Raw genomic sequence first — 68670 nt, 5'->3', positions numbered from 1 at the left:
GGCCTGAGCCTAAGTTGGATGTTTAATCGACTGAGCCACCCAGGAGCCCCTGGGGACTTGCTTTTTGACCCATGTATCATACATAAGTGTGTTGTTCAGTTCCCAAGTTCTTGGAGATTGTTTTGTAATCTTTCTATTATTTCTTAGTATAATTCCGTTGTAGATGGAGAACATACTCTGTATGATTTCAATTATTTTAAATTTGTTGAGATTTGTTTTATGACCCAAAATATGTCCCATATTGTTATATGTTCTGTGGGCACTTGAAAACAGTATGAACTTTGCTATTGTTGAGTGCAGTGTTCTATAAATATCTATGTCAATAAGCTAAACTTGTACTTTCCACTAATCTACTTTCTGTCTCTATGGATCTATGTGGACGTTTCACATCAATGGAACCATACAGTATGTGACCTTTTGTGTCTGGCCCCTTCCACTCGGCATGTTTCCAAGGTGCATCATGCTGTGTGTATATAGCAGGTGTCAGTACTTAGTTCCTTTGCGCGGCTGAATAATTTTCCGTTGTAGGGATGGGCCACATTTTGTTTACCCATCAGCTGATACTTGGATTGTTTCCACCTTCTGGCTATCGTGGAATTGCTGGATCATGTAATTCTATGTTTGAGTCTTTGAGGAACCTCCACGGTTTTCCACAAAACGGCGCACCATTTGACATTTCCGCCAGCAAAGTAGGAGAGTCCTGCTTTCCACTCTGTCACTAACACTTGTTGTTTTCTGGCTTGGGATTATTTTGTTATTTGCCCTTTGGGGATTATGGATGTCCTAGTGGGTGTGAAGTGACATTCTATTATGGTTTTGATTTGCATTTCCCCAGTGACTAAGGTATGGGAGGTAGAATGTATCCATCACCCTCTTAGGGTTTGTGACTAGGACTGACCTGAGCCAGAGTAGCAGAAGAAAAGCATATATGTTTGACTTAATTAAAATTTACATGTCCATGGGAGTCCTCACAGGAAAATAAAGATCCAAATAAGTGATGAGGCCTAGGTGTTTATAAAGCAGGTAAACAAAGAGAAGCGACTGTGGGAACGTAGCTAAAAGGTGTGGGGAGGGTGAAGGCAGAGGAAAGCTTTTAACAAGGTCTATCCACACAGAATCCCCTCACCTTGACTCCTCGTCTCCGGTGACAAGAACGTTTCTTTCCATTTGGTGCGGGGGGGGGGGGGGGCTGCCTTCCACATGGAGTCCCCGCTCCTGCTTTCAGGAGGAAATGTTTGGGGGGAGGTCAGAGTCTTGTTTGGGGGAGGTTAGAGCCTTGTTAGGGGGTCAGAGCCTTGTTGGGGGGTCAGAGCCTTATTGGGGGGTGTCAGAGCCTTGTTTGACGGGGTCAGAGCCTTGTTTGGGGGAGGTCAGAGCCTTGTTGGGGGGTCACAGCCTTATTGGGGGGTCACAGCCTTGTTTAGGGGGTCACAGCCTTGTTGGGTGGGTCAGAGCCTTGTTTTGGGGAGGTCACAGCCTTGTTTGGGGGGTCAGAGCCTTATTGGGGGGTCACAGACTTTCTTGCACCTGCTGTTTTTCAAGTGCTTTGGTGCCAATGACCAATATGCGGAAGTGACATCTTTTGCAGCAGCTGTCCTGAGCAGCTTCACTGATGACGTTGAGCATCTTGCCATGTACTTACCAGCCACCTGTGAATCTTCTTTGGAGAAACATCTGTCCAAGTGCTTTGTCCACTTCTTAATGAGGTTGTCTGTCCTTTTGTCACTGAGTTGTAAGAGTTCCTTATCTATCTGTGCCAGATGTATGATCTGCAAACATTTTCTCCCCTCTGTAGCTTGCCTTCTCTTGATAATGTCCTTTGATGCACAGAAGTTTTTAATTTTAGTGAAGAGCAATCTTTCTATTTTTTTTTTTCACTTTGTTACCAGTGCTTTTGGTGTCACAGCTAAGAATCCAACACCGAACTGAGGCCTAGATTTCTTGAGTGCAGTCTTGCCCTGGCATCTCTGTCCTCACCTGTCCCTGGCGCTGCTGCACCTTCCGTCTCCACGCGCTCTGCCCGCGTGGTGGCCTCCATGATGACGTCCAGGACCTGTCCATTCTTTCCCGGTTGGCTCTGCTTAACATGGCCACCCCTGCATTCTCCAATTCCTTAGCCAGCTCTAAAACTTAGGAGTGGGCCCACTCACTGTGCCGTCCACCCTCAGGTGAGCGGTCAGGGTCAGCCCTCATGGGCCCCAGGAGCAGGCTCCAGACTGGTTAAGTGGGGCTCTACAGCCACAGGCGTCTGGAGCAGGTTCTAGAAAAGGAGAGGGCATGTGGATGGGCATGGCCCCTTGGCCTTGAAGACTCCTTTTTCATGGAGACAAGCGTAACCCCAGACGGACACCGAGGGAAGTACTGGGTCTGGTGTCCACAGACACGTGCACATGGCAAGGCAGTGCCACGTGGCTTTGATCCCCCGTGAGGAAGAGGGCTCCACGCACGAACACGCCAACCGTAAATGTGGGAGTGTCCACAGCTCCACCGGGGAGAGGGTCCTCGGAGGCTGTCTCGTCAACCTGCTCGAAAGGGGCTATGTAACTACTACTCCGCCTGTGAACTGAAGTGAACGAAATAAACCCGTCAAGGTGCATTAGCGGTTTAGCATGGAAATAAAATCAGAATTCAAAGAGCGACCATGTGAAATGTGGAAAATCTAGAAGGAGTCATTACCCTTAGAAAGCAAAAGGGGCTCTCGGCTAGCGACAGTGACACAGCCACTTTTGTTGTAGTAAAAAGCCAGTAAATCCCAATGAGCTGAAGGAATTGGAGTATCAACCCCACTAAATGTGTCGGACGGGATCACAGCACGCAGCAGGCGCGATCACAGGTTTGACCACGTTACCCGTCTCTCCTTGGGCATTGACACTGACCTTCAGAGAGGACTTCCGCCTCCACATAAGGTGTAGACGGTGGCAGGGACCGTTGCTCCAACCCTGCCACTGAGATTTCGCCAGATTTGGCACAACGGGGTCACATCAATGTCCTTTGTTTGTTTGTTCTGAACTTCGCCAAAGAGCTAAGGATGTGACGATAAAGTAGATTCCGGAGAGGAACGTGGCTGTTGTGGGAGAGAAGAGACCCGCGGCTGCTTCTCACCTCCACAGGGTGGCGGTGAGACCGCCACGGTCAGGAGCAGGACGGCGCCGGCAGAACTTGGAGCTGACAGGTGAGGACGGCACGTGGCTGGCGCGGGCATTAGCACGCGGGGAGCCCGCTCACCCAGGTGGGGCCTGCACCCCTCGGGCTCCCCCTCAGGGCCTGCGGAGCCGAGGCCGGAGAGCACCCTCCCGGACAAGGGCTGTGCCGAGCGCTTGCAAAGTTGGGGGCAGCACAAAGGGCGCAGAGGGACATCCTGATGGGAAGATCTGGGGGCAGGACAGGAGTGCCACCTGGCAGGGAGAGAGATCCCACGGCTCAGAAAGCTGGCGTCCAGCTGGAAAGCCCAGAGACCCGCACGGTCTCACCGGAGCTCAGACCCCAGGGCCTGCCGCCAGAGCCTGTCCCTTTGACTGCTCTCATTAAAAAGCGAAGTACAGCCGACACCCACGTGGCATTAGGTGCAGGTGCATGACGGTGACCCACCACCCGCCTCGGTCCCGCCGTGCTCACAGGCGTGGCCACCACCCGTCACCACACCACGCCATCACAGCACCGCCGACCGTATCCTCTACGCGGCACCTTTCATCCCCTCCTCCGGTTCCTTCCATACCCAGGAGCCTCCACCTCCCACCCTCCCCCGTTTTGCCTGCCTCCCCTCCCCCCTCAATTTTTTATTATAATACGATATAAATCCCATGAAACTTACCGTCTTAACCATTGTTAACTACATGGTTCAGTAGCAGTTAATACATTCCTAGTGTTCCATCCTCCACGTCCAGAGCTCTTTTCCACCTGTAAAACGGACACTCTGTCCCCGTCGAACACGGACTCCAACCCCCTCTCCCAGCCCCTAGTACTCGGCATTCTGCTTTCTGTCCCTGCGATCTGACTTCCCTAGTGGCCTCGTACCAGTGGAGTCGTGCGGGATTTGTCTTTTTGCGACTGGCTCATTCCATTGAGCATCGCGTCCTCCAGGCTCATCCGTGTTGCAGCAGGTGTCAGAACGTTTCTCATTCTGAGGCTGAATGACATGCCGTTTTTCGTAACACGTTCATCTGTCCACGCGCGCTTGGGTTGCTTCTGCCTCTTAGCTATCGTGAATAACACTGCAGTGAACAGCGGGTGCAGACGTCTCCTCAAGACCCTGCTCGGAATTCTTTCAGGCAAATGCCTGGAAGTGGAACTGCTGGAACACGCGACGAACATCTTTCTTTAATTCTTCGAGTAACCCCAACACCGTTTTCCACACGGCTGCACCATTTATAGCCCCGCCGACCGTGTGCAGGGTTCCAGTCCCCACACCCGTCAACAATTGCTATTTTCGGGTAGCAGCCACTCCACCAGGTGTGAGGTGGGACCTCATTGTGGTTTTGACTTGCGTTTCCCTGACGTTTGTCGCTGTTAAGCATCTTTTCGTGGCTTTTTGGCCATTTGCATAACTTCTGTGAGGAAGGTCTGTTCAAGTTCTTTACCCATTTTTGAGTCAAGTTCCTTGTTGTTGGGTTTTAGGGGTTCTCTACACATTCCGCATCTTCACCCCTCATGAGAAATGTGATCTGCAAATATTTTCTCCCATTCTGTGGGGTGCCTTTTTACTCTGTTGAGAGTGTCTTTTGATGCACATAAAGTTTTTCATGAAATGTAATTTGTTTTGTTTTGTTTTGTTTTTGCCTGTGCCTTTGCCATTCTACCCAAGAAATCATTGTCGGGGCGCCTGGGTGGCTCAGTCGGTTAAGCCAACTTCGGCTCAGGTCATGATCTCGCGGTCCGTGAGTTCGAGCCCCACGTCGGGCTCGGTGCTGACCGCTCAGAGCCTGGAGCCTGCTTCGGATTCTGTGTCTCGCTCGCTCTCTATCCCTCTCCTGCTCATGCTCTGTCTCTCTCAGAAATAAACATTAATTTTTTTTTTTAAATAACAATCATTGCCAAATGTTGGGAAGCCTTAGTCCTATGTTTTCTGCTAAGAGTTTTGTGTTATTAGGTCTTACATCTAGGTCTTTGATCCGTATTGAGTTAATTTGTTCGTATGAGGTAAGGCTCCAGTGTTATTCTTCTGCTTGTGGATGTGCAGTGTCCCCGGAACCTTAGAATGAGTTAGGAAAGGTTCCCTCATTTTCAATGTTTTGAGAGCTTGAAAATAATTGGTATTAGTTCTTTCTTCATTTAATTTTTTAAAATATTTTATTACGTTTCTTTATGACTTTATTTATTATTTAGAGCACATAAGCAGGGGAGAGGCAGAGAGAGACGGAGAGAGAATTCCAAGCAGGCTCCGTGCTGTCAGCTTGGAGCCTGACATGGCCTTGATCCCATGAACCATGAGATCGTGACCTGAGCTGAAATCAACAGTTGGAAGCTTAACTGACTGAGCCGCCCAGGTGCTCCTTATGATTTTATTTTCAAAGAATCTCGACACCCAATGTGGGACTAAAATTCACAACCCCAAGATCAAGAGTCCCGTGTTCTACTGAGTGAGCCACCCAGGCACCCCAGTGTTAGCTCTTTATATGTTTGGTAGAATTCACCAGTGAAGCCATCAGTTCTAGGGCTTTTCTTTGTCAAGAGACTTTTTACCGTTCATTCAATTTACTTACTAATTACGTCAATCAGATTTTCTGTCTCTTCATGATTTATTCTTGGTGGGTTTTGTATTTCTAAGAATCTGTCCATTTCATTTAGGTTATCCAGTTTCTTGGTGTACAATTATTCATAGTACTGTCTTATAATCCTTTTTATTTCTGTCACATTTGTTTGAATGTTTCCACTTTCATTTCTGATATTAGTAACTTGTCTTTTTTGATTAGTCCATCCAGCTGCAGTTTGTCAATTAGGTTGGTCTTTCCAAAGAACCAAATTTTTTTATTGATTTTCTCTATTGTTTTTCTATCCTCTATTTCATTTTTCTCTGCTCTCATCCTTACTATTTCCTTTCTTCTGCTAGCTTCGTGCTTAGTCTGTTCTCTCTCGAATTCCTTAAGTTGTGAAGTTAGGTCATTGACTTGAGATCACTCATTTTTTTAATGTGCTTAGAATTATAAATTTTCCCTAAGCACCACTGTCAATGAATTCATTAGTTTGGGTAAGTTGTGTTTTCTTTTCCATTCATCTTTGATTATTTTCTAATTTTCTTCATAATTTATTCTTTGATTCATTGGTTGTTTAAAAATGTGCTGTTTGGGGGCGCCTGGGTGGCGCAGTCGGTTGGGCGTCCGACTTCAGCCAGGTCACGATCTCGCGGTCTGTGAGTTCGAGCCCCGCGTCAGGCTCTGGGCTGATGGCTCGGAGCCTGGAGCCTGTTTCCGATTCTGTGTCTCCCTCTCTCTCTGCCCCTCCCCCGTTCATGCTCTGTCTCTCTGTGTCCCCCCAAAAAAATAAATAAACGTTGAAAAAAAAAAAAGAAAAAAAAAATGTGCTGTTTGGACAACAAATTGAGCCTCTAGTGTTAAAAGTAGGTCCAAAGTTGTTGACCATATTTATAGTCTCTACAAACTTACAGCTTATAAACATAAAATGAAGAATTCATCCATAAGCATTCCTTTTATTCCAGAAATACCTGTGAGAACGAGAATAGCTTCAAGACTTAAACCAGTTGAGTTTTGAGACGAGAGAACATGGAAGAAATCATAAATCCCCTGCAAGTTGCTCAGATGGTGATGGGCGTATCTGGTCCTCATCAGTAAATGTAAACATTTTAAGTCGGTACAGTAAAAGGAGATATTAAATATCAAAACTAATCATAAATATGTGAAATGTTTTTAGCTTTCTTTGTACAATTTCTAAAATCTGAGTTTGTATTTAAGTTATGTATATATAACATATATGTATATGTAAAGATATATAAAAAATAAAAGTGGATTGTTTAATTTCCATAATTTTGTGAAGTTTCTAGTTTTCCTTCCATTACTGATTTCAATCTTCATTCTGTTGTGGTCGGAAAGATACCTGGTATTATATCTATCTTCTAAAATCCGCTAAGACTTGGGGCACCTGGGTGGCTCGGTCAGTTAAGCATTCGACTTCGGCTCAGGTCATGATCTCATGGTTTGTGGGTTTAAGCCCCTTGTCGGGCTCTGTGCTGACGGCTCTGAGCCTGGAGCCTGCTTTGGATTCTGTGTCTCCCTCTCTGCCCCTCCCCTGCTCGCACTCTCTTTTTCTCTCTCAAAAATAAATATTTAAAAATTAAAAAAAAAAAAAGAAATTGGGAGCCTTGAATAGCAGTTCAGAGTTTTCTGATACACCCCCATTACCCTGCTTTTTGCCAGCTATTATGACCAGTGCATTTTGGAGGCCACGCTTCACAACTGAGACTTAAAGATCCTTTTATGGAGAGTTCTCTAGTTGAGTAGAAATCCTTCTATAAAAGTTGGCTGTGATTTGAAGCTATACTACAAAGCTATAGTAGTTAAAATAGCGTAGTAGTGGCATAAAAATAGGTGCATAGACCAACGGAACAGAATAGAGACCAGAAATAAACCTCACACATACAGTCAACTAATATTTGATAAGGAGCCAAGAACATACAGTAAGGGAAGGGCAGTCTACTCAGAACATGGGAAAACTGGATGAGCACAGGCAGCAGCATGAAATTGGGCCTCCTCCTGACACCACTCACAAATAGTAACTCAAAATGCCTCAGATTTAAACATAAGAACTGATACTCTAAAATTCCTAAAAGGGAACAGGGAAGAAGTCGCTCAACATTGGTTTGGCAACGATTTTGTTTTATGACACCAAAAGCACAAACAACAAAAGGAAAAAAAATCAACAAGTGGGACAACACCAAACCGAAAAGCTTCTGCACAGCAAAAAAACCATCAACGAAATGAAAAGACAATGTGCAGAATGGAAGACAATTTTTGTAAACCATACATTTGCGGTTAATATCCAAAATATGTAAAGAAATCATAAACTCAACAACAACAAAAAACCCCAAACCATCCAACTTAAAAATGGACAGAGGAGGGCACCGGGGTGGCTAAGTCACTTGGGCGTCTGACTCTTGGTTTCGGCTCAGGTCATGATCTCACAGTTTTGTGGGTTCGAGCCCCACATCGAGCCCCACGCTGACAGCACAGAGCCTGCTTGGGATTCTCTCTCTCCCTCCCTCTTTGCTCTTCCCCCACTCGCACTGACTCTATGTCTCTCGAAATAAATAAACTTAAAAAAAAAATGGACAGAGAAACTAAATGGACTATAACTGAATTTTCCAAAGAAGACTTCCAAACAACTGACAGGCACATCACCAGAGAAATGCAAATCAAAAGCATGATATTTCCTCATACCTGTCAGAATGGCCATCATCAAAAAGACAAGAGATAACAAGCGATGGTGAGGACGTGCACTGTTGTGGGACTGTAAACTGGTTCAGCCACCATTGAGAACAGTATGAGGTGGCTCCAAAAATTAAAAACAGAGCTATTACGTGATTCAGCAATCCAACTTATGGGTATACATCCAAAGGAAATGAAAACAGGATACCCAAGAGAAACACACATGCCCTTGTGGAGGGACAGTTGAGTCACAATAGTCAGGATATGAAATAACCTAAGTGTCCGTCAATGGATGATGAGAAGATGTTGTGCACACACACACACACACACACACACACACACACACACACAGTGGACTACTATTTGGCCATGAGAGAAGAGGAAACTCTGCCATTGTCAACAATGGATGGACCTTGAGGACATTATGCTAAATGAAATAAGTCAAATACGTCATGATTCGTGTCTTTTATGTGCGGAAACTAAAAAAGCTGAAATCATGAAAGTGGAGAGTAAAATGGTTACCAGGGGTTGCAGGGCGGGGGAATGGGAGAGAGATTGTTTAAAGGTACATACTTGGAGCTTGGAAGTAAGTCAGTCCCAGAGACCTACTTCACAGTGCTGTGATTATAGACAACAAAAATGTATCATGAGCATTAAACCTGCTAGGTGATTGGACCTGAATTGCTCCCAACACTAGAAGAAATGATAGTTATGTGACCCATAGAGGTGTTCCTAATTCTAAAATGGCAATCATATTACAATATAAGTGTGTCAAATCAATACATTGTACACCTTAAACTTACACACAATGTTGTTTGTCAAATATCTCTACAAAAAAACGTCGGGGGGTTCTGTTACTCTAGGAAAGACTTACTGTCTCTCTGAATGTTTAAAAGGCATTTCCTGTTGGGAAAAAGCATAAAGATAATGAGGACTTATTTCACTGACAACTTAGAATGCGATGCATTAACCTTAAAACCAAAACCACCAGCTACTTTACTAGCAAAACTGGGTTTATTCAGGAATAGCAGAAATCTACAACCCAGGAAAAGTGATCCACGGAAAAACCATAGACAAGTGAGAATAAGGTACGGGAGACTCTTTTCTGGTTTTTTTAAATTTTTAAATGTCTATTTATTTTGAGAGAGAAAGAAAGTGTGAGCAGGGAAGGGGCAGAGAGAGAGAGGGAGACACAGAATCAGAAGCAGGCTCCAGGCTCTGAGCTGTAGCACAGAGTCTCATGCGGGGCTCGAGCCCACTAGCCCCAAGATCATGACCGGAGCCAAAGTGGGACACTGAACCGACTGAGCTACCCAGATGCCCCCGGGGGCTCTCTTATAGAGAAAAGGAGGGCTGTTGTAAACAGAAAGTCCACTGGAGGAAACTGGGACCTGGAAGTGTAATGGCTTTTCATTGGCTGATCCACAGCAGTCTCTCACTGGCTGGGTTATGACAGTCTCTCATTGCCTGGGTTGTTGCTGGGGGAGGAAGAAACCTTCCTTCCTCCCACTGGGTTAGTAAAGCGGTAGCTGCCGTGGAATCCACCTGCGTGCGAGGTGCGTCCCTTCCTGTTGGGGCTGCAACTGGCCGGAGTGGTAGGGCTGAGAGCTCCCCCTGCTGGCCACCCGATTCCACTCTAAACCACGTTTCCTTTCAACAGTATTTTATTTTTAAACTTCTGAAACTTGAGAACAAGACAACCTAGTTAAATGATACAGTTTTCCAAAGCTGCGCATGCTCATTTCAAGCTCAATTTTTTTGCCCTGAAATACAGAAACAACTTCCTAAAACTCCTAGACGGGGGCACTAGTACTCTGATCATCTGTGATTAGGTCTGTGATCAATCACAGTTGGAAACATCCCTGTTTCTCCTTGGTAAGGTTTTTAAAAATTCTAGAATAGTGCATTCTTCTAGTCTTACACCAACTTCACTCCAAATGTCTCCTAGAGGCATATGCCATGCACAGGAATCTATCTTCCTCCTTCTCACTTTCACAAGCTTCCGAAATCGGCATCAGACACACTCACCGTGCTACATCGATTCACAACGGTGGGAAGGCTTGATTAGTATTGATTAGTATTAGTATTAGGCTTGATTAGGGAGCTGTCAGCCCCTTCTGATGATCCTGACGAACTCACTCACGCGGATGGCCTCAGGTACAAGGAACTTGGTGTGAGCCTGGACAGGAAGCTGCTTCTCCCCGCGGCTCCCACTCCCACAGTATCGGCCTCCCTTGTGTCGAACCTTAGGCGTTTTTTTCAACGCTAAGCTTAAGTTTCAAAACAATCGTTTCAGGAATAAGTGTGCAACACGAGAGACGGTTTAATTGGGAAGTCTTCTAATTAATGAAAACTAATTTCATTTCTATTTAAAAAGGGGAATGAAAGGACTAGTTATTTTGAAAGGATAGAATGTGGAACGGTTGAAAGGGAACTGGAGTACCTTGCTAGGTGCCAGGGCCGTGTGACATTGGTGAGGACACAAAGGCACACAGGCCCTTGTTCTACTTTGGGAGCTTCTTTCCTGAAAATCAGTTAACAAAAATTTCCTTTCCTTTTCCGATAGGAAACGTCAGGACTCCAGCAGCTGCCACTCTGCGGAAATGCAGCCCAATGGAAAGTAGTTGCCTGACATGCATGGTGGCCTGCAGACCTCTCGGCTACTACCGTAAGGGGTCACGACGGCGAGGGTCACCGTCCCATGCAGAGGGTCACTGTTTCGGGGGCCCGCCCCCGCGGGAGCCCAGTCGCGCCCACGGCTGCGCCACTCGACGAGCCTCAGCCTCCCGACCCCAGGGAGCGCCCCGGACCGCCCGCGCCCAGAGGCTGGGATCGGCGGGAGCGTCCCCGGCCGCGAGTTCAAGGAGGAACCCGCCCAGACAGGCTTCCCGCTGATTGGCCGAACGCGAGGAGGGCCAGAGGTGATTGGTCCGGCCGGACGCCTCTCCGCGCGCACGCCGCGGTCGCGCCTCCTTCCGCCGCCACGGTCTGGTGGGCGGACGCGATTGGAGCAGGCGCGTCGGCCCGCCCGGGCGCGCCCCGCCCCCGCCGGAGAGCGCGACGTCACTACCCGGCGTGCCGCGCGCGGCGCTTCCCCCACCCGCTAATGTTTTGGCCGATTCAAGATGGCGGTGCAGGAGTCAGCTGCTCAGCTTTCCATGACCCTGAAGGTGCAGGAGTACCCGACCCTCAAGGTGGGGTCTGCGGGCCGGGGTAGCGGCCGCGCTTGGCCGGGGCCCGCGGGCCGCAGGGGTTCCGAGGAGAGGGAGGTGGGGCAGGGTGGGGGCCGGGGCGCGGCCTGGGGCACCGGGCGGGGTCTGGGGGTCTGCGCGTCCGGGCTTCCGAGGTCTCGGGGTCTGCGGAGCTGGTCTTCCGGGCTCCCCGGGGCCTGGGGGTCTGCAGGGCCGGCCTCCTCGGGGTCTGGGGGTGGTCTGCGGGGCTGGGCTCCCCCGGGTGTGGGGGTCTGCAGGGCCGGCCTCCCCCGGGTCTGGGGACCCGCGAGACCGGCCTCCCGGGCTCCCTAGGGCCGGTGGGGTCTGGGGTCCTGCAGGCCCGGCGGGTGTGGCGTGTGGCCGCCCATGCCCCTGCCCGGCCTTAGAGGACTTCGTGGCAGGGCGTGGAGCGCGTCTGTCTGGCGCCCCGCTTCGCCCTCTGGAGTCCGATTGTGGCCCCTTCATCCTAAAGAAAAACACACACACACACAAAAAACCCACAAAAAAACCGTGAACTGCCCCAGTGACATTTCCGGCGGTAGGCAGGCTGGTGACTTTGAGGGCCGGGGTGGAGGCCGGCGTTTCCAGGGTGTGGGGTCGCGGGCGCAAGAGTGCCCGATGTGGCTCGCGGTGGGTGTCCAGCTGTCCTCCCGGAAGCTTAACGTCAGAGGGTGTTGGTATGTTGGCTTCCAGTCACTAATTAGGAGCCTACAGGGAGAGACCTGACGACCTAATGGGAACCCATCTTGTGGGGCGTCACCAAACCTGAAATACAGCCCTTGCCACTCGGTTGCCGGTTGTGTGACCTTGGACGGCCACTTAGCCAAGTCGCCTTCCTTGAGGCTGAAGCCCGAGTCTCTCATAGGAGGGGCTGCACTGGCTCCTTACCTAGTTCGCAGAGGAGTTGATGAGAACAAAGCATCAGGAAACAAGTTCCTTAGGAGACGAAGGCCGCAACATTCCCCGGAGAACTGTGGCTAGGCATTTGTGATTCCAAATTCCTTTCCCGAGAGGCCGGGTAGCTTTTTCCTCCTCGTGGCAGAGCCCAGCGTCCCCATCCACCTCAGTGGTGACAGGTGGCGGCGATGGGCGCGGTGAGTGCTGAGCCCGGGGAGGGGGGCGGGGGGCTGGGGTGTGAATACTGCCCCGCCTTGCTCGTCGCTTACTGAGAGACCACTCTGAGATCGTTGACTCCTGTCAGACAGAGGCGTGATCGCAGCAGCGTCGCCTTGGGTGAATTGAGGGACCCGGTAATGCTTGGAGTGGTGCCGGCACTCTTTGGAAGGTACATGGGATAGCTGTCGCAATTCGTCAGAGAGTCACTGTCCTCACCAGAAAGCAGAAGTGAGGCTTTGTTGCTTTTCTTTAACTGGCTGTGGAGCGGTGGTGTTTCTCGGCGCCTTGTCTGATCCAGGAGGACAGGAGAGCGCTGTTGACGCGAACCAGCTGCCTGTTCGCCAGGCCCTTTCGAGATTAGGTGCTGGGTGGTGGTATCTCCAACTCCTTCAAGGCCCTGTGGCTCACATCGTGCCACCTGAGGCCCCGACCAGGCATCATTCGGGTTGATGTTTATCTCCCTCCACCAAAAAAAAAAAAAAGGCTTTATTTGGGGAGCTGTTGATTGCTGGCCTGTTGTCTCACTCAGTCCACCACGAGGCCTGTCGTGGGGCTGACAGAATTGTGGCAGAGTTCATCATTTGTGGTGCTGGCTGGTGAGTGTGGGCAACATCGGGCAGGAAGGGATTTCCCTTTCGAGTTCTTTCTGTTGTTTCACAGCCGTGAATGTGATTTGACTTCTAGAATTATTAAATAGTCTTTGATTAAAAATAGTCCTGCAGGTATTCATACAGGTGAAGAAATATTGTAGTGTCATTTCGAGTGAGCTCACCAGATTGAAAAGAGTTTTACTTCTGCTTTAGAAGGATTTTTTTCGGGTGCGCTTGCGGGGCTCGGTCAATTAAGCCTCTGAATCTTGAGTTAGGCTCGGGCATGACCTCATGGTTTGTGAGTTTGAGCCCCCATGGGGCTCTGTGCTGGCAGCGCAGAACCTGCTTGGGATTCCCTCTCTCCCTGTCTCTGTCCCCCCCCCCCCCCATGTTTTTTCTTTCTCTCAAAATAAATAAACTTAAAAAAAAAAAGGATTTTTCAAATGTTTTTGAGAGCACGCACACGCATGCAAAAGAGAGCGTGTGGGCAAGCGAGAGGGGGAGGGGCAGAGAGAGAGAGAGAGAGAGAGAGAGAGAGAATCCCAAGCAGGATTCTGCGCTGACAGCACAGAGTCCCACACCTGGCTCGGTCTCACCAGCCACGAGATCACAACCTGAGCTGAAATCCGGAGTCGGACACGTAACCGACTGAGCCACCCGGGCACCCAGCTTTTAGAAAGCTTTAAACATTTTTTTTTTTTAACGTTTATTTATTATTATTATTATTATTTTTTTTTTTTTTTTTTTTGGGACAGAGAGAGACAGAGCATGAACGGGGGAGGGGCAGAGAGAGAGGGAGACACAGAATCGGAAACAGGCTCCAGGCTCTGAGCCATCAGCCCAGAGCCCGACGCGGGGCTCGAACTCACGGACCGCGAGATCGTGACCTGGCTGAAGTCGGACGCGTAACCGACTGCGCCACCCAGGCGCCCCAACGTTTATTTATTATTGAGAAACCGAGAGAGACAGAGCATGAGCGGGGGAGGGACAGAGAGAGGAGGAGACACAGAATCCGAAGCGGGCTCCGGGCTCCAAGCTGCAGCACAGAGCCTAACGCGGGACTCGAACCCACAAACCGTGAGATCGTGACCTGAGCTGAAGTTGGATGCTTAACCGACTGAGCCGCCCAGGCGCCCCTAGAAAGCTTTCAGATGAATTTTTGCGATCAGAGAAGCTATTTCCACCATATCCTCTCACAGATTTAGATCACCTATGACAAATTTTCTGTTGACACATGTGTCCCTGTTGAGAGTTAACATTTTTTTCTAGAAGTTTTCGGGAGTGATTCCTAGTGCACGATGAGGAAGTTTCACCGGGAAGCTAGGGACCCTTGCCTTAGGAACGCACGCTAATACAGAATTCTGCAGAATTCCACAGAACGTTGGGAGGCCTGACGCTTAGGAGCTGTGCCGGTCACAGATGCAGGTGCCACGGGCGGGAGGGACACCGAATCCACATCAGGGCGAGGGGAGTGAGGGCTGAGGGGCTGGTGTCCTGAGAGGCCGGTGCTCGCTTCTCCGGTTCAAGGGTGCGTTGTGCAGCAGGATGGTGGGAGCAGGGCCGAGCCCCCATTGCTGTCCGACGGCCGTTCCTCCTCACACGTGATGGGACAGGGGTCTTCGCGATTCAGAACATCGGCCAATCGGGGCAGGTTCCTCACAGCCTCGGGGCCGGGAGGGGGCTCGTGGGCCCTGGTGGGCACCGCTCTCATCCGCTGGCGAAGCGGGAGGAGAATGGCATGGCCGTGAGGCGCTGCTGCCCGCACGTGCCCACCCGGGCACCCGCTCCTTCGGGAGCCTTCCAGTGTGCGGCGGGCGACGTGGCCAGCACAGGCGCGTTCGGGCTGGGCGACTGCGTGGCGGGGGCCCGGCAGCGCCTCTAGCTTCTGCCCACCAGATGCCAGCGGCATGCCCGCAGGATGCCTCCAGATACAGCCAGATGTCCCCGGGGGGGCAGAAGCGTCCTGGTGAGAGCCACCGGCCGGGAGTTTGCTCTGCGGAACCTGTTTTTATGTTCTGACCACAGCAGGGAGAGGGGGGTCGGTGGGACACGAGCCCTGTGTCCTGGGCCTGGTCGAGGCTTTTCCTGTCAGCGCCCTGAACCAGAGGCCCTGCTGTAATTACATTTTATTTATTTATTTATTTATTTATTTATTTATTTATTTATTTATTTAAAAAAAATTTTTTTTAACGTTTTATTTATTTTTGAGACAGAGAGAGACAGCATGAACGGGGGAGGGGCAGAGAGAGAGGAAGACACAGAATCATAAGCAGGCTCCAGGCTCTGAGCCATCAGCCCAGAGCCCGACGCGGGGCTCGAACTCACGGACCGCGAGATCGTGACCTGAGCCGAAGTCGGACGCACAACCGACTGAGCCACCCAGGCGCCCCATGTAATTACATTTTAAAAAGCGTTCTCTCGGGGCGCCTGGGTGGCGCAGTCGGTTAAGCGTCCGACTTCAGCCAGGTCACGATCTCGCGGTCCGTGAGTTCGAGCCCCGCGTCGGGCTCTGGGCTGATGGCTCAGAGCCTGGAGCCTGTTTCTGATTCTGTGTTTCCCTCTCTCTCTGCCCCTCCCCCGTTCATGCTCTGTCTCTCTCTGTCCCAAAAATAAATAAACGTTGAAAAAAAAAATTTTTAAATAAAAATAAAAAAAAAAATAAAAAGCGTTCTCTCATAAGAGTACCTTATGTTTATTTTCCAAATCATTCTGATCATCCTGTTAATATTTTGGCGCATTCTATTTTTTCCCTCAGAGAGCTGAACTACGATAATTTTTTAGAGACCTTTACCGCTACCCAAGTTAGGCGGGGTTTTCATCACAGCCCAGGAGAAGGGGTCTAGAATCGGTCCTTGGGAGACCTGGCTCCGGACCCTGATTCCTCATCTGGAGTCTCGCCCGGGACCTCGTCCGGGCCCTCCCAGCCAGAGGAGGGAGGTTCAGTGCCCCCTCCTAGCTGGCCCCTCTCCCTAACTCGTGACAGGCTGGGGCCTGGGGCAGTGCTTGCAGCGGGGTCTGTGGGCCTACCTCCTGGGTCCCGGCGTCCTCTACGGCAGTGTTGCAGCGTCCCGGGCTTGTGCCAGCGCGAGGCCCGGAGTTCCAGCTTTCGGTGAACTTTCCCAGACTCAGCTGGGGATTTAGGGACTGCGGGTTCTCAAGTTTGAGGAAGGGTGGTTGGCACGAGCGTTTGCTCTTAAGGGACAGATATCCTGATTGTGCTGAGCCCTAGAGAGTGGCAGTCGGCTGGGTCTTTACTTCCTTTCCCTTGAGATCGTTTGGTTGATCGAGTGAGCCCTTCCCTCCCCCAGAAGGTGGTTGTATTACTTGAATCCGGCCTGGGGCCTGGTTCCCTTCCTCTGGTGGGACCTCCAGAGCCTTCCGGAGTCCCATCTGCTCTTCCCTGCAAGAGCCCCGTGTTGCCTTCGCCTTCCAGAACCCCCCAGAGCTAGAGCGTGGTCGAAATCCTCCCGGCCTTCCGCTCTGGTCTCTGCACCGCTGCTCAGATCCTTGACCACAGACAAGACACTTGGGGGCACAGGTCGATGTACCCGCTCTGCTCATGATGCTTGGAAGCAGCCTCGTGCCGGGAGAGGAAGGGCTGTGGCAGCTGGAGGCATGGGAAGCCCGGCGCCAGGCAGGCAGCAGCCAGAGGTCCTGGGCATGAGGTCCGAAGGCGGGGCTTGCTGGTACCGCCCCCCTCTCGGAGCCCCCCCGCGAGGCACCCCAGGGTAGAGGTGCCAGCTCCTTCGGCCTGCACTCCTTGCTGCTCCCCGAGAACTCTGTCCCCATCCTGGTGCCACCGGGCTTGGTGGGAGGGAGCTGTTAAACAAGTAGGTGCCAGCCTTTCAGATCCCGGAACCGCGCGTGGAGTCAGGCGAGCGTGGGCCAGTGGGGGGTGCGATGGCCCTCCGGGGGCGGCCAGGGCACGCGCACTTGGGGGAAAAGCTCCGCGGGCTGTGTTGGAGCCTAGGCGGACCCTGGCACCATTGGCATCCAGTCCCACCGGAACCGTAGGGCCCAGGATGTCCCCAGAGCCTCACGGAGGTTGTGACAGCGGGGCCCCGAGGGCCCAGACCTCCCCACGGACCGCGTGTGCGGCTCAGCAGGAGTGGGGAGCAAGCTGGGAAGACCCCCGAGCACTAGAGGAAGGAGGAGGCCGGCCGGTGTGTGCAGCGCGGCACCCCCCCTTCGGGCTTTGGATGAGTGGGGCCGCTTGGTGCTGACCTAATCAGGGCAGGGCACGGTCTCCAGAGGTAGCTGCTGCTTTTCACGGCTGTGCGTTGATTTAGTCTTTACACTTGGGGGCCACTCTTGAAAGCTTTCTGAGGAAACCGATTTGTTCGCTGTTTGGATAACAACTAAGTAATAGTAACTAAGTGTTGTTAAGTAGTTTAATAACTGAAGTGTGGCCGAATGTGGCTAAGGGAGGAACACACCCAGCTGTGCAGATGGCCTCGCTGACTGTCCCCTCCTTGTTGTGCACCCCCCCTCCCCCCGCTTCCCGCACGTTCCTCCCACACGATGGTTGCCTCCCTCCCCTCGTGGTCCGCTCGCCCTTCCTGGCCCGTGGCTCCCGCACTCTCGTCTCTTCCCTCCTGCCTCTGTTTCCCCTTTTCGCTGGCTCGCTCCACCAGTGCGCACACGGCTCTGGTCGCCCCGTGCCCTCCAGCTGCTGCTTCCTCTCTCTGCCCCCTCCTCCCGCATGTCTGTTCGGTCTGAGTCAGAAGTGCCCCTAGGTCACGGTCCCCTCGCCTTCGGTATAAGTGCCAGTCGCCAGGCGGTTGCCTCCTCCTCTCGGCCCCCGGGGCGCCATTCTCTCGCTTCCTCTCATGGTTTGTCTTCTGCAGATGCCTTTGCTCTTCCCTTGGCATCCTCCGGCCCGGGGTGACCGTGGCAGCCGCCAGCCCTGGGGAGGTCTCTGTGCCGCGGCCTGCCACTCCCGCCTGGCCTCCCCTGGACTCCCGCCTGCTGGGTCTCTCCGTACATCTGGGCAAGGCCTGGAGGACGCGGCCCGCAAAACCATGCCCTGCCCTGCTCCTTGGCCCCCGGCCGGCCCATCCCACGTGGAGCCCGCGCTCTCCTGCCGCTTGTTCAGGGTCCCTTCAAAACCTGGGGGTGTTCCTGACGCCTGTGTTTCCCACGATCCTTGTGGTCCCCTGCTGCTCTGCTCTGGCCGTGGGACCGCGGCCGCCGTGTCGCGGGCAGCACAGCGAGGGAGAGGAGGGGAGAAGGTGCCAGCTCCCTCCATGGGGCCTCCCAGAAGTGCTGTTCAGCATTTGTGCTTAAGCTCGGGGGCCGGGGCTTGGGCTTGGCTGTATCTAGCTTCAAAGGGACCTTAAAAAAAAACAGCCTGACTGTGGGCTTGTTGCTGCCCTGGGCCTGAATGAAATTGGGGTTTGTGGCTCCTGCTGTGATCTGTCCCTTCCTCTGTTTGGCTTTCTTTATGGCTTTAATCACAGCCTGACGGAACTACCTCTGTCTGCTTGCTTTTGTCGGAGGCCCCGTTAGAAGCCATGCTGCCCGCCGGCGCTCTGGCCGGGCCTCCCGTGATCCTGATGGTGTCTCCCAGGGAGCACCCACTGATGGCCCCTCCTCCCTGCACAGGGTCCTGTCGGGCCCCCAGGACTCCACCCTGGCCAGGTTCCTCCCCAGCTCACAGCTGCCCCCTCCTCCCGGCTGTGACCATGCGCCGTCTTGGTGACCGTGTGTGATCTCATGCGCTCCGAGGACGCTCCATGCGTACCAGTCACTGCCAAAAGGTCATCTCCCCCACCCCGGAGCCCAGGGTCCAGGGTCACCTGGATCTCTGTGACGTAGCTCAGCATGAGTAGATCTGAACTTCTTAGCTTGTCTGCCTCCTCCCCGTCTTCCCGGTCTCAGGCTAGGGCCGTGACCCCTCTGTCCTCACAGCTTAACGTCTGTATGTCGTTCTGTAGCTCCCCAGCGTCTCAGAGTCTCCCGCAGCTCACTGCCTTCCTCCTGCCACCGTGGCCGCAGCCCCCATGTGTCTGTGGGTTGAGGTGGCCTCCTAACCGGTCCCTGCTCTGCCCGAGCCCGGCACAGCTACCACAAGGCTGCCCCAGACAGCACCTTCCCTGTTCTCCGTGGGTCCAGAGTGGGTTTGGGCCCTGACCCCTGCCTCTGCCCCCACCTCCTCTTCCTCACCCACCTCTGCTCCCCTGGGCATTTGCCACGGTGGCCTCCCTGCTGCTAGAGGATGTGCTGGTGGCTCCTCAGAGCCTCTGTACCTGTTTACTTTGCCCGGAACCCTCTTCCTCCAGGGGGTCATCTGTCTTACTCCCTCACGGTCTCGGATCTTTGCTTAGGGATCTCCCTCAAGGTGGGATTGCCTTATTTAAACTGGGAGCCTCATCATCTTCCTCTCTGTTTTTCTTCTTCGCCATTACTGTCATCTGAGACATTTTGTATCTTGCTTCTGTCTGTTTCTTTTTTTTTTTTTTTTAATTTTTTTTTCAACGTTTATTTATTATTTTTGGGACAGAGAGAGACAGAGCATGAACGGGGGAGGGGCAGAGAGAGAGGGAGACAGAATCGGAAACAGGCTCCAGGCTCCGAGCCATCAGCCCAGAGCCTGACGCGGGGGCTTCTGTCTGTTTCTGACCCCTGGGATTGTAAACTTTGTGGAGGGCAGAGAAGAAATAATTCATTTAACAAGTGAACAATTAGGGGCACCTGGGTGGCTCAGTCACTTAAGCATCCAACTTTGGCTCGGGTCACGGTTTCGTGGTTCATGAGTTTGAGCCCCGTGTCAGGTGGAGCTTGAATCCCTCTTCAGGATTCACTGTCTCTTCCTCTCTCTGCCCCTTGTGGGACGGTCTCTCTCTCCCTCCCTCCCCCTCTCCCTCCCCCTCTCCCTCCCCCTCTCCCTCCCCCTCTCCCTCCCCCTCTCCCTCCCTCTCTCCCTCCCCCTCTCCCTCCCTCTCTCCCTCCCCTCTCCCTCCCTCTCTCCCTCCCTCTCTCCCCCTCTCCCTCCCTCCCTCCCTCTCTCTCTGTCTCCTTCCCTCCCTCCCCCACCCTCTCTCTGCCCCCATGGGATGCTCTCTCTCTTTCCCCCTCTCTCTGCCCCTCGCTCACTTGCGCTGTCTCAAAAATAAAAACAAACAGGGGCGCCTGGGTGGCTCAGTCGGTTAAGCATCTGACTTCGGCTCAGGTCATGGTCTCACGGCTCGTGGGTTCGAGTCCCACGTTGGGCTCTGTGCTCATGGCTCAGAGCCTGGAGCCTGTTTCGGATGCTGTGTGTGTCTGTCTGCTCTTCCCCCACTCGTGCTCCTTGTCAAAAATAAATAAACATTATGAACATTTTTTAAAAAGATAAGTAAGACATTAAAAAAATGTTTTTAAATAAAAACAAACAAAAAAGGAAATGAACTATTAAACATTACTTTGGCATTTCTGTCCAAAGAAGTAAAAACTGAAACACGAGTAAATGTAACTTCGAATGGATGAGACGTGTTTATGTACTCAGAAAACACAAGCAAACTAACTGGAAAATTACTACTCCAGTTAATGAGAATGTCTCACACAGTAACGGGCACACGAAAAATACCCCCAAATCAGTCACTTTTCTGTGTCAGCAATAACCCGTTAAAGCACCTCGTGGAGAAGCGCCTCGTGGGGAATGTTGTTCACGGTAACAAAACGGCAACGGAGATACGGTCTCACAGTGAGCTTTGCCGGTGATGGACACTGAGGAGACGCCATGTGGTTTCTCAGGAAAGGCCTAGAGGACGACCTTGGCAACGGCAGGGAACGTCGTGTCTGTCGGAAGGACGCTGACGGCCGAAGATGCCCCCGATCGCATACTTCTCACTTGTAATCGGAGGCGCCCGTCGGGCCGGGCCTGCCCGTCGCCGAGGCACGTGCGGGCCTCGTGCAGAGCTGCTTCCGGGCACCCGTCGCAGCTAACCAGCCGGGACGCCCGCGCTGCTGGAGCCACCGACGCGAGCGGATGGCGGGGCCTGCCGGCGGTTGGCGTCGCCTTGGGTCGGCGAGCCCGTCCTGAGGGCCGCGGGCGCTCGACCACGTGGAGCGCGGCCCCGGTGCTCCCACCGCGGTGGTGCTGCTCGGCTGCGCCGTGCGCGCTGGCTGGCTCGGGCTGACTCGATCTGGAGCTCGCGCCGCTTTCCTCGTACCTCCCTTCCTAAAACGGGCCAGCGCGGGAAGAGATCTCTGCGAGTGCCCGGCGGGCGGCAGGTGAGACGGTCGCGCACCCGGAGAAGAGGTCATGGGGGCGCTGGCTGTGCTCTTCCCCCTTCCCTGCGATGGCCCCCGGAAGCTGACGGCAAACGTCTTTTTTCAAGAAACCCACTGGAAACCGGATGAGCCTCCCCCGGGGTGGGTGCTGCGCTCGGGAGGTCAGCCCAGGGAAGCAGGGAGCTGCTGTGATTGGGGAGACGTCTCATGCCACACGCAGGAACGTGAGACAGAGATCTCTGGGATGTAGAGAGATGTCTCCCGCCATTCAGGGCTCAGTCGAACACTTTAGAAGATGTCACTAGCTTTGGAATAAATACGTCGAGACCCCTCGTGAGGTTTCTTCATTGTGAAAGATAAGTCCTGTGCCGTTGGGGAAATACTTCCTTCCTGTGCTGGTAAAAATGGCCACAGACATTATGATGACAAACTAAAGTGCGTTTCTTTGTCAGCAAATACTGTCAGCAATCCCAGAGCAAACACCGGAGAAGGTTTGAACAAACACACACTCAGGCAGATGACATGGTGTAGGAGGATCGCTATAGAGCTGGAGGAAAGTACAGATGTTTTCTACAAAACTTAACTTACGGTGTTTGCCAGATTCTGTTTCAATCATGAAAACAGGAAGGATTACTTTTTATGAGTCACTGAAGGGGAAAAATGTACTGGAGGAAGTATAATTTAACATCAGCTAACTAAACAAATCCTGTGATCTTAGAAGTTGTCATGCAACATATTAGCAAGGAAAGACGGAGTACACGTGATTAATACAAATTTAAATCCTGGGGATACCCAGATAAAAATAGAACCGGAATTTAAAAGCAAATAACAATTTTATTTGGGTGCTGGGTGGCTCGGTTGGTTGAGCATCCGACTTCGGCTCAGGTCTTGATCTCGCGGTTCGTGGGTTTGAGCCCTGCATTGGGGTCTGTGCTGACAGCTCAGAGCCCGGAGCCTGCTTCCGATTGTGTCTCCCTCTCCGCCCCTCCCCCCCCCCAAAAAAATGAATAAACACTAAATAAAAAAGCTTAAAAAAATAAAAGCAAATAACAATTTTTTTAAAATTTACCAAATATGAACCATAAAGAACTGATTCACGTTGATGAGAAAGATCCAAAACCTCTTTTTCTTGTTGAATGTTGGGCAAGGAGCACAAAGGGAAAATGTATCGGGTTGAACCATGTAAAATTGCTATTTTGTAGGTTAAAAAACGATGGCTGAACAGGCTATGATATGAAAAGAGGTTAAAAAAAAAAAAAAAAACTTTCCATAAAGAAAAAAGCCCAGGATCAGATGGCTTCACTAGTGAATTCTAGTAAATGTTTAAAAAAGAATTAACACTGATCCTTAAACTCTTTCTAAAAAAATAAAAACGAACTTTTCCCAACTCATTCTGTGAGGTCAGTATTACCCTGATAGCAAAATCAGACATAGATATCCAAGAAAACTGTAAAGCAATATTTCTTATGAATGAATATAGGTGTTAAAATCCACAACCACATGCTAGCAAACTATATTTGACAACATACAAAAAGGTTTGTGTACCATGACTAAATGGGATTTACCCCAGGAATGCAAGGTTGGTTCAACATGCAAAAATCAACGTAACATACCACGTTAATAGATAAAGGGCACAAGCCATGTGATCATCTCCATAGACACAGGGGAAAAAGCACATGACAGAATCCAACACTTTTTCATGATAAAAACCCTCCATTTATAGGAAAAGGAGAGAACTTCCTCAACTTAATGAAGAGCTGTGGCAAAAACCACAGCTAATGTCATGCTTAGTGGTAAAAGACTGAAAACTTTCCCCCTAAGACAGAGGTAAGGATGTCCATTCTGGCCACTTCCCATTCAGATTTGTCCTGGAGGTTGTAAGCAGGGCAGTTGGGCAAGAAAAAGAAATAACAGGCATTCACATTGGAAAGGAAGAAACAAAACTTTATTTGCAGATAAAATGATCTCGTATACGAAAAGTCATGAGGAATGCACATACATACCCACACGACTCAATAGAACTGATAAACTAGAGCGAGAGCCGGGTTGCAGGACACAAGATAAGTATACAAAGACAAGTTATACTTCTGCACCCTGGAAACGAACAATCAAAAAGGGATGGAAAAAATTTTTATAAGAGCATGAAAGACAATAAAGTACTTAGGAATAAGACTTCACCATTAAGATAGCAGTAGATTCATCTACAGATTCGACCCAGTCCGTATCAAATATCAAAATACTAGCTGGCTCTTTTGCAGAAATTGAGAAGCCAATCCAAAAATTCATATGGACATGCAAGGAATCCAGAATAGCCAAGACAGTTAATTATCTGAGTCCACTCAAGCTGCTATAACAAGAGATCATAGACTGGAGTGGCTTAAACAACAGACATTTATTTCTTACAGTTCTGGAGGCTGGGAGGTCTCAGATCAAGGTGCCAGTACATTCAGGTTCCCGGTGACCCTCTTTGGTTTGCAGATGGTTGTCTTGTCACTGTGTGCTCACATGAGAGAAGATGCATGCTGGTCTTTTCCTTTCATGAGGACATTGATCTCATTATAGAGGCCTCACACTTGTGACCTCGTCTAAAGCTAATTATGTCTAAAGGCCCCAACGCCAAATACCATCACATTGGGGATTAGGGCTTCAACATAGGAATTGGGTGGAGACCCAAACATTCAGCCAATAATGATCTTGAAAAAGAAAAAAGTTGTAGGGCTCACATTTCCTGGTTTCAAAACTTAGTACAAATTACACTTAAAAAAAATTTTTCTTGGGGCGCCTGGGTGGCGCAGTCGGTTAAGCGTCCGACTTCAGCCAGGTCACGATCTCGCGGTCCACGAGTTCGAGCCCCGCGTCAGGCTCTGGGCTGATGGCTCAGAGCCTGGAGCCTGTTTCCGATTCTGTGTTTCCCTCTCTCTCTGCCCCTCCCCCGTTCATGCTCTGTCTCTCTCTGTCCCAAAAATAAATAAATGTTGAAAAAAAAAATTAAAAAAAAAAATTTTTCTTTTGATGTTTATTTCTGAGAGAGAGGGAGCAAGTGTGAGTGGGGAAGGGGCAGAGAGAGCGGGAGACACAGGATCCAAAGCAGGCTGCAGGCTCTAAGCTGAACTCACGAACCATGAGACCATGACCTGAGCTGAAGTTGGACGCTTGACTGACTGAGCCACCCAGGTGCCCCCAAATTACACTTCTTGCTTATTGGCTAAATGGCTAAAAATAGATTCGTGGGCTACAACTGAAAGTCCAGACATAAGTCCATACATAATTCTCAATAAGGGTGCCAAGAGGGTTCCATAGGGAAGGGAGAGGGTTTTCAACAAATGGTTCTAAGACAACTGGAGATCCACTTGCAAAAGAATGAAGTTGAATTCTTCCTTCACACCATATGCAAGCAGTAACTCCAAATGGATCAGAAAGCTAAATGTAAGAGTAAGAACATCTAAAGCACAAGAAACCAAAACAGAATTCTTGGTTGTTGAAGGTTGGACTTCAAAAGTGAAAAGCTTGGGCGTCTGGGTGACTCAGTCGGTTGAGCATCCAACTTCAGCTCAGGTCATAATCTCACAGTCCAGAAGTTTGAGCCCCATGTTGGGCTCTGTGCTGACAGCTCAGAGCCTGGAGCCTGCTTCCGATTCTGTGTCTCCCTCTCTCTCTGCCCCTGCCCCACTTGTGCTCTGTCTCTCTTTCTCTCAAAAATAAACATTAAAAAGATTTTTTTAAGGGAAAAGCTTGTGCCTCCAAGGACAGAATGATGAGAAATGTTTTCATATCACATCTAATAAGAATCTAGTAGTGGGGCGCCTGGGTGGCTCAGTCAGTTAAGTGTCCGACTTCGGCTCAGGTCACAATCTCACGGTCCGTGAGTTCGAGCCCCACGTCGGGCTCTGTGCCGACCGCTCAGAGCCTGGGGCCTGTTTCAGATTCTGTGTCTCCCTCTCTCTCTGATCCTCCCCCGTTCATGCTCTGTCTCTCTCTGTCTCAAAAATAAATGTTAAAAAAAAAAAAATTAAAAAGAAAAAAAAGAATCTAGTAGTATCCAGAATCTACAAAGAACTCTTATAGTTCAATAACATAAAGAACCCAGTTTTAAAATGAACAAATGATTTGAATAGACTTCTCCAGAGAAGATATACAAATGGCTAATAAGTATGTGAGAAAACGCTCTATATTATTAGTCATTAATGAAATACAAATTGAAAACCACAGTGAGATGCCACTTTATGCACACTGAAACGACTGTAATTGGCAAGATGGACGGTAGCAAGTGTTGGATGGTGATGTGAACGAACCGGAACTCTTCACGGACTTGTGGGGACCATAAAAGACACTTTGGAAAGCAGTGTGGCAGTTCTTGAAAAAGTTAAACATAGAGTTACCAGCAATTCCACTCCTAGATATCGCCCCCGGAGAAATGAAGAGATGTCCACACAAAAACCTGTATGGGAGTCTTTGTAGCCGTATTATCCATAATAGCCAAAATGTGGAAGCCCTCGAGATGTCCATCAACTTATGAGTGTGTAAATAAATGTGGTAAACTCGTGTGGTGGAATACTATTCAGCCATAAAAAGGATCGAAGTACTTACGTCATGGTGTGGAGCCTTGGGAACATGCTAAATAAAGGAAAAAAAGCCAGGGGCGCCTGGGTGGCCCAGTCGGTTAAGCGTCCGACTTCAGCTCAGGTCATGATCTCACGGTCCGTGAGTTCGAGCCCCGTGTCGGGCTCTGTGCTGACAGCTCCGAGCCTGGAGCCTGCATTGGATTCTGTGTCTCTCCCTCTCTCTGCCCCTACCCTGCTCATGCTCTGTCTCTGTCTCAAAAATAAATAAAAACATTAAAAAAAAGAAGAAGCCAGACAAAAGGCCATAGAATGTATGATTCCATTTATGTGACGTATCTAGGGCGGGCAGATCCGTGTAGGTAGGAAGCTGGCTACTGGTGCTTGGTCGCCTCGCTAAGGGGAGGACTTCAGTAGGTAAGGGATTTCTCTCTGGCTTGATGAGATGTTCTGGAAGTGTTTGTGGTGATAGTTGTACAACCTTGCGATAACATGAAAAGCTAAGTTGTGCACTGTCAGAGGGTGAGTTTTATGATATCTGAGTTGTATTTCAACTTAGAATTGGGAAGTTAACGGCAGCCTGTCAGCATTTTGTACGGCCCATCTCAACAGACGATTAGGGAGCCCTCCTGCACAGCACCACCAGGCTCGGGCCGGTGCCGGGGGCCCGTGGGTCCGCGTACGTGTGCTGGTCGGCCTTTCGGATGGACCCACAGAATTAGAACGGCCGGGTCAAAGGTTCGGCACGGTTTGGGTGGCGACTGTCAAGTCCCCCCCCCCCCGTCCATCTGCACTCCCCGCCAGCCGCGAATGGGGTCCGAGTTTCCCCAGACCTCACCCCGGGTTTTCCGTGGCGGCACAATCCAGTGCAGCTGCCCTGAGCCCCGCGTGGCAGTGAGTGCTTGCAGGGCTGCTGGTCCAAATACGTGCTCTAAGTGTGAAATAGAACGCACACTCACTCGTAAAGATTTAGCACAAAGAGAAAAGGTAATGCAAGATGTCTGTAAATATTTGGGGGGTGTTGGATTAAATAAGATCCACTAAAAATCCGTTCAATCCCGCTCTTTTCAGCAGGTGACTGGGTGGGCTCTGTCTAGCAGTCTGGGTGGGCTACTAGAAAACTTAAAATTGCACGCGTGTGCGACTCAGAGTTGCGTTGGGCGGCCCCGCTCCGTGGCTTTCTCCTTCCCATTTGTCTTTTGTCTGTCTACTTACTCTGTTTCTGAGAGGTGTTTTAAAAAGAAAAAAGCCTTGCTCTGGTGTTTCTTCCCACGGCCATCCAATTCACAGTGATTACTAATACTGTGGGCGTATCCTCACCCCTTACTCTGTTTTCTGTCTCCTGTGCTTTTGTGTGTCTTCTGTTTCCTTTTTGTAAATTGATAAGGTTTTCTTTGTTCCATTTAATTTCCTCTTGTGGTTTGGCAGGCTCACAACCACACCCCAGTCGTGACAGATCAAAAAAAGTCTCCAGACACTGTTGCCGAGTGGTGGGGGGGGAGGGGGTAGTCGACCTGGTGGAGAAGCGCCCCTCCCACTGGTCCCGGTGTCAGAACATCACCTTCTGGGTCTCGCTTGTCCCTCACCTGTGTCTGAGCTTCAGTGTGCTGCACCCCACATCAGCGGGCACCAGGTTACCATCCCCGTGGGTGGGCGTCCAAGTTGGTTCCGGTCTCGGGCTTAAGAATAAAACTACTATGAGCATTTGTGCACAACTGTCTTTGTGAATACCGTGTGTTCGTTTCTCTTGGGATTGCAGTTGCTGAGCGACACGCGTGTGTTTAGTCGTACTAAACAGCCAGGCTGTTGCCAGCGATGGCATCCAGGTGTCCTCAGCCTGGCCAGCAGGTGGTGTGAAGTCTTAGGGCTCTCCAGAGAGACAGAGCCAGTAAGGGAGGGAGAAACGGAGAGGGGAGGTGAAGAGAGATTGAGACTGACCGGAAGGAATTGGCTCGTGGGATTACGGAGGCCGAGGTCTGCAGTGCGCAAGCTGGAGCCCCTGGAGAGCGGACGGAGCAGCCGGGGTCCGAAAGTCGAAAGCGCCTGGGGGCCCGGAAGAGCTGACGTCCTGGCTCTGCCGTTGAGTGGGGAGAGTCCCTCCTCTTACTCCCTCCAGGTCTGGGTGGATTGGAGGAGGCCCACCCCTGCTGGGGAGCGCCTGCTCTACTCAGCCCGTCACCCAAATGCTGATGGCCATTCGTACCGAGAGCCGTGTCTCCCCCAGTGTCTGCGCACTTCGTAGCCCAGTCAGGTCGGCAACACATAAAATTAACCCTCCCAGGGGCGCCTGGGTGACTCAGTCAGTTGTGCATCCGGTTGAGTGTCTGGTTCTTGACTTCAGCTCACATCATGATCTCACGGTTGTGAGTTCAAGCCCCGCGTGGAGCTCTGCCCTGGTGGCACAGAGCCTGCTTGGGGTTCACTCTCTCTGCTCCTCCCCTGCATGTGTGCGCGCGCGCGCGCTCTCTCTCTCTCTCTCTCTCTCTCTGTCTCAAAACAAATATTTTTAAAAATGGGATTGTCTTGGTCTTGAGTCGTAAGAGTTCTAAGTATGTTCTAGGCACAGGTCCTTTGTCAGATTTCCATATGGTAAATGTTCTCTCCTAGTCTTGCCATCGTTGTCTTTATTCTTAAGTTGTCTTTCAAAGAGCAGAATTTTGTTCTGATAAGATGTAATTGATCAATTTTTCTTTTATAGTTAGTGCATTCTATATCCCTTTAGGAAACTTTGCTTGTCTTAGGGTTATGAAGATTTTCTTCTATGTGCCCATCTAGAAGTTCTGTAGTTGTAGCTTTTCTGTTTGGGTCCCTGAGTCCATGATCTTCTAAGGGGGGGTTTATGGACCACCTGAGGTATAGACTGAAGCCTTCCCCCTCCCATGTCACTGTCTAGATGGTCCTCTCCGCCCTGGATTGCTTGTCTCCTTGGACAGAACACGATGAGGGTCCATTTCAGGGTTCTCCACACTCCGCCGGTCCCTGTGTTGCTGCACGAAGGCCACACTGTCTTGATCGCTATAGCTTCACGGTTAAGTCTTGAAATCAGATACCATTGTCATATAGCATCAGTATCGGGAATATCGTTTTCGTTGTGGTGAAACGTGGCGCGAACCAGCCATCTCAGGCCTGTGCGGCAGGTGTCCAGACCTTTTCGCCTTGCGCAACTGGAACTATGTACCCATTTGTCTCAGTCAGTCCAAAGTGCTGTGGACCGCGTGCTTATAAGCCCCAGGAAGGTATTCTCCAAGCTCTGGAGGCTAAGGCGTTGGGCCGGTGGGGTTCTGGTGAGGGCCTCCTCCGGGTTGCCAATGGCCACCGTCTGTCTGCATTGCGTGTGGTGAAGAGTGAATGGTCCCTGTTGTAAGGACGCTCATTCCAGTCTTGAGGACCCCACCCGGGTAACCCAGTCACCTCCCAGAGCTCCTGTCTCCATACGCCATCCCAGTGGGGGTGGTATTTCAATGCACAAACTATGGGGGACACATTCAGTCCCGGTTGCACATTAAACAGCTCCCCCTGCCCCCCAGCCCCTGGCAGCCGCTCTTCTGTGTTGTGCTTCTGATCACACGGCTCCTCTGTCTCATGTAGGAAGAATCACACAGCTTAGTCTTTCTGTGCCTGGCTACGCCACTTGGCACAGTGTCCTGCGGGTTACCCATGTCACACCAGTTGTCAGGACTTCCTCTCTTCGGGTGGACCACGTTTTCTTACCCGCGCGTCTGTCGACGGACTCTGGGTTCTTGCTCGTTTTAGCTGATGTGAACGCTTCTGCTGTGAACGTGGGGTGCACACACCTCTTGGAGACCCTGCTCTCCGTTCTTCTGGGCTCACACCTGGGCCAGACGTGGGCTTACTGGATGGCAGGGGGAGGAGGGTGTGGGCTTACTGGATGGCAGGGGGAGGCAGGTGTGGGCTTACTGGATGCCAGGGGGAGGCAGGCGTGGGCTTGCTGGATGGCAGGGGGAGGCAGGCGTGGGCTTGCTGGGTCGCAGGGGGAGGCGGGCGTGGGCTTACTGGATGGCAGGGGAGGCGGGCGTGGGCTTGCTGGGTCGCAGGGGGAGGCGGGCGTGGGCTTCCTGGGTCGCAGGGGGAGGTGGGCATGGGCTTACTGGATGGCAGGGGGAGGCAAGCATGGGCTTACTGGGTCGCAGGGGGAGGCGGGCGTGGGCTTACTGGATGGCAGGGGGAGGCGGGCGTGGGCTTCCTGGGTCGCAGGGGGAGGTGGGCATGGGCTTACTGGATGGCAGGGGAGGCAGGCGTGGGCTTGCTGGGTCGCAGGGGGAGGCGGGCGTGGGCTTACCGGATCACAGGGGCTCCCTGTTTGATTTTTGGGGGACCCGCCACATTGTTTCTGCAGCGGCGGCACCAGTTTACGTCCCCACCGACAGAGCGCGGGCTCCCAGTTTCCCCACACCCTCGCCAAGGCCCGTGGACCCGCTTTTCTGAGGGCCGTCTTCCCCCGGGGTGTGACGTGGGGTCTCCTGGTTCCGCTCTGCATTTCCCTGAGGCTCGGTGACGCCGAGCACGTTTTCGTTCATGGGTCGGCCACGGCGTCTTCTTGGGAGAAATGTCTGCTCCAGCCCTTTCCCTTGGGTGCTTTCAGCCTGGTGTCCCCATTTGTCTACTTCTGTTTTGTTGCCTATACATTTAAGAGTATGTTTTTAGTGTCTGCCTCTTATTTTGGGATTCTTTCAAAATCTCTGAAACTTATCGTCCCCATATCCGTGTTACTTAGGCCATGGATTTTCTTTTTCCTTTTAAACTAACTACCTGGTTTTTTCCCCTCTTGGTTTGATTGTATCTTTTACTCGTTTCTTTCCTCTCAGCTCTTGCTTGTATCTTGTTGTTTCTTCTCATTCATGTGGTTATTCTTGCTTCGTGGAGGACTCTCTGAGTCGTTTTCCTCCCAGAAAAGGCTGCGGGTGCTCAACTTGGCAGTGTCTCCGTGTTTGAAAGTGTCTTAATTTTGCCCTCCTTCTTGAATGATGGCTGCTTGGTTCAGAATCTTCAGCATTTCTGAAATTCCATTCCTTCATTTGGCAAAAGGCCTTTTGGAAGGAGCCTGTGAAGGAGCCGTGGGTGACGGAGCGGCAGGGGGCAGCTGGGGAAAGGCAGGGACCCCAGGCTGCGGGCCCTGCGGGCAGAGGCTGAGGAGCTTTCCGGGGTCAGCTGCCCTGTGTCCTCGGGCCGGAAGTTGGCCCAGGAGGCGGCTCCGTGCTCTGGGAGCTCCTGCTGCGTGTTTGCGGAGGGGCGGTGGCGGGCGCTCACATCCCTGGCCTTGGTCCCACGCCGACCTCCGGGTGCGGCCCAGGCTGGTGGGGGGCTTGGGCAGATGGGGGTGTGGGCAGCAGAAGGTGAGGCCCTCACAGGGGCCGGAGCCCGGAGGGCAGGAGGCCAGTCCTCGGGTGGGAGGAGTGGCGCAGGAGGCACGCGGCAGGGCCATCCGGAGGTCAGAGCCAGGAGCGGCGGCTGAGGGGCGGGCTCGGGTCGGGTCACACGGCGGGCAGGAGAGGAGCATGGCCGGGCTCGGCGCCACCAGCAGTGCTGTCACGTGGTTTTGTTAGCCGCACCCAGAAGCGCATCAGGTCGTCGAGAGAGTAATTCACTTTGTAACCTCACAACAGGCGTTGTTGGGCCTGGATGTTGATGACGCCCTGAAGGTGAACGTCAGGGCGTTGCCGGCTTCCTTTTTGGATACAAGTTACAAGTGGAGGGCTCAAGCCTGTGGCACCTGCTTGGGACCCTCCTCTTGTGTCCCCTTTGGCCCCGTGGGACGAGCCTCGGGCCGGGTGTCCCGAGCGGAAGGCGGGATGCTGAGACACGTCACTCCTGTGAGTCCCGTGCTGTCACCCGCCGAGCGCGGGTATGTCGACCACGCAGAGTCTTGCTGGCACTTAGGAGCACGACCGTGTCCAGCGTGGGTGACAGAGCACAGTGGTGCTCACCTGCCTTATACAGCCGCATGGAGCGGGGACACTACCGTCACCTGGCGCGTGCTCGGACTGACTGTGTGTGCGGACGTGTGACTTTTTCTCTTTTCCTTTTGACCGCGTTTATTGAAGTGTAGTTTTAACGTCCGAATCTGAGTAAAACTTTGAAGCTTTTGTTATTGTGCGTCACGGGATTTGTCTCAGTACATTTTGCAGTAATCCTGTTTATTGTGTCTTACGAAAGTGCCGGCCGGGTCAGGTTAGACACACACCTGTCCTCACACGGTCGGTTTGCGGGGCCGCTGGGGTGGGTGGAGGCTCTGAGAACAGCCCGGGATTCTGAAAGGGAGTCTGCTCGAGGCAGCATCCCACCAGCACCCGGCTTCGGCGCCTCCTCTGAGGTTGACCGGAGTCGAGCGAGCGCGAGCACCCAGGTCTCTGTGCTGCGCTTTGTTACTCTCTTGCGAGGTACGCGTGGCAGAACTGAGGCTCGGCGCAGGGTGTCTCTTCCCCTGGGTGCGGGGACAGGTGCGTGTCTGCGGCCGGCCGTCTGCCTGCAGCTTCCCCCTCGTCCACGCCCGTCAGGGATCGTGAGATCAGGACAGACCTGGTTGGCCGTCGACCTCACGCAGCTGAAGAGGCGCAGGTGCCGTGGGTGGTCGTGTGTCACCCCACGTTGGAGACGGCCCTGCTCTGTTTCCTCTCAGAGACTCTCGTGTCTTGCTCGTGCCGGACCCAGCGTGGAGGCTGCAGGGGACGAGACCTCCCCGTGTGGCGCCCGTGGCTTGTCCAGTGGTGTTGCGCCTCTTGGGCCGATAAGACCCAAGGTGTGGACGGGAGTGTTTGCCCACTGCCACTGTGTGCCCAACAGAGGCGAGGTGGGAGTGGCAGCTGGGACAGGATGGCAGTGGCCTCGCCGGATCCCGGGGAAGAGTCCTGTTGCCATGGCCCTCCTTGGCCGGGTCCGGCCCTTCTGATTTATGCTGTCACCTTGGTGTCTCCGCCCCTGGGAATCCTGGCTCCTCCCCACCGAGCGCGGTGCCCCTTGGGAGCGGATCCTTCCCCGTGGTCGGCACCACTGTAGGGAAGGTGTGCGCTTGGCGCGGCTTGTCACAGACTTCTGCAGTGACTGCTGGCCCTTGGTGGGTGGGAAGTGCTGGGCCCGCAGCTGGGAGGAGGGCTGGGAGGGGTGTTCTCTCTGGAAGGACACGCCATCCTTGGTGGGTATTAGGGGAAGGCGGTTCACGTAGTAGTTAAACGCGCGCTCACGATTTCCCGTAGGTGCTGGCGCGCCCTCCCCCTCGTCCTGCGTGACCCCCCGCTGTTACGTCCCCGCTGCCCCCACCGGGCCCATCATGGGCCCTCTGCAGCCCCCAGCACTACGCGTTTTCGGTCGTTTCCTTAACTGTTTGTCATTCTGGATGAACTTGGGGATTACTTTGTCACAATGTACCCGTAAACGTTCTCCAGAAAGAGTGCAGCTGCACTACCTCTGTGGATTTGGGGACAGGACACATCCTCACATTAGTGTCCTCGTCCAGGAACGCGAATGGTCCTCGGTTCACACAGGCCCTTTGTGGGTAGTAGATGTGTGTTTAGACCCCTGGAAGCCTAGGACTTCTGCCTGACAAAGTACCAGGAAGGAGGTCTGGGGTCCCGCACGTAGGACGGCGGGTGCTCACACGCCAGCTGCCTCTCTTCCCTAGGTGCCCTATGAAACACTGAATAAACGCTTCCGGGCTGCTCAGAAAAACATTGACCGAGAGACGAGCCACGTCACCATGGTGGTGGCCGAGCTGGAGAAGACGTTGAGCGGCTGCCCCGCCGTGGACTCTGTGGTCAGCCTTCTGGATGGCGTGGTGGAGAAGCTCAGCGTCCTCAAGAGGAAGGTGAGTGTTGCTTCCGGACCGTCCCGTCTGCCCCCCGGTGCTCGGGCTGCAGTGTGGGTCCGTGGCCCCGGCCTCACCGTGTGCCCGGGCTGTCCCAAAAAGGGGCCGTCTTCTGTGGGATCGGGGCCACGGCAGAGGCCAGGCAGCCCTGAGGTGGGGAGGTGGGCTTTCAGGGCCAGAGTGCGGGAGGGGCGAGCCACTCCACGCCGTGCGTGCCCCGCGCCCTCTGTGGGAATGGCAGGCCGGCTTCCAGTTCCACGCTCCCCTTCCTGTGAGGCCAGGTCGTCCTGGCACCAGAGTGTCCCAGGTGCAGATGGGGAGACAGATGACTTCTTACTTCCAGAATCTCACCTCAGAACTTTGTGTTGGGTTTCTCACGAAGCTGGGAGAGCTAGGAAGGGTGTACGCTACGCCCAGCGAGAACAACCTGGAAAATACCAGAAGCTATTGTAAAACATCTCGCTGAACGTGTCAAAGGGCTCACGAGACAAAGTTTATCGCCAGAATCGGAGGGCAGGGGACAAGAGGAGAGAAGGGCGGGACCCCCTGCCGCCCTGGGGACTGCATCACACAGGTGAGCCCTCTGAGGGCCTTGCTTCCCGGGGCCGGGGCCCGCTAGCCCTGCTTGTCAGGTGAGGGTGCCCCAGGGGCAGACATCGCGGCCGGTTTCCGGACAGCCAGGTGAGCCACGACCCCTCCTCTTCGACTTGGTGCCAGCGGTCCCCGCCGGTGGTACCTCCAGGCGCCAGGCGGACCGCAGCGCTTCTCGAGCGGGGGACAGCTTCCATCAGGGCGTCACATCTGTCGAGTAAGATGACCGGGCACACGGGACGTGTGGCCGAGGCACGGCAGAAACGGTGGACGCCGCGCAGTCTTCGGGGGGTACGGCGTGGAGGCTGTCGGGCCCCGCCCGACTCTACCGCGTCTGAAGAACAGACAGCTGAGACCATCCGCGGGGGACACAGGGGACGGGAAGTGTACAGTGTGAGTGGGTTTAAAGTGAACCGAACAGAACTTCAAGAGATTAAAAGTATAATAACTGAGACGAAAGACGCAAGTGTTTGCTTGTAACAGACTTTTCAACATTTAACAGACCAAGCTAAAGAGAGAATTTGTGAACTGGAAGGTAGGTGTGAAGAAATTATCTAGAATGCAGCACAGAGAGCAGGAGAACGCGAAAATGCATAAGAGGGTAGGAGGCCTGGGAGAATAGAGCAAAGACTTTGACCAAAGCCAAGGGACGGTGCAGGGGGAATGGCTGAGGTTTTCCGAACGGCGGGAGTCGCCAGGTCAGAGTCCTAAATGGGACAAATAAAAATAGACCTACCTAGGATTTCACATTGTGAAACTGAAAAGAGAGAGAAAAATCTGAAAAGCGGCAGGAGGAAGAAAACCACTTCCAAAGGGTTAGCAGCTACCCTGGCAGCAGGCGGAAGCCGCAGAGGAGCGGACCGTGCCCGACGAGCGCCAGCCGGCAGTGACACCGGCGCCACGGTTGGTGGTGCTCGAGAGTCGGCTGCCGTCGCGGACGGCGCCGGCATGTAACACTTCTGGGGAGCCGCACCAAAGTGTCACGAGAGGTAGTCGTGACATAACAGGTGGTTTACTTAACCGGGAAGCGGTTCAAAACTACGCGTCTGACAGCACGGCAGCAGAGCACGTTGGGCAAAAAGTCGCGTCGCGGAAGGGCAGGTGGGGGCCGCAGAGCCGTGGGTGTTGACTTGCCTTCTCGGGAATGACGGGAATGACCGACGCAGCCGCACCTGCCTCCGGGGCGTGTGTGGGACCCTCCCTTTGGCCACCGTCACCCGGGCCCGGGCCCGGGCCGTCCCCTGCCGTCCTCGGATTTGTTCTTGCCTCCCTCCCGTTTGCGGGTGTTGGGGGCGGGGCAGGCTGGCCGCCGCCCCGTCCCGAGCGCCTCTCCGTTGCGTGTCGTGTCACAGGCGGTGGAGTCCATCCAGGCGGAGGACGAGAGCGCCAAGCTGTGCAAGCGCAGGATCGAGCACCTCAAGGAGCACAGCAGCGACCAGCCCGCGGCGGCCAGCATGTGGAAGAGGAAGCGCATGGACCGCATGATGGTGGAGCACCTGCTGCGCTGCGGCTACTACAACACGGCCGTGAAGCTGGCCCGCCAGAGCGGCATCGAGGTGGGCCTGGGCGCGGGGCGGGGCCGCGGGGCCAGCTCCCCGGGGCAGGTCCCTCCGGGTAGAGAGGCCGACACCCGCACGCACACGCGCTCCCCTTTCGGTGGCTCGGGAGCCGCGCGGGCCGGCTTCCGAAGTGACGAGCGGCTCCGGGGGAGGCCTGCCCGAGGACACCGGGGTGTGTCTGCAGCCATCTAGGTTGGCACGCGGGGCCCTCGCTCCCTTTCCGGGGGCCTCACGGAGCCGTGTGCACCTTTCTCTGGCCTCCGGGCCGGTTCAGCTGGGGGCTGCCCCTCTGCCGTTGGGCAGCGGTCCCTCTGGTCTCCCGAGGGCGGCGTCTACCGTGTTGGGGGGTCCATAGCACACCCGCCTCCCCACCCACCAGTCTCTGCGCGGCACCCAGTGGTGCCTCGAGCCTGTTCCTCCCACGCTTTTCTTTCCCTGACCTTCCCTGCCCAGTACAGCCAGCTCGTGCCTGACTGTCGGGGCATCCTGTCCTGTTTGCCTGGCACGGCCTGTGCATGCGCGGTGGTCGTTGGGCTTCTCACAGACACCCCGCCCTCCGTCTTCCTGCCCCGTGAGGGAGTGGCCGAATGCTCCTGGCCCCGAACGTGTGCTTTGATGGGGAGAGAGGCATGAGTCAAACAGGATGTGTACAGGGCGCACAGGGCACAGGGGCAGGAGGACTGGGGATTTTCAGAAGGTTGGTTTCGGGGGGCACCTGAGTGGCTCAGTCCAACTCCTGATTTCTGCCCGGGTCAGGGTCTCACGGTGGTGGGTTTGAGCCTTGTGTGCGGCTCTGTGCCGACAGGGTGGAGCCTGCTTGGTGTTCTCTCTGCTCCTCCCCTGCTCCCCCTCAAAATAAGTAGACATTAAGTAAAAAAAAAAAAAAAAAAAAGTTGGTTGGGGTGGGCTCGCAGAGATGAGGGGAGGGTCCCAGGCCCGGGAGCTGCCATATATTTGGGGCGGGTGTCTGAGCGTATGCGGAACTCATCGATTGGGGTTTCCCCTCAACTGAAATGTGTGCATGGTGGGGGGGTGGGGGTTGAGTTGGAGGCATTGCTTTTTTTTTAATGTTTGCTTATTTTTGAGACAGAGACAGAGCGTGAGTGGGGGAGGGGCAGAGAGAGAGGGAGACACAGAATGCGAAGCAGACTCCAGGCTCCGAGCCGTCAGCACAGAGCCCAATGCAGGGCTTGAACTCACAGACCGTGAGATCGTGACCTGAGCCGAAGCCGGACACTCAACCGACTGAGCCCCCCAGGCGCCCCTGGAGGCATTGCTTTAACAGGCTCACCCTGGTTGCTCTGTGAGAACAGACTGTGGGCGGCAGAGGGGGACCGTACTGTGATTCACGGTGATGGCAGTGGTCAGACCGTGGACATCCTATGAAGGGGGCCCTGCAGCATTTCCAGGTGGAACCCCGGCTCGCAGCTGTTTGCAGCAGGAAGTGGAGGAGGACCCTCATGCCCTTGGGTGGGGGGAGGGCTCCCAGCAGAGTGGGGTGCCGTCACCGGCGAAGACGCTGGTGTATCAAGGTTCCTTAACGTTTAACTTCCGTCCATCCCAAGACGCCGTGGAGAGAGAGCTCCGGGGCCGCCCGGATGGGGCCGCGTGCCCCACGCGGAGCCTCGGTGTTGGAGGAGAGGCACAGCCCCAGGGGTGTCTTTGTGCGCCGTCTGGCTTCTCACGCGGGGCCAGCACCTGATCGTCTGGGACGGTTTCCAGCTTCCACGCGTGTTGCGCATGCTGGCCCACCTCCGCCGTCCGGCGTGGCGCCTCTGGTGTGAGTCCCCCAACCCAGGGGCCACGCGTGGACCTCGGAGACCCCGTGGGCAGGAAGGAGAAAGATGCGAAGGATCCAGACTCAGAGGCTGCACCGGTCAAACACACAGGTGGACCCTGACACGCGAGCAGGGGAGACCGCCTCTGAACTCAGGGCGAAACTCGCAACCAGAGATGGAAGTAGACAGAGACGATCCTCGTGTAGGAGACCCAGCATTTGCCCGTTAGGGAGGTTCTAGAGAAGAGGGAAGAAAATGCCAGAGAAACGGCGGAAGGAGTGGCTCAAGAAGACAGCCAACCGCTGAGACGCTGTGCTGGCCCTCGCCCCGCTTAATAAGTAGGAACACCGGCGTGCGAGGCGTGTGTGTGCGCGGCGCTTACCCGTCAGCTCGCGTCGGGAGGGCGAGGTGTGGGCGGGGCGGGAACCGGGGAGCACTGCGGGAGTCTTAGCTGCCCCCCACCGCCCCTGCGTGAGGACGGAGCCCTCTCTCACTGGGCCGGCCCCCCTCCGAGCTCGCTGTCCTGCTTCTTGCTCCTGCCCTCACCCCAAAGTTGGCAGTCAGGACGTGGGGCAGGGGAGCCACGGTTGGGTCTCCGGCCGTATGAGCCTGGGGATCCGTCCGGTGGCTCCTGACGACTTGGGTGAAGCGGCCCTGGGGTGACCCACCCCAGACTGCCCTCCGTTAAGCTGCCGTTCGGAAACCCGCAGAGCTCACGGGCCGTGTCCAGGGCGCCGACCCCGACAGTGGCACAACCCCTGTCCTTAGGTCAGCTACTCTTCTGCCCGAGCCTGGCTATCGCCTTCCGCGGCGACACGCCCCAGCAGTCCCTGTGCTGGCCTCGGCCCTGGTGTGGCTGAGCCCAAGGGTCGCTGTGTGGTGGCACTCTGATTAGTATGTTTTCTGGTTACTTTTGCGATAAACATCCGGTGTTAATGATACTGCAGCATCGTTAGCTGTGACGTACTGTTTTTTTTTTTTTGAAGTTTATCTATTTTTGAGAGAGAGTGCCCACGCATGAGCAGGGGAGGAGCAGAGAGGAGGAACAGGAGAATCCCAAGCAGGCTCTGCACTGTCAGAAAAAATCCCAAGGCGGGGCTCAAATTCACACACTGTGAGATCATGACCTGAGCCAAAACCGAGTCGGACGCTTAACCACCGACTGAGCCACCCGGGCCCCTGTCCAGGATGTACTTCTTAACGTGCAGAAAGAAAGGAAAGTTTCTGGCTTTCGCTTTGGTCACTTTTACTTGAAAGTTCCCGTCTTCTGCCACAGTCCTCCCTTCTCCAGACACCGCTTGTGCGAGAAGCAGGCCGCGGCCCTGGCTGCCGAGGCTGGGAAGCTCGGTGGTGAGCTCCTGACTTGGTTGGCCCCAGGGTAGACCTTACGTGGAGACAGCATGGCAAGAGAGCGGACTCGTCCCACGCTTTGCCGTGCCAAGTGGCTCCGTGTGAGGCCTGCCTGAGGACACCGGGATGTGTGTGCAGCCAACGCTCGCCTGCTGGCCACAGGACACTGGCATGCAGAGCAGCACGGTTCCCCCGAGAGTTCAAGTGGTTCAACCCTCCCCCGAGGGTTCGTGCTGGACGCTTCCCCTCCGCTTAGCGAGACACAGATCTTCAGTAACGGTGTTTGCTCCGGTCATTCCAGAAGGGGGAGAAACTTCCCGCTTGACATTCGTTTTCCTCACGGCTTGTCCCTTTGGTGATGTGCAAGCATCCACTGTCTCTTCCCAGCCTGCATGGCCACATCCTTGTTGTTGGCGGTGCCCCAGCCCCTTGCTGGGGACGTGCAGGCCCCGGGCACCCCGTGGGCTCCTTCACTCTGGCAGACATGTGACGGGGCTGGTGGCTGTCCTTACCCCGAGTCCCTGGGCCTGCCTAGATCCGCCAGAGCGCAGCAGATACGGCTGCGTAGGCTGCTTCCCCAGTTGCACAGGCACCAGAGAAGGGGAAAGAGCAAACGTGACACAGAGACCGCCCTGCTCATCCACCCTCACTGCCCCTTCTCTAAAATCTCATTCAAATAAATCTTCAGAGGAAAAAAAAAGCCCAGAAAATGAGGGTATGGATTCCCGGATCTAATTGTGAAGGGGTGAAATGGGATCAGGCGTATGTTCCCGCCCGGAGGGGGAAGGTTCTAACCTGGGGCTTTGGTTTGGGGCCCACAGCTGCTCTTGGGAGACCGTATGTGGGCGCAGAATGGGCCTTGGGCGGGGTGTTGGGGCCACTGTGCTCGGCCCAGTGCTGGGGTTGGCGTGCTGGGGCCGCTGTGCTCTGGCCGCTGTGCTCAGCCGGTGCTGGGGCCGCTGTGCTCGGCCCGCTGGGCTCAGACGGCCCACAAGAGCCTCGGGCCGAGCCCTTCTGCCAGGCTGGGCCCCGCCGAACCGGAGGGAGCACAGAGCACATGGGGCCTGGGTGCGGGGGTCCCAGAGCCCAGTGCACGGAGCTCACGCCGCTACCCTCCCCTAAGGACTTAGTGAACATCGAGATGTTCCTGACTGCCAAAGAAGTGGAGGAGTCCCTGGAGAGGCGCGAGACCGCCACCTGCCTGGCCTGGTGCCACGACAACAAGTCCCGGCTGCGCAAGATGAAGGTGTGCGGGCGCGGGGCGGGGCTTGCGGGCGCGGGGCGGGGCTTGCGGGCGAGCACCGGCGGGAACCAACGCTTCTTCACCTGTTGGTTCAGAGTTCTGAGCTTCCGGTTGGCAGGGTGGGGGTGTGGGGTTTCGGTTTTGGTCACCGTGTTTGGGTTTTGGGTAAAATCCCTGAAAAGTGCACCCCCTCTGCATTACGGTTTGACAAATGGCCTGAGCATGAGGTTCTGAAGGGGCGAGGTGCCGACTGCCTGCGTGTGCCGGGTCCCTCCGGCTCGCCCAGCCCCTCAGTCACCGGTACAGGAGAGCCCCGCCGGGAAGCGTTGTCCACCTGCCAAGGTGCTAAGTGCTAGCTTTTCTTGAGAGCTACAATACAAGCAGCTTAAAAAATGGACACTTAAATTGCAGAATTTAAACGTGCTTACTGAAAGGTGTTGTCACCATGGGGCTTGCAGAAATGTTTAACTTCTATTAACCTTCCCCTGCCTCCGTTAGAAAAACTGTTTGTTTTCTGTTTTCTAAACCGAGCGCCTTTAACCTCTCCCCGGTTGAGCTTGTCGTGTGCATATAGTCACCAGCCAAGGGTGACGCTCTCTGCCACTCAGGGCCGCCAAAGCGAGCACGACGCGAAGACGGGACGGAAAAGTAGAGTGGCCAGTGGCTCCCCTAAAGAGAGTGAGGATCTTGGTATGGAAACCATAAAAGGAAAGCCAGAATTGGTATGTAACACTTACCCTGCGCTCCTGCTCCAGCCCCCACAGCTGTGCCACACGGTGGGAACCAGGCCAGAAGGAACGTAGGCTTCCCGTCCTGACAGCCAGTTTCTGCAAGCCCCGATGCCTCCAGACAACACTGCTGCTTGGCCAGGGCACGTCCCCCTGGGCCGGGTCCCAGGCGGGGCCTCACAGCCACTGTGGGGGAGGGCGGGTGGGCAGGCGGCCGAGTCCGCGGCTGGCAGCTTCTTGTCACCGGCCCGCGCGCTGGAAAGCACGTGGACAGCCACCCCGAAGCGCGTTGGGCGTGAAGATAGGCTTGTTACGAAGTGCCGGCCGAACAGGGTAGAGCGGCGAAGCACCCGCAGCGCACGTATGTGTGGGTACACGCGTGCGCTCACGCGCGCAGGCCGGGGAGGGGCCGCGCTGGACCACAGCAAACCCCTCGGAGCAGTCAGAGGCCCTAGGCCAGAAGGCAGATTTGAGACCCGAGTTTCCCGATGGGTGTGCCGAGTGGGCGTCTGTTGACTCTGGGGTCCAGACGCTTCAGGGCAATCGGAGCGGCAGCACACGGGCTGCGTGTCCGGAAAGCCGGTGGAGTCACAACCGTGAAGGCGCCAGGCCCCCCCCAGGTAGCACACGAGGGACGCTATTCAGCCGTGGGTGCTTGGCACGATCGCCTAGGATTGTGCTGTCTCATGCTGGAGTCTGGGCACCCGACTTCCAGTTCGTTTGTATTTGCCGGTGAGACCGGAAGGTGAGCTACGAGAGCAGAGCCGTTATAAATCCTCGAACGCGTCCGCACGTGCAGTCATAGCTGTCGTGGAACGCGCCGTGGCGCTCTCACCTGGGACATCCGCCTGGTGGCTCCCCCGTGTTGTTAGAGCTCCTGGCGTCCCCTGAGCCCAGAGCGGCGATCGTCGGCCGCCCTGGGGAGGCGGGCAGGGCATCTCCCCCCCGGGCTCCCCCCCTTGGCTTCTGCTGGTCTGACCTCGGAAGGGAGCGCGTCATTGCGGGTGGGACCTCCTTTCTGTTTACAGTTGGTGCCGGGCCCGCCACTCAGCACGTGGCATCTGCTCCATCCATTTGGGGGCCAGGACGGACCGCTGCCTTGGTGCAGAGGGCGGGGGAGGTGGGGTGAGGGCGGGGAAACCGCTTGCCCCGAGCACCTGTGTTGTGGACGTGTTGGGCACCAGGTAGGTGGTTCTCGGCACCTTTGCCTCCGACGGCCTGGCGGGCCCCAAGGTAGGTCCCGTCAGCCGGTGCTCTGCCCTCGTGTCCCCGGAGGCGCCCTCGCAGGGGTCCGGCTGAGACCCTTCGTCAGAATGTCCGTGTGCACGTTCGGAGGCCCGGGTGGGAAAAGTCCACGTGATTGGTAGACTCGAGTCACAGTTGAGACACTTGGGGCTGGCTGACTGACTCACCACGTAGAACTCTGTCCGCACCGCCCTGCGATCCAGGTACGACAGAAGACGGAGTGACAAATCGCGGAAAACCCAGAGATTTTCCTATTCCGTTAACTCCGCTTATTCTGTTTCTGGTTGGAAATACTGAGCGTTTTCTGAAACCACAAAGATACTATGGTTTAAATTACTACTTTTGTAGAATAATCCAGCTTTTCATCTTTAGGTCACAGAAGTTAATTTTGCCTGCCTTCACCCATCCTCAGTCAGAGTTTGAACCCAAACTGGACCGGCATTGTTGAGATTTCAGAGTTAGCGTTTGGGCTTCCACACAAATGACCGTGCTGGTGCCGCACCCTGTCAGCTGCCCCTCACTGCCCCACGAGGCCCACCGGCCACTGCTGCCCCAGACCTCGTGCCCCCTGTGCCCTCTGCAAATCCCGGCACCCCCGCCCTCCCCAGGGCCTTTGAACTGGCTCTTTCTCTGCCTGGAACACGTGTCCCCGGCGTCCCTGTGCACTGTCCCCACCCCCACCCCACCCCAAGGGTCCTCACCCGTGTCCCTGCTCGGGGACCTGGGTCCTCTCCCCTGCTCCCCGCTTGGCGCTCCTGCTTCTGCTCCCCTGCGAGACACCACCTCCCAGCCTCTCCCAACCGGGTGTTGGGGCCTCACGTGGGGAGCAGGTTGAGGTGGACAGTGCCACACGGGATCCTGAGGCCAGGTCCCCGGGGCCGAGGCTGGGAAATGCAGCTGGGCTAGGAGAAGGCTGTGACAGCGTGCCCACACGCTGACGCCTTTGTGCGGATGAAGCAGCCGGGATTGTGAAGGGGCTGGAAACTTGTCTTCATGGGGTCACTTCACACACACGGGAAGTCGTGCCACGGGCCCTCCGAACCCTCAGCCTCCGGCATCCTCGCCCTCAGGGGGTGCCTGTCCCGCCATCCCCGAGCCTGGCCCACGGGTGCACACGCGAGGCCCCGGCCCCCTGGGTGCAGGGCTGCTCCCGCCGTGCTGGGGAGGCATGGGCTGCAGCTGAAACTACAGCTTTGGCGTCCGTCCCACCTCCCTGCTGGCTCGAAGCTCCCTCGGCAGGGCGTGCGGTGTGCGGCCCGTGTGGCGGGGCCGGCCCGTGGGCGTGGCTGTGTGGGGACGCTACCCAGGCCTTGTCTCGTCTTTGCCCCCAGAGCTGCCTGGAATTCAGCCTCAGGATTCAGGAGTTCATTGAACTCATCCGGCAGAACAAGAGACTGGACGCCGTGAGGTACGTGGAGGTGGTCTCCCGGTTCTCCGCAGAGGGCAGACTCCCTCCCTGACTTCACGGGGCGGGCCTTCTGGGCTCGGGGGGGTGAAGCGTGGAGTGTCCAGCAGGCCTGCCCTGACTGGCTGGGCCCTGCCTGTGACTCGAGGCCTCTCTCCCCGTCCCCAAGCAGGACGCTGGGGCCGGGCACCCAGGCTCCTCCTGTCTGGTGCACACGACCGTTCTGACGGCACGAGGCCGACTTACCGTGTGGGCACGGGGCCGCGGGTTCTGCTGTGTCCACCTGTCCTGGGACGGTGCCGGCCCCGGGCTGGAGGACACTCAGGCGCGGCGATGTGCCGTTTAGGGGGTGGGCCGAGGGCGTGCGTGAGGGCAGAGGGGGGGGCCTCTGGGAAGGAGGCTGGCACGCAGGCACGGGGACGCGGGGTCCCCAGGTGCGGCCTGTGCGGGAAGGCACAGCCCTGGGGCTCGACCTGTGGGCTCTGTGTCTCCTGAGAGTCAGAACCCGGGGGGACGGACTGTCTCCGGGGCCTCCCAGGGCTGTGCCGGGGGCGGGGGGGACCGGTGGGCGTTCTGGCGCAATTAGTGTTGCTGGGCTTTGGGTTCGTGTAGGCCAGGGTCACTGGAAGAGCTGGGGCAGGTGCCCTTTTCAGCTGGGTCGCTGCCTCTGGCTGTTCCCTGAGTGGGATTCTATGCTCGGTGCCTCGAACCTCACCTCCGACCCTGCGTCCGTGAGGGGGGGGCCCTGCTGAGCTGAGCTCCCAGCAGACCCTGGCCCAGGGCACACGAGGAGGGGGCTTCTTCGGCACTGAGGCCCCGGCATACACTGTGAGCGCAGACTCTTAAAGGTAAAGCTGCAAACTTAGACGGCCCCAAATGCTGTTTTCCAGACACGCGAGAAAGCATTTCAGTCAGGCCGAGGGGAGCCAGCTGGACGAGGTCCGCCAGGTCATGGGCATGCTGGCCTTCCCACCAGACACGCACATCTCGCCCTACAAGGTAACCCGTGCCCGTGGGCCCTCGGGGCTTGGGAGGACTTCGTCTGTGGTCACTTCCGCGTTCAGAGTGTGGCCGGCACCCCAAACAGGCCCTTTCCCATCTTGTTCCTGTTTGGCCGGGGAGAAGTTTGGATCGGAACGACGCACGGGGGTCTCAGCCTAGAAGGCCCTTCGGCTCTGAGCGCGTCACCTGCTCCCCTCACCTTTCTCCCTCACTGCCAGTGTCCTTCCTGACCTCCGTCCTCTCTTCGGGGTCTCCGTGGGTCCGCGTGGGGTCCGGGCGGGGCGTGGTCATGCAGCGTCGCTAACCAGTCCCCTTGGCTTTGCTGGGTGCTGGGGCAGGGTGTCTGGCCTCTTGAAATCAGGCAGTGCCCCCCCACCCCCCAAAGCCTAGGAGCAGCCCTGGCGATCTTTGATCCGCCTTTGGGTTCCTCCTCCTCTTGTCTCGGAAAACGTCAACGTGTTCACAGCTGAGTCGCTCACGGTCCCGTCTCGGAAAATCTGGGGGTTCCAGCAACTTTCCCCCGTTCCTGTGGCTGCTCCCCGTCGGGGTCCCTTGGCCATCAGTCTGGCCACGCCCACACGCGTGTCCTTATAAAGGCCGCTTGGCTGGACCCTTAATGCTCTTTCTGAGCAGCCTTCTCGTGTTTCGCAACACGGACAGAAGCTTCCAGATCATAAAGTTCTGCTTTCTTTTGGTGGGCAGTTCCGCCCTGAAGTCATTTTTGTCTTCACGTGTGTTACTGTAAACGGGACTCTGCTTAGAGACCACCTCGGCCGGACTCTCAGTGTCCTCGCACATCTCCGTCCTCCGGGGTCTCCGGGACAGCAGCACAAAGCCGCCGCACCCTCTGCCGCCTCTGACAGGGCTGGCCTTTCCTCGGCCTCCCTGCCGCCGTCCCGCTCCTGAGCCCCTAGCCGCTCGCCCTCCATGAAGACTGGGGCTCTCCGCGTGGGACCAGTCCCATCGCCGCAGCATGGACTCTGTGTGGTCACGCGTCCACACTGTCCCAGCTGTGGCCCCGGTTCTGGGTGTTTCGTTGCACGGCTCCTCCCTCGGTTTTCCGTCGTCGTCCGCCTGGGCTCTGGGACAATCCCACAGGCTTGGCGGCTTAGTCCTCACAGTCTCGCGCCTGGGAGCCCTGGATCGTGGCACCAGCAGGGTCCGGTGAGGCTCCCTGCCTCCACCCCCTTCCTGAGCCTGTGGCTCCTGGAGGTCCACCTGCCGACACCGTCACGGCGAGGGACACGGCACTCGACCCTGGTGTTCCCTCTCGCTGTTGTCAGCCTGTCCCCAGGAGGGAGGGAAGTGAACTGCCTTCCCCGTGGGCTGAACCCGCCTTGTTCTCTGAGCCTGGACGTTGGGCTCTGAGGTCCCACGTGCCCCATGCGGTTTTGTGGGCCGCCGGCTCCTGTCCCGGGCACAGCAGAGCAGACCTCGCCCCCACTTACTGAAGTGCTCGGCCGCAGGCCTTCTCCGGGCTGCTGGAAGCTGCTGCTTTGTCCCGACTGGATGCACACAGTCCTCAGGTGTCAGGCACGTCCTGTGATACAGCCTCTGTTCACAGAGATCTTGGGCGTGATCACGGGTCTCTTCCCTGCTCTGGAGAAGGTTCGCGAGGAGTGCAGAAGGGGCCTGCCCTTAGTGCGTGAGAAGGCCTGCTCGGGATGGCATCCGTGGGGCCCGTGCCCACTCTCCTCCCTGGAGAGGCCTCACGGCGGCAGGAAGGAGCAGGGCCGGTGCTGCCATCGCAGCCTGAGGACCGGAGGGCTGACCGTCTGGGAGACATCCTGGCGGCGTGGAAGAGAAACCACGGCAGCCAGTGCCCAGCCAAGGCCGGCTGGGGGTCAGGGAGGCTGGGCGGCACAAGAGAGGAAGGCCGGGACGAGCACAGTCTCAGCGGAGGGGCGCGGGCCGTCAAGGGAAGTGCTGAGGCGGTGGCATGCCCTGGGGGCCGTGTTGAGGGGGCACATCCCTGACCCCTTGTGGCAGGAAGTCACAGGTCTAAGTGGGTCACATGAGAGGCAGGATGAAGTGCTCTGGTCTCGGAGAGGTGGCCACACCAGTGGCCCGAGGCCAAGGGTCTGTTGAGAGAGGGGTTTGCGGAGCCTCTGGACTGTGGGCTTGGTCCTCTGTGGGCTCTGCTGTGGTAAAAATAACATTAAAGACACGTGTTTTTAACATTGGAGTGAAGTGTGCTATTTGCCCCGGACTAGGGCTCCCCCTGGGGCTCCCCCCCCAGCGGTTGCCTGTGCCTCTGCCTTGACGCGGGACCCCTGACCCTTGTGCTTGACGTCCAGGGTTTCCCTCCTGTTGGCGTGTGCCCTCCCCTCCCTGCTCTTGTAGCCTCTGAACTTGGAAAGCTCTGGAGACGGGCTCATCAGGCCCGGTGTTCTGTTCTGCGGTTCTCCACCCCGAGCTGGGCTGCTGGGTCCCATGCCAGCAGGTCCCTTTCTGGAACGAGACTTTTCCTCTGGAACCTCAGTGCCTTTATCCGTGTCCGGCTGTCTTTAGACCCACTGAGTCCCCTTCTTGCCGCGAGGCCACAGGACCCGCGCCCTCTATCATCCGTCCGCACAGAACACACCGGCGGGCCTGTGGGCAGACGTGGGGTCCGGGCTTCGGGCGCGCCGTGCCGCCCTCCGGCTGGCGGCTGCGGGCTCGTGGGGGCCCACCTTCTGTTGCCCGGGACTGCAGTGGGCCCCGGGGTGCCCCCAGCACTGCTCTGCCCCGTCTCTTCCAGGACCTGCTGGACCCTGCCCGGTGGCGGATGCTGATCCAGCAGTTCCGGTACGACAACTACCGGCTGCACCAGCTGGGGAACAACTCCGTGTTCACCCTGACGCTGCAGGCTGGCCTCTCGGCCATAAAGACACCGTATCCTTCCGGCAGGCGAGGGGCCCCGCGCCAGCTCCGCCCTTCCGAGCCTGGGGTTGCCGTGCCCTCCCCCCCCCCCCCCCCCCCCGGGAAACGCCGGGGGCTGTGGCCCTCCCGACCCGAGACCCGTGCTCTCGGCTTGTGTTGTGGGGGCCCCGCTCGGTCTGTGGGAACGTCCTCTCGCCCCCAAACGCTGCCCGGCACGCCGCACGCCGACCGGACGGCCGCCAGTGTGCGCAGCCGTCTGGCGGCTGGGACCCTCACCATGCGGAACCGTTGCCCGGTGTGGTTCCTGAGCATCCCCTCCCAACTTCTGCGGGTCTGAGCCCAGGCTGCGGCCGAGCGCCCCAAGGCCGGAGGGAGGGCCCCTCCCGAGTGCAGCACGTGGGCCTCCTGGGACCCCGGGCCGTTTGCTTTTGCGTGTGAGGGGACCTGCCCTGAGGGCCGTGAGTCTCGGTGGGGCCATTTCCCCGCCAGATGCAGTGTTTCCTCTGCCGTGAAAGAGAGCTCTGGGCTTGTCTCCTGCCCCGCGCCCCTTCCTTAACCTGAGCACAGGCAGTGCTACAAGGAGGACGGCAGCTCCAAGAGCCCCGACTGCCCCGTGTGCAGCCGCTCCCTGAACAAGCTGGCGCAGCCGCTGCCCATGGCGCACTGCGCCAACTCCCGCCTGGTCTGCAAGATCTCCGGCGACGTGATGAACGAGAACAACCCGCCCATGATGCTGCCCAACGGCTACGTCTACGGCTACAACGTGAGGGGCGGGGCCGAGGGGCGGTGCTGGGGTGGGGCGTGGAGGGGAGGGCCGGAGAGGAAGGGGGGGGGGGGGGGCGGCGGCGGCGGCGGGTCCGGGGAGGGGGTGGGGAGGGCCCTGGAAGCTGGGGAGGCAGGAGGTCCAGGGGAGGGCCTGGGAGGGGGTGGGAAGGGGAAGGGCCCTGGAGGAGGGGAAGCCTGGGAAGGGGAGTGGGTAAGGGGCAGGGAGGGGGTGGGGGGCGGGAAGGGGGGAGGGCCGGAGAGGAAGGGGGCCCGGGAAGTGGAGGAGCGGGGCCTGGAGGGGCCGCGGGAGGGTCGAGGTGGCGCTGGAAGTGGGAGGCGTGGGGCCTGGAAGGGGCTAGGGGCGGCGGCGCGCCTGGCCTTCCGCCTGCTCTGCGCCAGGTGCTCTGCGCCAGGTGCTCTGCGCCAGGTGCTCTGCGCCAGGTGCTCTGCGCCAGGTGCTCTGCGCCAGGTGCTCTGCGCCAGGTGCTCTGCGCCAGGTGCTCTGCGCCAGGTGCGGACGTCTCGGCCCCCCGCTGCCCCCCGGGAAAGCTGCGGGGTCAGGGGTTCGCGGGCAGGGCTCAAGGGGAGCGGAGCTCTCCCGCAGCGGGCGGTGGTGGGCGCGCCCGTCTACATGCTCGCGTGCGGCCCGTTGTCTTTCAGTCTCTGCTGTCTATCCGTCAAGATGACAAAGTCGTGTGCCCGAGGACCAAAGAAGTGTTCCACTTCTCACAAGCCGAGAAAGTGTACATCATGTAGGCCGGGCCGCCCCGCGCCCCGGGCCCCTGGGCCCCCGCGCCCCTGCGCCCCTGCCCGCCTGCGTTTCTGTTTCTTGCGACCAAAGATCAGTGAGCGACGATGGGCCCCCTAAGAGGAGAGGAGTCGGATCAGCACGCGTGTGCTTGGGGACAGCCTCTCCGCTGGTAGGACTCCGGAGCGCGCGCGAGCTCCTGGCCGCCTTCCCCTTACAAAGAGAGAGACCTTCTCGGCCGCTTCGGAAACAGGAGTCGGTTGTTTTCCCGCGCCCCGGACCCTGTCTCCGCCCGCCGAGCCCCGGGGCCTGAGCCTGGGCCCGGAGAGGTGCCCGGAGGCACCAGGACCGCACTGCGGCCCCAGGACCGCGCGCCGGGGCGGGGTTAGGGTGTGCTAGGTTCAATGTCACGTCATTCGTGCCGCCTTATTTCCTGCTTGAGAATGTATTCACGTGGAGACCCACTGGACCGAGTTCTGCAGAGGCCTTGCCGATGGCTCCGTAACTGTAGACGTAACGCTGTTCGTTACAGAAGCTAGTAGTTCAGTTGAAGTAACCACCGGTGACTTTCCAAATCCAACGAACCATTGTAGTTTACACGAAACCACACCGTAGAGGTTTGTACTTAGCGCTTATTTTTGCATGTTGATGTCGATTAGCTAATAAACTGTAAATGTAAAACATGTTAATAAAAGGGTTTTCTATTTCTTACGTCTGTGTGAGGTGGAAGCCGCTGTGCACCCCGGTACCCTCACTCCTGTCTGCTCACCCCGGGCCGCCCCGCCCCCCCCCCCCCCCCCAGCCCCCCAGTCTGCGGCCGCAGCGCCGGTGGGGCCGGGGTCCCGGGAGCAGCCCCCGCAGCTCTGGCCCGCTTGTGCCCACATCCCAGAGTCCCGCTCCAGCACGCAGGTGGTCGGCCTGCTCTGCTCGGGCAGGCAAGGGTGGCAGGGCCATCCGAGTGGGGTCTCCTGAGTCGCCGGCACACGTTGGCGGCATGCTGCCGGTGAGCGCCAGGCACACACACGTGGCCGTGGGCGGCCTCTTCCAGAGTCCCCGCTCGGAGCTCAGGGTCGAAGTAGTGGGGTGGAGGCTCCTCCCTGCCGCGCCCTCCAGTCCTCCAGCCGCGCTCTGACCACCACCCGTGCCGCCTCCCCTTTTCCTTCTTCCCGAAGGCGTGTGCACGCACGCGTGTGGCCACGCACCCCGGGAGCCCCTTCCGGTCCACTCCAGCGACCGCGTCCACGGCGAGAGCGGCTCCGCCGTCGGGCAGCCACAGGGTGGGTGGCGCAGGCTGGCTGGGCCCCGCTATGCTGGGACGTACAGGCTGTGACGGGTGACGCCGCACAAACGCGCTCAGGTGCTCCGTGGAGGTGCCGGCCCGCTCGTTAACGCAGGAGGCACCGGTGCCAGCCCGCACCCACCCGCCTCGAGGCCACCCCACCTGCTCCGCGTCCTCCCTGGGGTTCCTAGGCTTGCGGCCTTGTGCTCACGGGAGTTTTAACTGAGGTACGAATCGCATCCGTTGAAACACGGCGATCTTCAGGAAGCGGTGTGAGCAGGTTTGATAACCGTGTGTGCAGGTGTAACCCCCGGGCCCAGGCGGCCAACATTCACCCCCAGACCCCAGGAAGCCGCACCTCCGCCTTCTTCCAGGCTATCCACACCGTCTGTCTGCGTGCAACGAACACTTGGGCTTTGACCACCAAGGATTAGTTTTGCCTTCGGGTTATATGGAGACAGACGATGTGCTCCTTTGTGCCGTGCTCGTTTCAGCGGGTGCCTGAGGTGCGTCCACATGCCTGCATGTATCGGCGCTCCTCCCGGGCGGTGGGGTTGCTCCCGGGCATCTGCGGTCGGTCATCCTGGCATCGGCGCCCCTCCTGGTGTCCGCGGTGCTCCCGGCGTCAGCGATGTTCCTGGGCATCTGAGCTCCTCCTGGCGTCGGCGATCCTCCGGCGTCCGCGCTCCTCCAGCCGTCGGCAGTGCTCCAGGCATCCGTGGTCCTCCCCGCATTGGCAGTCCTCTAGCATTGGTGCTCCTCCCGGTGTCCGTGGTGCTCCCACATTGGTGCTCCTCCCGGGCGTTGGCGGTCCTTTGAGCATCGCTGAGGAGTTAACCAGTCCACAGACCCCATAGGCTGTCCATTCTCTTGATAGACCTTTGCGTTTGCATCATTCTTACTCTGAATAAAGCTGCTATGAACATTGCTGGACGATTCTTCGTGGACATTATTTTCATTTCTCGTGGGTAAACATCTGGACGTACGGTACCTGCGCCACGGTGTTGTATACTTAACTTGACAACTGCCAAGATTTTTCCCAAAGTGGTGATAACAGCGTTCGTGCCCGTTGGCAGTGCGTGAGGGTTCCGGTTTGTCCACATCTTTGCTGGCATCTGCTGGGGTCATTCTTCCCGTGAGCCGCTTGGATGGGTGTGTGCTCGCACCTCCCTCTGGGTTTCATTTGCATTTCCCTGATGCCTAAGGATGCTGAGCCCCTTCTCAGGTGCCGAGTGGTCGGTCACGTGCCTGTTCTTCTCCCCGTTTTGTATTGGGTGGCCTCTCTTGATTTGCAGGAATGCAGTACATATTGCGACACAGACCCTCTGACACACCTGAGTGCACTTGGTTGCCTGTCATCTGACGAGCAGGGTTGTTTTTTTTTTTTTTTTTTTAATTTTTTTTTTTTTTTTTTTAATGTTTATTCTTGAGAGAGAGAGAGAGAGCATGAGCAGGGAAGGGGCAGAGAGAGAAAGGGAGACACAGAATCTGAGGCAGGCTCCAGGCTCAGAGCTGTCAGCACAGAGCCTGATGCGGGGCTTGAACTCACAAACTGTGAAATCGTGAAGTCAGACGCTCAACCGACTGAGCCACCCAGGCGCCCCTGACCAGCAGGTAACATTCAATTAATTTTTTCTTTTATGGTTTGTGACTTTTTGTGTTCTTTGAAACATTTGCCCACCCCAAGGTCCCAATGATCTTCTCTTCTGTCTTCTGGAAGATTCAGTTTTACCTTTTGTTTGGCTCTGTAACCCGTCACAATGAGCTTCTGTCTGTGGTGTGAGGAAGAGGCTGACGGCCATCCCCCCCATGTGTTCATCCTGTTATTCAGACGTCATTTGTTGAAGGCTCTTTTCTGTCCATCAGATGATAAATCCCCTGGCTGTGTCTCTCTGGGTCTGTTTCTTGGGGTGGCCCTCAATCTATCCCCCCGGCATCCTGTCATTTCACTGTGGCTTGAAGTACAGTACAAACAAGTCCCTTTTGTTCTACATATTTTCTACTTTTTCAAAATAAAATTGTTTTGACTGTTCGCTTTAGTTTTAGAGTCAGCTTGTAAAAGTCTACCCCCAAAAAAGTCTGCTGAGATTTTAACTAGAATTGCATTGAATCTATTGATCAACCGGGGGATTTTCAAGCTGCCACAACACCACCACAGACTGGGTGCTTCAACAACAGAAAATCATTTCCTCACAGTTCCAGAAGCCAGAAGTCAGATCTGGTTGCCAGCCTCTTCCTGGCTTGTGGACGGCAAGAAGCCGCCTCTCGTGGGCTCCGTGGCCTTCCCTCTGTGTGTACATGGACAGAGACCCCTGCCTACTAGGGGGACACCAATCCTGCCGGACCAAGGTCCGGCTCATGATGTCACATGACCTTAGTCACCTCCAAGTACAGTCACCATGGGGGTCAGGGCTTCAACACGAGTTTGGGTGAGGGGGACAGTTCAGTCCACAATGGAGACTTTAAAATCTCGACAATACTGAGGCCACCGGCCTGTGAACACGGGGTGTCTGTGTCCAGACCTCACCACGTTACAGTTCTCAGTTCTCTTGCTTATCCTAAGTGTTTCATGACTTTACTGCTGTTGTCACTGTCATCTTTAGATTTAACTTCCCACGTGTTCCAGTGTGGTTAACATATATGTAGCACTGATTTTGTTTATTGATCTCGTATCCTGTGACCTTTCTAAGCTCATTTGTTCTAGGCGCTCTTTGGTAGGTTATAAAGCATTTTCTATGTGCGCGATTGTATCACCGGCAAATAGGGGCCATTTTGCCTTTTCCTTTCTCATCTCTATGGTTTTTATATCTATTTCTCCCCTTCCTGTGTGGGTAAAGCCTCCAGCACAGTGTGAACCAGGAAGGGAAGAAGGAAGTCCTGGACTTGTTTCAGATCTCAGGGGGAGGTGTGGTCTCCTGCCAGGAAGGACGCGAAAGACGATGTCTGCTGTACGTTTTCATGGGTGCAATTATCAGGTTAAGGAAGTTCACTCCTTGTTCCCTGAGTTATCATCATGAGGGCATTTTGAATTTTATCAAATGTTATTTTCTTCATCTAATGAAATTACTACAGGATTCTTCTTCTTTGCTTTGATAATAAAGGAGACAGGGAGGACTACTCGATGGACCTTGAGTGGTGGACCAAGCCTCCCCTTCCTGAGACAAGCATCACTGGGTCATGGTGTAGGTTTCGTATATTGCTGGATCTGACTTGCTGGTACTTTGCTGAACAAAGTGTCCATGACGTGCACTCTATTATTCTTTTAATGTCTGTAAGATATGTAGTGATGCTTCCTCTCATTCCCGATACCGGTCATTTGTTTCTTCTTTTTTCTTGATGTCTACCCAGAGGCTTATCAATTTTGCAGATCATTTCAAAGAAACACCTGTTTGATTTTTCCCCCCTATTGTTTCCCTGTTTTCCATTTAATTGATTTCTCTTCTTTACTGTTTTCTTCTTCCTGCTTATTTTGAGTTTAATGGCTTCTTTTAAATTTTTTTTAACATTTATTTGTTTTTGAGTGACAGAGACAGAGTGTGAGTGGGGGAGAGACAGAGAGAGAGGGAGACACAGCATCTGAAGCAGGCTCCAGGCTCCGAGCTGTCAGCACAGAACCCAATGTGGGGCTCGAACTCATGAGCCATGAGATCATGACCTGAGCCAAACCCAGCTAGCTGCTCAACCAACTGAGCCACCCAGGTGCCCCTCTTTTTCTGGCTTAAGGGGAAGATTAGATAACTGCTTTGGGCCTTTCATTTCTACTATAAACCTCCCGTACATTCTTGTTGTTTTCATTTTCATGCATTTCAAAATATTTTATAATTTCATTGTGATCTTTTTCTCCTTTGACCCATGGATTACACAAGTCTGTTAGCTAATTTTCAAATACTTGGAGACTTTCCAAATCTTTTTGTTATTAAGTTCTAATGTAATTCTGTTAGAAAATCTACTGTGTCTGGTTCCGACCCTCTTAAATTTGTAGCGATTTGTTTTATGTCTGCCCTGATAAGTGTTCTGTGTGCACTTCTAGACAATATCGTCTGCCATCGGGTGGAGCGTCCTGCCAAGTGCAAACCAGGTCAAGTCCACGATGGGCGGTTAGTCTCTCCTACCCTTCCTGATCTCCTCCCTGCTGGTTCTTAAAGCTTACAGATGAATTTGTCTATGTCCCCTTTACGTCTGCAAGCCTTTGCTTCATTTGTTTGTAATTTGTTATTAGGAGCGAGCACCCTAGCTGCCAATATCTCTTATAAGGTCCACTTTGTCTGATGAGGGTCCAGCCAGTCTGGCCCTCGTCTACTTAGTGTTAGTATGTTACATCTTTCTCGATTCTTTTGCTTCCAATCCAAGTCAAATTTTTTTTTTTTTTTCAACGTTTATTTATTTTTGGGACAGAGAGAGACAGAGCATGAACGGGGGAGGGGCAGAGAGAGAGGGAGACACAGAATCGGAAACAGGCTCCAGGCTCTGAGCCATCAGCCCAGAGCCCGACGCGGGGCTCGAACTCACGGACCGCGAGATCGTGACCTGGCTGAAGTCGGACGCTTAACCGACTGCGCCACCCAGGCGCCCCAATCCAAGTCAAATTTGAAGTGAGTTTCTTGTAGACATTATACACTCGAGTCTTTTTTTTTTTTTTTCAACGTTTTTTTTTTTTTTTGGGGGGGCAGACAGAGACAGAGCATGAACGGGGGAGGGGCAGAGAGAGAGAGGGAGACACAGAATCGGAAACAGGCTCCAGGCTCTGAGCCGTCAGCCCAGAGCCCGACGCGGGGCTCGAACTCACGGACCGTGAGATCGTGACCTGGCTGAAGTCGGACGCTTAACCGACTGCGCCACCCAGGCGCCCCTCGAGTCTTTTTAATTCAGTTGGACAACCACTGCCTTTCAATTGAGGTGTCTAGACCGTTGACGTTTAATGTAATTATTATTATTGCTGGATTTAAATCTGTGGCCTATTTGTCCAGTCTGTTTTCTGTTCCCTTTTTTTATTTAAACATTATTCCTTTTTTAAAAAAAAAAATATTATTTTAACGTTTATTTTTGAGAGAGTAAGACAGAGCTTGAGTGGGGGAGGGGCAGAGACAGAGGGAGACACAGAATCCAAAGCAGTCTCCAGGCTCCGAGCTGTCGGCACAGAGCCCGACGCAGGACTCGAACTCACGGACCACAAGATCACGGCCTGAGCCGAAGTCGGACGCTCAACTGACTCAGCCACCCAGGTGCCCCCACATTGTTCCTTTTAATCTTTGACTTTTTAGCTACACCTCTGTAGTTCAGTGTACACCTTGAACTTCCCACAAGGGCCTTCAAATACTGTATAACTTCACATAAACACAAGGATCTGAGAAACTGACTGCCTTTCTCCCTCCTCTGTCCTTTGCCCCAACTATGGCATATTTTCCCTCTACGGACATTCTGCACCCTGTGATACACTGTTACGCTTTCAATGAGCAGCCAATGATTTAGAAAAGAAATTTAGAACAAGACAGATCTTCTATTTACCCATATTTGCCGATCCCAGTGCTCCCCCCAGCTTTTGTACATGTAGGTTGGCATCCGCATTTGCCTTTCATCTGAAGAGCTTACTGTACCGACGCTCCCTCGGTCGACCTGCGGACGAGGAATTCACTCAGCCTTTCTTTGTCTGAAAGTGCTCTGTTTCAGCTTAGTTCAACTCTGGAGGGGTATTTCGTGGCATACACGATTCTGGGTTGACAGTTTTCCTTTTAACTCTAGGTGTCATGCCGTTCTCTCCATGCCTGTGGCGTCCTGGCCGAGAACTCCGCTGCTTGCTCTTTGTAACTTCGCGTGAGGCCCCTTCTCTCCCACTCCTGTTCGTCACTGCCTTCCCACACTTTGATCGTGACGGCCTTGGATGGGCTCGTGTTCCTGCTGCTGGGGTTCATCTCTGAAAGTCCCAGTTGGTTCTACCATATCTTCCAGGCCTCGACATATTCACCTGAGCTAATTCTATGTATTCGGCATTCAATACTGGCGCCTGTTGTGTGCCCGATATCGTGAAACAAGACAAAGATGCCTGTTCTCGTGGAGCATGTTTTCAGAGCAGAGCAAAGAAGGTACTAAGATTACAAACCTCGTGTGACCGGAAGTCTCAGTGCTTTGAGTGCTGCTAAGGCAGAGTTGCCTGAGGACGTGGCAGGAGGAGGCTTGTTATACAGCCGGTGAGGGCCCTGCCCGGCTGGGAGCGGCCTTCCAGGCAGAGGGGCTGGCCCCCCGGAAGCCGGCCCCCCGGAGCAAAGCGGCCAGCTGGGGGCAGCACGGAGTTCCACGCTGGCTGGGTGAGGTGAGTGGACTCGAGGGGTGTGAGGACAGAAGTGGGGGGGACAGGAGGCGGCTGCCGGGCCGCGGAAGCAGAAGGACTGACATCCTATCGGCTGAGACGAGGGCGGTGGGCAGGAGACGGGACCGGGCCGTGCAAACATCACAGGGCACTGGGGCGGACGCGGGTGTCGCAGGGAGAAGATGGGGCGCAGGGCAAAGCACAGACAGCTGTCTCCAGGAGTCCTGCTGCAAGAGAGGACCAAACCCGGAACGGCTGGGGGAGGGGCGGCATGCACACAAGGCTTTGGTTAGGACAGGAGAAACTGCTCTCCTGCCGCTGAGGACAGTCTAGTGGTGCAGGAACACCAAACCACAGCAGAGACGGAGGGAGGCTTGCTCGGAGCGGACCGCGGGCCGGGGTCGGGCGCCCCGCGAGGGCCGGCGTGCTTTCCGCTTTCCTTCTCTCTTCCGACAGCCGCTTTTTTGAGAGAGAATTCGTGTGCCATAAATGCCACCCTTTGAAAACATACAACTCAGTGTTTTGCAACGGTCACGTGCCCCCGTCTCCACGCATCTGCCCTTTCTGGACGTTTTACGTAGGTGGCATCACAATATTTGGCCCTTTTGTCTGGCTTCTCTCAGCGCCCTGCTTTTAAGGTTCATCCGCGTTGTGGTGTGAAGCACAGACCCCACCGTCTACTGACGGACATCTGAGCCGTTCCCGCCTTTGCCACTGAGAGCCCCACTGCTGTGGGCCTTCAGGTCCAGACGGTCCTGTTCCAGTGGGCCCTGTCTTCGGTGCTTTCCTCCCGTTCTGCAACCACCGGAGAGCCTAGAAACATCCAACCAGCTCGCTGTGCACCGGTGGAGACCCCCTCAAAGAGCCCAAAGCACGGGGGTGGGGGCCCAGTACCTGGGGTGAGGCAGGCCCTCCTGAAGAAAGGGCGAGACAGGAGCCAAAAGGGGTGGTGGCCCCTCAGCCCTGGGGTGGGGGACACACGGCGCGCAGGCTCTAAGCAGGGGCGAGTGAGGCCACCAGCCTGGCCCCTAGAGGACCCTGGGGTGCAGCAGGCCGCACAGGTGAGGAGGAAGCAGCTCACCAGGGCCGGGAACGTGTCAGGAGCAGACCCCCAGGGCCCTGGTCGGCCCGCTGGCCCCCGAGCCCACAGCCGCGGAGCCCGCGGAACCCCAGGTGCGCACAGGCCCGGCGGCTCCGGGCTCGGGCCGCACGAGGAGCGAGTCGCAAACCCAAGGTGTCCCCAGACTGAGTGAGGGGCCCCGGCGAGGCCAGCCGCAGCCTGCACTGCTCAGGGACAGGGGCGAGGGGTGTCCTGGGGAAGGACGGAGCCCGGCAGGGGCCCAGGCCAGCGCCTCCACTAGGGGTGCGGGCACCTGCGCGGCGTCCGACCACAGGGCGGGGGACTAAGGCCCGGCGCGCCGGCAGGTTCCCGGGGCCGGGTCGTGTCGCCCCTCCCGCGGCTGCACACGCTCCTCCGGGGACCGCCCCTTTCCACGCCGCCGACCCCCCACCTCAGCACCAGGAAAAGCCCCGGCCGGACCCCGGCCCCGGGGGACCCCCCCGCCCCTCGACCCCTCTGGGTAGCACGTGGGAAGCGGGGGCGGGGGGAGGGTAGTCTCCGGCGCCCCCAGTAGAAACGTGCACCGGCTCCCACCCGGGCCATCCCGTCGCGATGGCAAGGACTGGGGATCGCAAACCCCTAGGCTACCGCGGCATGGAGACCGAGCTCGGACCCCTCGGGCCCGCTCCGCGTCGCCCTGGCAGCCGGGCCCACGGCCCCTTTAAGGACCTGCTGCGCCCGCCCGCTTCCTTTTTCTCTCTCTCCCAAGCAGTCCGGACCTGCCGGGAGCGCGCCTGCGTCACCGCGCAGGCCTCGGCCCCTCCCTGGCGCTCGCGCCTCCAGGGTCAGGGAGAGCCATTGGCTGCCGAGCTCGGGGGCACGTGACAGGAGGCGGGTTGGGCCGTCGCCGGAAGGGGCGGGCTAAGGTGACTGGTCCGCTTGCGCTGTAGGTGCGGTCGTCGCGGCGCTGACCTTCGTCCCCGCGCTGCCTGTGCCAGGGCGAGCCAATGACTGTGGTGATCTGCGGAACGTGACAGGGGCGGGTTCTCCGCCGGAAAGGGAGGAGCGAGGCGAGCGGCCTGGTTTCGCGGTACGTGTCGCGGTCGTCGCAATGCCGGCAGGCAAGGGGCTGCGGCCCAGCCGGGGTTCGGAGGGCAGGCCCATTTCCCCCCCGCCACAAACCTCCACGCCCCGCCGGGCGTTTTCCCTCCTTCTCCCCGGGACATGCCCTTCCACCCCGGGACTCTCCGTCCCCCTGCTTTCTTCCTGGGACACCGTCCTCTCTTTCTCTTCTTCCTCCCTGGGACGCCCTTCCCTCTCCCTCCTCCCCTGGACTTCCTCCGGCCTCCCCGTCTGCGTCCTCCCCCGCCTCCCCGCCCCGCCCGCTTTCTCCCTGGGACACCGTCCTTTCCTCTTTCTCTCCTTCCTCTCTGGGACGCCCTTCCCAACCCGTCCTCATGATGCCATCTCCTCCTCCTCTCCCCTCCCTCCTCCTCCCGGGGACACCATTCCCTCCTCCCCGCACACCGTCCTCTTCTCTTCCTCCCTCCCAGGGTCGCCCTTTTCTCCTCCCCGCACACCAATCCCTCCTCTTCCCCTTCCTTCTCCACGGACACCCTTCCCTCCTCTTCCTCGTCCGGATGGGGATGCCATGCCTTCCTCCTCCCCGCACACCATTTCCTCCTCCTCTTCCCCTCCCCTGGAACACCTTCCCATGGTCCTCCTCCTCCCTGGGACTCCATTCCTTCCTCCTCCTCCTCCTCCTCCTCCTCCTCCTCCTCCTCCTCCTCCTCCTCCTTCTCCTCCTCCTTTTCCTTCCAGGACATTCCCTCTTCCTCCCTGAACACTGCTCTCTTCTGGGATGCCCCCTCTTCTGTCCTTGGCTGTGGTGCGCTGGGCTTAGAAACACTGGCAAAGTCCCCCCGGAGGGATCCATGATCAGTGGGAGGTGCTGGGAGGGCGCTCAGTTGAGCGGCTCCTTGCTCCTGCCAAGTGTGCATTGAGTGGAGTCAGTGTCCCTGACAAACGTTACTTTTCGAGAGCTCCTCCTGGCTCCCTGTACACCTGCTGGCCTCCCTCCTCCGAATAAAACAGCCTGGGGCAAGCCTGGCATCCGTGCTGCCCCCAGTCTCTGTCCACGCTTAGTGGCTGCCTTCCCCGGGCCTTCCTCCTCCCAGCCCGCATTCTCCCCTCACCCCCACCCTTTCCTCTTCTTTGTGCACACCTGCTAGGTGCTTAGCGTTGGAGTGCTAGGTAGGTGCGCCTCTGCTGGCTTGCTCCTAGCCATTAGGCTGGCCCCTGAGTGGGTCTTTCGTTACCGAAGTCTGTAGCGAGAGGCTGCCTCGTGGCTTGGGAGTGAATAGTTGGAAAGGGAAAAAACGCCTGTCACGTTTGGGAAAAGCTAATCTAAATTTTATTTGCACGGTTATGTTCTGTCGCTAACGTGTTGCTGAGCATCCGTTGCTGAGCTCTGATCTGTGTGACTGTAGAGCTCCAGAATTAGTATTTTGTTGTTGCGCTTTTCCTAATTTACCATCGAAGAGGTCTCGTTGGCCGTGTCCAGAATATCACCTTGAATTGTTATGTTTCAGCATCGAGGCCATGTACCAGAGGCAAGGGCGTGGGGAGCCCAGCCTTGCAGCCCCCCACCCGGAATGCCCAGGAACCGGTGGAGCCCAGTAAACGTTTAACGACCTAGAGAACCTTCAAGTGCTAGGGGGTCATTTCTCGCCTCTCCCATACGTATTTCTAGACATGGATCAAACACTTTCAAAGTTGGTAGAAGAGCTCACGACTTCAGGAGAACCCCAACTGAGTCCTGAGAAAATGAAGGAACTGAAGAAAATTTGCAAGTATGTCTTCAGGCTCAGGATGTCATGCCGATCGATTGCTGGCTCCTCCAGCCTGTGACACCTGGGGGATTGTGGGGCTTCTCCTGGGTCGGTCAGGCCTTCCGCCACCTGCATGTCTCAGCCCTTCCCTGCCCCCCACCATCACCTCTCCGGAGGCTGTGTCCCCAGGGCCCTGCAGCGTCCAGGTCTGGCAGGCGGTCACTTTGTGGGGCAGCGGCCCCAGGGTGGGGGAGTGCGGCACGAACGCTTTCTAAAGATTGTCGGTTGGGATCTGTTGAGAGCTTAAGTCAGAACTCGCCGATCGTCCTTATCTTGTATTTACAAAAAGGAAAGTTTAAGTGACTTTTAGTAGCGAAGTCTTTGCACGTCGACAAGATTTTCGGCTCAGGTCTCACTGTACGTCCCACAAAACTCCAAAACGGCAGTGGGTTTTTCTGCAGGGGAACTAACTGGGAAGAGCGACAGGAGGGCGGGCCCCAGGAGCCCCGTGACCTTTCCCTTTTGTTCCAGTCAGGTGGCTGCACCTGCAGGGGAGGCTGGGGGCTGTGGTGTCCCCTGGAGATGTCAGCTTGGACTTTGTGTAACGGGCCAGGTGGTGAATACGGTAGGCTCTGCGGGCCATAAAGTCGCCGCCGTGACCACTCAGCTGTGGGCGGTAGCGGCGAATGAGGTGAAGGTGCGGCCGCGGTCGTGTCCCAGTAAAACTTTATGGGCACTGACGCTGGATCTTGTGATTTTCACGTGTCATCAAGTATCATTCTTTTGATTTGTTTCAGCCGTTAAATAGCGTAAAAACCGTTCTTGGCTCGTGGGGCCCGCAGAAACAGGCAGAGGCCCGAGGCAGCGTCCGTCCGCCCTGCCGTGGACGGAGGCGGGGGGTCGGGAGAGGGTGTGTCCCCACGCAGGTCACTGAACGAAGCGTCCCCGGGGAGTGGGCGCCCGGCAGGCCAGCACGGCTGCTCTCCCCAGGTCTTCGGAGGAGCCGCTCCGCCGCGCCTACCACCTGCTCATGGCCCAGCTGAGCCGAGAGCACGCCGAGGTCCGCCTCTCCGCCTTCCAGGTCATAGATCAGCTCTTCGCCCGGTCTCATCGGTTCCGGGTGCTGGTCGTCTCCAACTTCCAGGAGTTTCTGGAGCTCACCCTGGGCACCGACCACGAGCAGCCCCTGCCGCCCCCCAGGGAGGCGGCCCAGAGGCTGAGGCAGGCGGCCGCCAGGGCTGTCCAAGGATGGCACGGGAAGTACGGCGCCGCCTACAAGAAGCTCGCCTTGGGCTACCACTTCCTGAGACACAGCAAACAGGTGGGGCGGGCCTGCCTGGCGTCTCGCTGCCGGCCGGCGTGGCGGAGGGGCTCCCGGGAGGGGACGGCAGCTCTAAGAGGGCGACGTGTGGACGGAGCGGAGCCTCCGGTCCTGACTTCCACAGGAAGCGGAAACGAGGGAAAGGAGTCAGCTTCTCGGACGCGGCCCTGTTCTGTGGCCCCGAGCTTGAGTCCCGCCTGGGTCTGCCGTGGGCTCTGGCGGTCCTGGCCGCGTGAAACCCGCCGGGCCGGGCCCTCCTCCCCGGCAGCCCCCGCCTCGGCCAGGGCCGCTGGCCAGTCCCCCTGCAGCCTGAACGTGCTGCTGCTCGTCCGGGGCCCCAGGGGCCATGCTGCTTTCCCACGTGGCGTGTGCTTCGCTGGAAGTGCTGCTGGCCCTGATCCCGTCGGGCCCCAGGGGCACAGAGGGCCGTGTGCCGGTGCCGACACGCCTTCTTCTGGGTGTCTGTCTGACTTACTGTGTTTTCCACCTGTCTCGTGTAGTCCGGTCTAACCTCTGATTCCTCAGGTGGATTTTGAGGATGTGAGCGCACGGACTCTGGCAGAAAGAAAGCGGGAGGAGGAGAAGCAGAAACGCTTGGACAGAATCTACAGGGAGAGGTGTGAGCGGGCCGTCAGGGACATGGAGGGTGAGTTCTCCCCACCCCGTGGGGCTGCAGGTGGGTAGACCGCTGGCCTGACCTTGGCAGCAGCCCCCAGCCCGTCCCCAGGAAGCTCCGGGTGGGCCCTCCTCTCCTGCGCCCCCTGGTGGTGTTGTCTGAGAACGATGCTCCCCATAAGGTCCCGTAGGTGGGGCAGGGGACAGCTCTTGCTGACACCCCTACTTCTGAAACCTGACCCTTTTCTGAGCAGCTGGCCCTTTCCACGAGGGGCAGCCAGGGTGAGAGGAACTCGAGAGGAAGGCCCCAGCTGGAGGCGCTTCTGGGCCCCAAGGCAGGTGCTGGCTGGAGTGTGGTCCGGCTGGAGGGCTGGGAAGGGTGTGCGTCCCCACGGCTCTCAGCTGGCCGCTCTCTTCCGGAAGTTCCGCCCACGGTGGCCTACCCCGCTTGGTACTCACGGGGCGCCCGTGAGCCTCCCAGAAGTCCAGGCGTGAGGGTGTTACTGAGGACGTCCCGGGGCGGGTGGTGGGGTGCTGCACAGTCGGGTGGTTTCTAAGAGACGACAAAGCCTCCGTGCGCCCAGGGCTGGCCTCTGTCCGGGGCAGGAAGGAGGGGCGGGCGGCCCTCCCTCTGACCCTGGGCTCTGCCTGAGGGGAGGTGCTGCTGCTTGTCATCACGACCCAACAGGCAGTTCCCGCATCTTTGCAGAAACGTCTGAGGAGATCCGGTGCTGCCTCACGGAGGTGGAGAGCTGCTTCAGGCTGCTGGTGCCGCTGGACTTGGCCGAGGGCCCGGGAGCCGCCTTGCCCACCGTGGCCTTCGGTGCGTCTGAGGGGGGCGCCCCTTGCCTGGCCGGTGCCGTGAGGCCTGGGGACGAGGAGCCCTGTTGCAGCAAGAGCCTGCTCGCCTGTGCCCGCCCTCCGTCTCCCCCTCCCTGGACCGCAGGGGACTCAGGGGAGGAGGACGAGGAGGACGAGGACCGGCACGAGGACAGCGACGGTGACGACGAAGGGTTTGTGCGGCGCCACGGACTGGGCTCCCACAAGTACACGCTAGATGTGGAGCTCTCCTCAGGTAACCACCGGCTCCCGGGGGCTGGCCGTGGGCCCTAGGGGTGCTGGCAAGAGCTCAGACTTCTCGGGACGTGGCAGGGCCGGTCCTCCAAGGTTGGGGTCCCGGGTGACTTGAGGCTCTGGGTCCCACGGCCCCACCCGGGGTGCTCCTTGAGAGGGGCTGATGCCACAAGTGGCCTGGAGCCCTGCGGGAGGCTGTGAGGCCTGGTCCCGGGCCCGTCGGGATCGGAGGGTGGCTGTCCGCCCTGGTCTGGAGGAAACGTGTTTGCAGAGCGGCTTCTCGCCACGTCGGCGATGACGCAGGTGTGCTGCACGGGACCCGCTGTGGCCTGGCCCCCTGTGCGGGGTGTTGGGTGGGTTGAGAGCCCCTCGGGGGTGTTTACAGAGGAAGGGCAGTCAGGGCACGATGCTGTGTGAACACCCCACACGCCCGGACATCTTGAGCCCCACCAGCCCCAAAGAGCTGCCCGCTGTCTGGCCGGGCCTGGGGGAGCACGAGGAGGGTACCCGGCCGCAGAAGGGCTAGGGGGCAGGACACGGAGGGAGGACCCTGGGGCCGAGCTGAGGCTGGGGCCTCCGTCCTGAGAGCTGTCAGGGGAGGGGCTTCAGGGCCGCCGCGGGCCGGGCGCATCGGCTGGGGCGCGTGTGTCTGTGAGGACACCGGGCCGGGCGTTGGGGTCGGGCTGAAATGATTTCCACCCAAATCTTAAAGTAGTGAACGTCTTTCTGTGGCATCAGGCGTGGGGTCCTGGGCGACACGTGGCTGGGGGCCGACGCACAGCAGTGCGGGTGGTCCATCCGTGGTGCTGGGTGACCTGCCCTGCTTCCTCCGGTGACCCCGTGTGCTTTGATCCAGATGGCCTGAGGGTGCACGAGGACGAGGACAACCACGCCGTCATCCAGTCTGCCCGGGACGCGCTCAAGCTTATCCGAAACAAGTTCCTGCCGGCCGTGCGCTCCTGGGTACAGGTGAGGCCCGTCTCCACCGCGCACACGTGCTCAGGTGCAGGCCAGGGTCAGGGTTGTGCAGCGGCTGACCCCCAGGGTGGAAGGGGAGGGCGCCCTGGCCTGCCCCAGTGATGTGCCTCCTTGTCGGCAGCTGTTCACCCGTGCGGGGACTCGTGGCGGGCACTTGGAAGCCGCCATCAACCTGAAGGCGGAACTGGAAACTGCCCTGAGGAGATCTGCGGAGCTGGACATCGAACCTGCGGAGGGGCGCAGGGGGGAGGTGAGTGCCGCCCGCGGGCTGGGGCAGAGGCGACAGCAAGGAGACCTCCTCCTTGGCCTGTGCTCGCTTTTCTGAGCGGGAATGACTGGGGGCTCAGAGATGTTCTGGTTCTTGCCTCATCGGGTGCTCGGTTCCCGAAACGGAAGCTTTGGTTTGGAAGGTCAGAGGGCGCAGCTGAGGCCCCCTGGCCGCTGGAGGCTGGGACGGGGTCTGGGGCAGGAGGGCGTGGCAGGTGAGCTGGGGGAACAGTCAGAAGGTTCTGGTCGGGAGGGAGGTCCCAGGGCCCTGGAAGAAGAGGAGGAGGAGGCCAAGGGCTGAGCTGAGACCTAGGCCAGCCCTGCTGTCCCCTGAACCTCCCCGAGCGCCCCAGCGGAGCCTCCCGTGAGCTGGTGTCAACCTTCCAGGCTTCGGGGTCTCATCCTGTTGCCTGCGTCGTAGCCAAGGACACACAGAGTTAGGATGCCTGCGGCAGACAGAAAATCAGGACTTTTGCTCCAGGCTTGTGCAGAGGGCGGTGTCCCTGGTAGTGCCCCACGGAGGAGCTCCCCGGCCGTCGCCGGGCGGGCTGAACGTGCGGCTGGTGCCTAATTTGGGGAGGGTGGTCGAGGCCGGGTGTGGCTGGTCGTGGCGCCTCACAGATACTGGGTGGTTTGGGCGGGGGAAGCTGGTGCTCTTGAGCGCCGTGTCCCCAGGCAGCAGGACAGGCCCGCACTTGGTGATGGTGCCCGAGTGAAGGCCGCCAGCCCCTGAGACAGCAGGCATCATGCAGCCACCCTGAGCCTTAAAGACCATGACTTCCGGGCCCCCCTCCGGTGGGTCTGGGCCAGGACCTGGGACTTAACATCCGAGAGGGATTTGAGAGCCGTGTCCTCTGCGGGTGTCCTCAGAGACTGGGCGCAGGCCAGCAGGGAGAGGCAGCCGTAGCCAGACCACGGTGGGTCCGGCACAGCACCGCTATCTCAGAACCGAGAAGGCAGGCCCCAGAGTGTCCTTCTCCGCCGGGTGCCGGGACCCTGAACCTGGGCTCCAGCCTGGGAGCCGGACACCAGCCTCACCTGCAACCCCAGGACCCCGGAGGGAGGAGGGCGGGGCTGTGCTCCAGGGAGACACAACTGTTGCTAGAGGAAGCTCTAGGGTGGGAAGAATGGCGTTGCCGGGCTGGGAACAGCAAGTCCAGAGCCACCGAGACCTAGGACAGACAGTGGCCGACACCCCCGGTCTCGGCACCTAGTGACCTTGTCCCCTCCAGGGCCACTAGACACCCTCCAGGCCGCCGCCCTTCGTGTGGGAGGGGCCCGGGAGAGGGGTGACTGCGCAGCGGCCCCCAGGGACCGGCAGAGGGCGATCTTGCCTTTCTCCCGCAAGGCCTCAAGAGAGGGTGAGGAAAGTTCCTGACCTGGCGCTGAGATCCCAGCCCGGCTTCTGTGGGTGCAGCATTCCACGGAGGACCCTGCTCGGGTGTGTGCCCTGAGTAAGAAGTTAGTTTTGTGAAAAAAGATACTCTTCTTGCAACGAAAGAGGGTGGTTTTCTGGTGTCGGGAAAGAGGTGATGTGGTCAGCTTGTTCCCACATGTGCAGAGGGGTTTCTTTTGGAACGTGAGGTGACCCGGGGTCACGGTGCCAGAGCTCAGTCTGGCCTGAGAGCAGGGATGGGTGCGGGGGCCGTGGGGCTTCCCCGCGTGCCCCCTTCGCGGTGCTCTGGGGCCCGCCTCTCTCCTGCTAGAGGCCCAGCTGGGCTGGCTCCCGCTTTCCCTGTAGCAGGTGCCCTCGCCCGCCCTCGGGGGCAGTGGAGCCGGGCGGGGTGGGCAGAGCCACCCAGGTGCCTGAAGCTGGCAGGCACCACCCTCGCCTCGAGGCTCTAGGGCCCCCAGGGGAGGAGAAGCCCGCTGCTCTGTCCGCGGCTGCTGCAGCCCCGCGGCCTGGGGGCCCACGGGGCTCAAATCTGAGGGCGGGCTGCGGACAGTAGCCAGGATGGGTCCTTTCTCCAGCAGAGGCCACAAGCCGGTGGAGACTGAAGGGCTCAGGCTCCCCGTGTGGAAGGAGCCCTGCCCTGGGTGCCCTGTGGGTGCTGGGCTGGGGCTTTGCCCCCTCCCCCCCCACCCGCGATACAGTCAGAGCCTCGATGGTTCCCTCGCTCAGGCAGGACTCACACCCTCGCTGATGTAGCCCCCCATCCCGGGCACTGTCCCCAGGCATCCGAGGGAGTGTCTGGTGGGGTGGGTACGCTGCTTGTGGCCCAGCAGGTTGGGGGATGAGAGGCCCTCAGTCAGAGGCGCCGGCTTCTGTTCTGAAGGCTGGGGGGCCGGCGAGGTGGGGGACCTGCCGGAGGAGGGGCTGTGGGTGTGCTCCAGACAGGACACTGTTCCTCCGGCGGGAGGACAGCAGGGCGCCGAGGCTCAGGATGGCCCCGGAGGGTGGAGCTGAGTGTGGGAAGGTGACTTCGGAGGCAGGGGAGCTTCACCGCCTCTGTCAGCCAAAAGGACACTTTGAAGACGCTTCTCCACGAACTGATTTAAAAAAGGCACCGCTCCGAAATCCTTGGAGACGGTCGTTGGCGCCAGCTGGTGGGCCGTGGCGCCTGGAGACGAAGCGATCGGGCCTGGGGGAGGGGGGGGGGCTGAGTGGCAGCGCCCCGCTCAGGTGAGCGCCGCTTCCCGGAATAGCCGCGGGGCCGTATCTGCACATCTGCTCCCGCAGCGGCGCCTGCCTCCGGGGAATTAGGAGCCGGGCGCGCTCCGCCCGGTCCCAAGTAAAACGTCTGAGACTTTGAATCACTGGCCTGGGCCGTCCCCCACGTCCCCCACTCAGCCGGGGCTCGCCCTGGCGACCGCCTGCACAGTGGCCGAGCCGGGGACGCCGATTCGGTGACAGGGATCCGAGTGTCTCAGAACTAACGACCAATGTGTGGGAGGCCAGAACGGACGCTAGAGAGAGAGAGAGAGAGAGAGAGAGAGAGAGAGAGAGAGCGAGCGAGCCGGCCAGGAGCGTGTGACTGCGGAAGCCCGACCGGGAAGCCCGGCGGGGGTTCTGCGTGTCAGAAGCCATCCTCGGGTTGTTTTTTGTGTTGCTGTTGGTTCTACAGACTGTTTTCCTTTTGACGTAGTTCCACCTTTAATACGTGTAAGTGTTTGTTCTATAGAGCGTATCTCCGTCCTGCGGGAAGCAGGCCGGGGATAAATCCTGAACGGATCAATGTGGAGCGTCGTCGGGTAGATTTAGTCTCCGGCTCTGCTGTCGTAGGAGAGGTGTAATAATCCGTGGCTGCTACATTTGTTAAACTGATAAAAATCCTTTATAAACTTTTAAATTGCCTGCGGTTTAATTATGTGGCCAAGATCACCAATTATTCTGTTGTGTAATTAACAAAATATTAATTTCCCACCAACCGGTATGTCTGAAAAAATGAATTTCAAGCATCCGTTTATACAGACTATCCGCGGTATGGTTTTTAAGAATGCCTGGGTTATGTTTTCTCACCGCTCACCAGTGGCAGCCACATGGTCTGAGCGGCGGGCGCATCGTCACTCGTTCTAAAAGCAGATGGAGCCCCGTGGCTCTGTGCCAGCATCCCCAGCAGACCTGTCTGAGGGAGGAGGCCCCTCGGCCTGGGGCTCCTGCTGCTCTGGTGTCGGACAGGTTTTCTCTGCTGCTGGAGGCATGTGAGTGCTGGCTTCCTGTAGGTGAAAAGGACAGAGCAGGGAACCCAGGGAATGAAATGTTGAACGAGTCAGGCACCCCAGGGCGGCAGGGAAACTAAATCAGCCGGCGGTGGGGACCTTGTGCTCGGCAGGGCCAGT

At 56.8% G+C, this 68670-nt stretch overlaps 2 protein-coding genes across 10 annotated transcripts in view; both read left to right on the top strand.

The window, feature by feature from the left end:
- Positions 1 to 11463: 11463 nt before the first annotated feature.
- Positions 11464 to 49872, top strand: MAEA (macrophage erythroblast attacher, E3 ubiquitin ligase). 5 transcript variants are annotated; one of them, XM_030314393.2, is made up of 10 exons: positions 11472 to 11569; positions 33703 to 33885; positions 35829 to 36032; positions 40287 to 40409; positions 41015 to 41128; positions 43711 to 43787; positions 44675 to 44783; positions 47527 to 47660; positions 48216 to 48411; positions 49074 to 49872. In XM_030314393.2, exons 1-10 carry the CDS (start codon positions 11501 to 11503, stop codon positions 49167 to 49169), a joined length of 1305 nt encoding a protein of 434 aa, XP_030170253.1. In that variant the 5' UTR covers positions 11472 to 11500; the 3' UTR covers positions 49170 to 49872. The 5 variants fall into 5 exon arrangements, with proteins under 5 accessions (XP_030170257.1, XP_030170254.1, XP_030170253.1 ...); XM_030314394.1 differs by lacking the exon at positions 41015 to 41128 and having other exon boundaries at positions 11466 to 11569; positions 49074 to 49169; XM_030314396.2 differs by lacking the exons at positions 11472 to 11569; positions 41015 to 41128 and adding an exon at positions 12760 to 13299 and having other exon boundaries at positions 49074 to 49169.
- Positions 49873 to 58802: 8930 nt separating this feature from the next.
- Positions 58803 to 68670, top strand: part of UVSSA (UV stimulated scaffold protein A) — a 20863-nt gene continuing 10995 nt past the window's right edge. For 3 of the 5 annotated variants that reach the window (XM_030314387.1, XM_030314389.1, XM_030314391.1), the window contains exons 1-7: positions 58803 to 58894; positions 60557 to 60656; positions 61626 to 61956; positions 62482 to 62602; positions 63281 to 63646; positions 64502 to 64614; positions 64745 to 64873. In XM_030314387.1, the coding sequence (XP_030170247.1) occupies positions 60559 to 60656; positions 61626 to 61956; positions 62482 to 62602; positions 63281 to 63646; positions 64502 to 64614; positions 64745 to 64873 (1158 nt within the window). In that variant the 5' untranslated portion in view covers positions 58803 to 58894; positions 60557 to 60558. Of the gene's footprint in view, positions 58895 to 60395; positions 60657 to 61166; positions 61957 to 62481; positions 62603 to 63280; positions 63647 to 64501; positions 64615 to 64744; positions 64874 to 68670 lie in introns of those variants that run through there. The other 2 variants (XM_030314388.1, XM_030314392.1) reach the window with 2 other exon arrangements.

The sequence above is a fragment of the Lynx canadensis genome, chromosome B1, assembly GCF_007474595.2.
Source record: "Lynx canadensis isolate LIC74 chromosome B1, mLynCan4.pri.v2, whole genome shotgun sequence".
Lineage (NCBI taxonomy): Eukaryota > Metazoa > Chordata > Mammalia > Carnivora > Felidae > Lynx > Lynx canadensis.
This window is presented reverse-complemented; position numbering and strand designations above follow the sequence as displayed.

Coding starts and splice junctions, on each gene's coding strand:
- MAEA (XM_030314393.2), top strand. CDS start 11,501: ATGGCGGTGCAGGAGTCAGCTGCTCAGCTTTCCATGACCCTGAAGGTG. Junction 40,410..41,014: donor CCCGGCTGCGCAAGATGAAG/GTGTGCGGGCGC, acceptor TCTGCCACTCAG/GGCCGCCAAAGCGAGCACGA. Junction 47,661..48,215: donor CTCTCGGCCATAAAGACACC/GTATCCTTCCGG, acceptor ACCTGAGCACAG/GCAGTGCTACAAGGAGGACG.